This window comes from Salvelinus namaycush, chromosome 41 (assembly GCF_016432855.1).
Source record: "Salvelinus namaycush isolate Seneca chromosome 41, SaNama_1.0, whole genome shotgun sequence".
Classification (NCBI taxonomy): Eukaryota; Metazoa; Chordata; class Actinopteri; order Salmoniformes; family Salmonidae; genus Salvelinus; species Salvelinus namaycush.
The window spans coordinates 21,239,575-21,301,229 of record NC_052347.1 but is presented as its reverse complement, the minus strand read 5'-3'; the positions used below and the strand labels follow the sequence as shown (position 1 = coordinate 21,301,229).

At 45.1% G+C, this 61,655-nt stretch overlaps 1 protein-coding gene across 1 annotated transcript; it reads right to left on the bottom strand.

Moving 5' to 3' along the window:
- Positions 1-17,063: 17,063 nt before the first annotated feature.
- LOC120034289 (neurexophilin-1) lies at positions 17,064-18,321 on the bottom strand. Its single transcript, XM_038980791.1, has 2 exons — positions 18,280-18,321; positions 17,064-17,831 (listed from the first exon to the last, which is right to left on the bottom strand). Exons 1-2 carry the CDS (start codon positions 18,319-18,321, stop codon positions 17,064-17,066), a joined length of 810 nt encoding a protein of 269 aa, XP_038836719.1.
- Between the last annotated feature and the right edge of the window lie 43,334 nt (positions 18,322-61,655).

Below are 61,655 nucleotides of genomic sequence, written 5' to 3'. Positions count from 1 at the left end.
ACACACACACACACACACACACACACACACACACACACACACACATGGATGTGCACACACCAATTGTCACAGTCTCTCGCTCTCGCCTTCTCTCTCACACACACACACAGTATGGTGGCTAGAATAACGTTGGTGCCTGCCTCACCAGTCTGAGAGATAGATGGTGTTCTGCAGAGGCTGGCACAGCTCCTCCTTATGTTTCCTTTACAATCCCAGGCAATGTCTGTGTATTCTCTGCTCTCCTCCTTTCACGTCTCCCCTCTGCAATTTTCTCTTCCTCTTCTGTCCTCTCCTCTGTTCTCTCCTCTGTTCTCTTATCACTTCCGCTATTTCCCTCTCTTTTTGCTTCGTTCTTTTTCACACTGTGTTACATCTCCCTTTTCCTCTCCTCTCTTCTCCTTCCTCTCCTGCGCCAGTGTTAATGAGGATGTGGGGGAGCTGGTTGTCGGCTGAGTAAGCTCAGTATCAGATGATTAATTGCTGGAGGTGGGCATGGCGGCCCAGGGACAGTCTGGCGCGGGGACACAAGGTTGCAGCACGGTATACCCTCCTTTCTCTCTCTCCCGCTTTCTGTCTCCCTCAGCATCTTGCTCTCTATCTCTCTTTGTCTCTGTCTCGTTTACCCTCTCTCGTTCTCTCTCCACTCCCTCTCTTCTCCTTGTTGTTGACGTGTTGTGGAGCAGACTCCCCTGTCTGCTGTCTGACCTACACATGTACTGTGGCCAGTGAGAGCTGGGCTGGGGCCGGTGTTGTATGGGATTGTGTTCTTGCACATATGTGTGCGGCTGTTAATTAAGATAAAAGGCCTCAGGAAGGTGAGCAGACCCACAACAGCTGTTCATCAACGTAATGCTAATTGCACGGTGGTCTGCAGTAGATGTGTTTATCTGTGTGTGTTCTGTTCTGAGTGGTCAGAATGGGTCCGGCTTTTGGCTGTGGTGGGTCAGCAGTCAGCTGACCTTGGCTCTCAGTGGCTGGAAGGTTGAAGCCTTACCCCTGATTGGTCAGAAGTTACCAGGGCTTAGCTCCAATTGGCCAGAGAGCAGTGAGCAGGGCTCTGTTCTCCCTGTACCCAGCGATCGTGGCATCAGCAGGAGCAGGCGGTCGCTGGACTCTGCCTCTAAATTTAGATTAATGGAGGGAGAGCTGGGTACGTTTTGTAATTAATAGCAGTGACCTGGAGGGGCCAGCATATTACCAGAGCCTGAACAGAGCGGGAGCCCTGTCTGGCCCACACACACACACTGCCTGGGGGAACTGAGACCTCATCTATTTCTCAGGGTCTGTTTTTATTTACCTCTTGTTTGACTTCATTTTCCAACCAGAAGCTTTGTTTCTGCTCCGACTATGGAGTCTGTTTCACTGCTCCTAACTTACCACTACTGTTGGCTATAAAGGAGCCCTATTGGGAGTAAAGTCATGATGCTGCTCTGTGAGGAGCTCTCTGTTTGTCCATATTGTTGGTTCTTCTGCCAAATTCTTTCCTTGTTTTCATCGGTAATTGTACACTCTGTAGGCTACCTCTATCTGTCTTACGCTCTCTGTCTCGGTTGTTCCATTACTGCTGTACACTCCCTCCCTCCATCCTCCTCTCTCTCTCTCTGTCATATTGAGCTGTCTGTCAGTGTGGGGTGGCTCTCTGGCGGTGTGATGGATGGGGAACGCGTAGGAGGAGCAGCCATCTTTAATAGACACGCGGATTGAAATGCTGGGGAACTAAATGTTAAGGGCCTCATAAAACATCCACTTCCCCACCCTCACCTTGTTGCCCCCCCATACCAACCCCTTCCCCACCACCACAGGATCCATCAATAAGCACTGTTCCAGCTGCCATATTTTCTCCGTGGCAGGAAGGTAAGGTGGTAAAGTGATGGCTGCTGGGTGATGTCCACCGGGCCACAGGGTCAATAACTCAATCCCCACAGAGGAGAGGTCAAAAGCGGTCAAGGACAAAGGCCAGACAGGGAGAGTGATTTTAGTGGCAGAAGAGTCTCTGTGTCTTATGTGAAGCATTGACCCTGCTCATAATTCCAATTGGTTGGCTTGTTTAATACTGTCCCAAATCCCCTCAGTGTGAGAAGGGATTGGCTGTGTGTGCGCGTGTGTGTGCGTGCATTTGATCAGTCATACTGTCTGTGTGTTTTATTGTTTAACTTGTTCTCTTTAGTTGCTCTTTACTGTATCTCTCTCTCTCTCTTCAGACAATCTCCCAATTTAACATTGCGTTCCAGAGGGGTACATTTAAGCCAATGGTTTTTGGGTCTAAAAAGGAATCAAGTCAACTCAACCCTGCACATTCAGCCATTAATCATAATAATTCTGTTGGCGTTCAACAGTGAATTGGAATCCTGTGGTCTATGCGACCTCTACAACCCAATACAAAATGCTAGTATTCTAAAATCCTAAAGGTAATGAGCAGACGCACACACTGTAACTGGCCAACTACCACCAGGTCCCCAGTCTTTCAGTATACACAATGGAAGCACTTTATAGCCAAAGGATAGTATATAGACGGTAAAAGGGCTATATGATAGTATGTAGACGGTATTAGGGCTATAGGATAGTATATAGACAGTAATAGGGCTATATGATAGTATGTAGACAGTATTAGGGCTATAGGATAGTATATAGACGGTATTAGGGCTATATGATAGTATGTAGACAGTATTAGGGCTATATGATAGTATGTAGACAGTATTTTGGCTATATGATAGTATGTAGATGGTATTAGGGCTATATGATAGTATGTAGACAGTATTTGGGCTATATGATAGTGTGTAGACAGTATTAGGGCTATATGATAGTGTGTAGACAGTATTAGGGCTATATGATAGTATGTAGACAGTATTAGGGCTATATGATAGTATGTAGACAATATTTGGGCTATATGATAGTATGTAGACGGTATTAGGGCTATATGATAGTATGTAGACACTATTAGGGCTATAGGATAGTATATAGACAGTATTTGGGCTATATGATAGTATGTAGACGGTATTAGGGCTATATGATAGTATGTAGACACTATTAGGGCTATAGGATAGTCTGTAGATGGTAGTATGGCTATAGGATAGTATATAGATGGTAATAGGGCAATAGGATAGTATATAGACAGTATTAGGGCTATAGGATAGTATGTAGACAGTATTTGGGCTATAGGATAGTATGTAGACGGTATTAGGGCTATATGATAGTATGTAGATGGTATTAGGTCAATAGGATAGTGTAGACAGTATTAGGGATATAGGATAGTGTAGACTGTATTAAGTCAATATGATAGTATGTAGACGGTATTAGGGATATAGGATAGTGTAGACGGTATTAGGGCTATAGGATAGTGTAGACGGTATTAGGGCTTTAGGATAGTGTAGACGGTATTAGGGCTATAGGATAGTGTAGACGGTATTAGGGATATAGGATAGTGTAGACGGTATTAGGGATGTAGGATAGTGTAGACGGTATTAGGGATGTAGGATAGTGTAGACGGTATTAGGGCTATAGGATAGTGTAGATGGTATTAGGGCTATAAGATAGTGTAGACGGTATTAGGGATATAGGATAGTGTAGACGGTATTAGGGCTATAGGATAGTGTAGACGGTATTAGGGCTATAGGATAGTGTAGACGGTATTAGGGATATAGGATAGTGTAGACGGTATTAGGGATGTAGGATAGTGTAGACGGTATTAGGGATGTAGGATAGTGTAGACGGTATTAGGGCTATAGGATAGTGTAGACGGTATTAGGGCTATAGGATAGTGTAGACGGTATTAGGGCTATAGGATAGTGTAGACGGTATTAGGGCTATAGGATAGTATGTAGACGGTATTAGGGATATAGGATAGTATGTAGACGGTATTAGGGATATAGGATAGTGTAGACGGTATTAGGGATGTAGGATAGTATGTAGACGGTATTAGGGCTATAGGATAGTGTAGACGGTATTAGGGCTGTAGGATAGTATGTAGACGGTATTAGGGATATAGGATAGTATGTAGACGGTATTAGGGATATAGGATAGTATGTAGACGGTATTAGGGATATAGGATAGTATGTAGACGGTATTAGGGATATAGGATAGTATGTAGACGGTATTAGGGATATAGGATAGTATGTAGACGGTATTAGGGCTATAGGATAGTATGTAGACGGTATTAGGGCTATAGGATAGTATGTAGACGGTATTAGGGCTGTAGGATAGTGTAGACGGTATTAGGGCTTTAGGATAGTGTAGACGGTATTAGGGCTTTAGGATAGTGTAGACGGTATTAGGGATGTAGGATAGTGTAGACGGTATTAGGGCTATAGGATAGTGTAGACGGTATTAGGGCTATAGGATAGTGTAGACGGTATTAGGGCTATAGGATAGTGTAGACGGTATTAGGGCTTTAGGATAGTGTAGACGGTATTAGGGATATAGGATAGTATGTAGACGGTATTAGGGATATAGGATAGTGTAGACGGTATTAGGGATATAGGATAGTATGTAGACGGTATTAGGGATATAGGATAGTATGTAGACGGTATTAGGGATATAGGACAGTGTAGACGGTATTAGGGATATAGGATAGTGTATACTGTATTAGGGATGTAGGATAGTGTAGACGGTATTAGGGCTGTAGGATAGTGTAGACGGTATTAGGGCTATAGGATAGTGTAGATGGTATTAGGGATATAGGATAGTGTAGATGGTATTAGGGATATAGGATAGTGTAGACGGTATTAGGGCTATAGGATAGTGTAGACGGTATTAGGGCTATAGGATAGTGTAGACGGTATTAGGGCTATAGGATAGTGTAGACGGTATTAGGGATGTAGGATAGTATGTAGACGGTATTAGGTCAATAGGATAGTATGTAGACGGTATTAGGGCTATAGGATAGTATGTAGACGGTATTAGGGCTATAGGATAGTGTAGACGGTATTAGGGATATAGGATAGTGTAGACGGTATTAGGGCTATAGGATAGTGTAGACGGTATTAGGGCTATAGGATAGTGTAGACGGTATTAGGGATATAGGATAGTGTAGACGGTATTAGGGCTATAGGATAGTGTAGACGGTATTAGGGATATAGGATAGTGTAGACGGTATTAGGGATATAGGATAGTGTAGACGGTATTAGGGATGTAGGATAGTGTAGACGGTATTAGGGATGTAGGATAGTATGTAGACGGTATTAGGGCTGTAGGATAGTATGTAGACGGTATTAGGTCAATAGGATAGTGTAGACGGTATTAGGGATGTAGGATAGTATGTAGACGGTATTAGGGATATAGGATAGTGTAGACGGTATTAGGGCTATAGGATAGTGTAGACGGTATTAGGGCTATAGGATAGTATGTAGACGGTATTAGGGCTATAGGATAGTGTAGATGGTATTAGGGATATAGGATAGTGTAGACGGTATTAGGGCTATAGGATAGTGTAGACGGTATTAGGGCTATAGGATAGTGTAGACGGTATTAGGGATGTAGGATAGTGTAGACGGTATTAGGGATGTAGGATAGTGTAGACGGTATTAGGGATGTAGGATAGTGTAGACGGTATTAGGGATGTAGGATAGTATGTAGACGGTATTAGGGCTGTAGGATAGTATGTAGACGGTATTAGGGCTATAGGATAGTATGTAGACGGTATTAGGGCTATAGGATAGTATGTAGACGGTATTAGGGCTATAGGATAGTATGTAGACGATATTAGGGATATAGGATAGTATGTAGACAGTATTAGGGCTATATGATAGTATGTAGACGGTATTAGAGCTATAGGATAGTATGTAGACGGTATTAGGGATATAGGATAGTGTAGACGGTATTAGGTCAATAGGATAGTGTAGACGGTATTAGGGTTATAGGATAGTATGTAGACGGTATTAGGGCTATAGGATAGTGTAGACGGTATTAGGCCTATAGGATAGTATGTAGACGGTATTAGGGATATAGGATAGTGTAGACGGTATTAGGTCAATAGGATAGTGTAGACGGTATTAGGTCAATAGGATAGTGTAGACGATATTAGGGTTATAGGATAGTATGTAGACGGTATTAGGTCAATAGGATAGTGTAGACGGTATTAGGGCTATAGGATAGTATGTAGACGGTATTAGGCCTATAGGATAGTATGTAGACGGTTTTAGGGCTATAGGATAGTGTGTAGACGGTATTAGGGATATAGGATAGTGTAGACGGTATTAGGGATATAGGATAGTGTAGACGGTATTAGGGCTATAGGATAGTATGTAGACGGTATTAGGGATATAGGATAGTATGTAGACGGTATTAGGGATATAGGATAGTATATAGACGGTATTAGGGTTATAGGATAGTGTAGACGGTATTAGGGTTATAGGATAGTGTAGACGGTATTAGGACTATAGGATAGTGTAGACGGTATTAGGGCTATAGGATAGTATGTAGACGGTATTAGGGATATAGGATAGTATGTAGACGGTATTAGGGATATAGGATATTATATAGACGGTATTAGGGTTATAGGATAGTGTAGACGGTATTAGGGTTATAGGATAGTGTAGACGGTATTAGGACTATAGGATAGTGTAGACGGTATTAGGGATATAGGATAGTATGTAGACGATATTAGGGATATAGGATAGTTTAGACGGTATTAGGGATATAGGATAGTGTAGACGGTATTAGGGATATAGGATAGTATGTAGACGATATTAGGGATATAGGATAGTTTAGACGGTATTAGGGATATAGGATAGTGTAGACGGTATTAGGGATATAGGATAGGAGGCCGTCACGGTGTCCAAAGATTGTATGAAGACATAAGCAATTCATATGAGCTGCAGAGACCTGATGATATATGAAGGTTTGAATGAGAATGGCAATCATGACTAACACCATGGTTATTGTTAGAGATAAGGTCTGTGAGACTGGAGACAAGTCTTTAGTTATGCTCAGGGTAATGAGCAGTAAAACGTTTGCTGATCAGAGATATCTATCATGAAAATGAGCGGGGTGTCAGCACACTGTAACGCTCTGAAAATAGACACTGACAAAAGTAATCTTTCTGCCAGGACCGAGATCTAACAAGGATAGAAGCATTGGTCTTTGTTTGAGTGTCTTTTTATTGGGAAACAAAGAGCTACATGGTGCTGGCTAGAGGCTTGGTATGAGCTGCTTGAAGGTAGGCCTGAGCTTTTCTAGAACTAGCTGTGATTACAGACAGTAAGTATTATAGTACACAACAATAGGCTTAGAGCAGTGGTATTCAAAATCGGGGTCATGACCCCACTGCAGTGGGGTGGCCCCACATTTAAAAAAATAAATAATTAAGAGTATAGATTATTGTATGGGACCATATACAACCGTTTTTGAGAAAGATAAAGGTTATTGAGTAAATCTATTTATTGCTTTCTTATCATTTTGATAAGGTTATTTGTTGATGTAAACATCAACATTTACAGATTTTTAGGTTGTTTCATTAGCTTTGGGGTGGAGTTTGGTCTCAAGAAGTTATTGGGGAAAAATGGGGGCCCCAGAAATTCTGGTGATAAAAAATGGTCTCCCCTCTGAAAAAGTTTAATTATCACTGGGTCAGAGTGTGAACCCATAGACCAAGTGTTAGTGTTACGGCCTCAGTTCTACCAGATCTGACTGCAACCTCCTTGGGACCTGCAGGTTTCCTTTCACAAATCATACATATAGAGGTAATTCATGTCACAAAGTAAACTATGAAGGACTCAAAAATGAATTCCCATGTCACAGTAACAGGCTTCCCAATGATTTCCTCGCAACAATCTCCCTCTCGCTGGCTTTCTTCTTTTACTGTGCTGTAAACGATATGACCCAGGCACAAAATGCAATCCATTCACAGCAATAAAAGAGACAAGTCTGTCAGCAAGCTTTTTATTCAGGCATTTTATACAGGGAACATGGCCAAACTTCTCATCTTTACATCGAAGGGATTCCAATAATGTCCTAGCGTTGCAAAAAGAAAAACTCCTCTTTCCTAAATTGTAGCTGGTTCTGTGGATGTGGCGTTTCATTAGTGTGTAATATTCATGACTTGTAGTTTTAATAGTGCCTGTAGGGGGATATCTATGGATGGTTTCAGTATTCCTCCAGTGCTCAAGGCCTACTTTCTGTTTTACTAACAGTCAGCCCAGCAGGACACAAGACTCAAACTATTTTTGAAACCTATTTTCTGTTTTAGAAACCGTCCTGGGCGAAATTGTAGCACTTTCTATTCTGTTTACTAAGAGTGGAAAACTAAACGAACTAAAGTTTCTCATTAGAGAAATCTGTGTCCCCAACCAAAAATGAGGAAAAGAGGCAAATGAAGATTGATTGAGAAGTGGCGAAGGGTGTTGCACGTTGACTGCAGCTGACTCTGCACATCGCATGATGAATCCCATTCAGGGCTGCCGATAATGATCCGAGCCCAACACTCACACAGCGAAGGAATGGAGGGGGAGGTACAAAAGGGGGGTGATCAGCCCCAAAGATACAACCCCCAACCACCTGCCTCCCCACATGACTCTTATCAAGAACCCCACAGTAGGCAGTAGTGTTTCAGAAGAAACACCCGGAGAGGTGGGAGAGGGAGCTACAGAAAGACAATAAGGAGGAAACATTTTCTTTTTTGTTGTTAAGATGCAGTTTTTGAAGGACAGCTTCTCAATAAGAGTCTCATCCCATCAGGCCTTGGGCTGTAGTCTGGGTCTCTACTCGGTGTGAGAGGATGACAGCACCTCCTCAGTAGATCATATCAAATGTTGTTCGCTTGGTGGTAAAAGAGAAAAAAAGATGGAAGGAGAGATGGAGGTCTGAAGAGGCTGAGACAGAGACAGTGATGGAGCGGTAGAAAGCTAACCTTTACCAGTTCATGTCTCTCTCTCCCTCCTCCCTCCTCCTCTCCGTCTCTCACTTGATCTCTTTCTTTCTTACTCTCTCTTCCTCCCTCTGTCTCTTGCTTGATCTCTCTCTTTCTCTCTCCCTATCTCTCTCCCTTTCTCTCTCTCTCCCTTTCTCTTTCTCTCTCTCTCTCGCTGTCTAATGTCCTTATCTCACATGTATCAGCCTATTAAAGGCCCTTAGCAGAGCTGTCTGTCGGCATTACTGAGACACAAACACTTCTCACATCTAGACTGAAAGAACAGATGCTGTTACTTGTATTTCTCAAACACACCGCCTCAAAACTAAAGGCTCAAACTCAGACCCACCCCTCACACATTCACACACACACACCTGATGGTCTTTCAGCAGAGTGAATAATTACCTTGCCAAAGGGCACCACTGTTATCCCTGGCTGGTATTTAAAGGCCTGTCACTGAATTTTAATCACACCTTTCCTCAGCTTCGCTTAGTTAAGTGGAAATGTCCTCTTTGTTGGCTGATCCAGAGATCAGAGACCTGATGCCTTCATCATAACCTACAGATAACACTGTCTTATTGGCTAACACAGACAGATATTACCCTTAATGTCAACACTGTGATGGACACACATCTCTCTTTGTTGCGCACAGATGAACAGTTGACCCCATTGAGACACACTGGAGTGGGCTCATATTGTTGGCACAGTAACATTATGTATTTATTGATCATTGTGGTCATGGTCATAATAGGTTTGATGGCCTTTAGGTTTGCTGTGACACGTCCATGACCAGAACAGAAAGCCAACTGCATCCCAGAGGACTGAGTGATGTGAAATGTCCAATGGAAACGTTAAGCAAATAGCAGCAATCAGAGATTTCAGCACCATGGACAGCAATTCTTTGAAACTGCATCTACAAGGTCAATTGAAATGTAGCAGGATTATGAAACTAGTGACTAGCCTAGTATGTGACAACTAATTGTAGTTTCACTATATTGTTGATGGTAGTTTATGTTTCTATACTAAAGGCTTTGTTTTTCTCTTCACAAGAATAATAGGATAAAATAATGATTTACAGTGTCTGAAGCCATTGTGAAATGATTCTAATCTAATTAGTTGATTCAGTTTGACTCCACTGTATCCCCCGGGCTGTTGCTGTTCCTTTCCAACAATCTCTCACTGCGTCACATACTCACACACGCAGGCACGCACACATACAGTTTGAGTTTTTCTTTATCTTTCCATATCTGCAACTTTCCATTTGCTTTGTGGTCTCAGGGCACCATTGGAAAATGAGACCCTGGTCTCAATTGGGCTCACCTGATTAAATAAAAGTTAATAAATAAAATAAAAAAGTTAATAAATTAAATACAAAACATTAAGAGCACTTTCCTCAATTCGTCAGGGCATGGACTCTACAAAGTCTCGAAAGCAGACCACCACATACCACCCTACCCTACCCTACCCCACCCTACCCCACCCTACCCTACCCCACCCTACCCCACCCTACCCCACCCTACCCCATACACAAGTCATGTCTCAATTATCTCAAGGCTTAAAAATCCTTCTTTAACCTGTCTCCTCCCCTTCGTCTACACTAAATGAAGTGGATTTAATAAGTGACAACAATAAGGGATCATAGCGTTCACCTGGATTCACCTGGTCAGTCTGACATGGAAAGAGCAGGTGTTCCTAATGTTTTGTACACTTAGTGTATACCAACCCCCCTGCCCTTATTGTTCAGTATCCCTCTCTCCACCCCTCTTTCAACACAATGTATTTCCATCCCTCTCCCTTCCTCAGTGTCCTTCTGGCCTGGGCTCTCTCCCAGCCTCTGTCACTGCCTGTGTAAGTGGTGAATAGTGCATAAGGCCCAGTTAGTGTTCCATCAGGGGCATGGATACAGAGCTGGGGGATCATGCAGGCTCAGGCACAGAATCAGGCTGGCTATCTTGGCCTCTGTTTGTTCTTCCCTCCCACATATGAACCAGCTCTGAGGGCCTCTAATCTAACACACTGGGCTAATAACCTCCAGGCCCCACACACCCACTGCTCTGCATGATTGGAATGGCAGTCCAGAGAGACCATTAGAATGCTGGAACATGAAACCACTTAGAGCATTCGTGTGCAGGGCCGGTCCTAGCTTTTTGGGAGGCCTCAGCGAGATTTGGTTTGGGGGCCCCCCACCTAGTGCGTCAAATGTTTCGAAATTTGAAAGTAGATTTTCTGAAAGTCTGCGCATTTTGCCACGGGCGGAGAGGAAATGTTGCAGTTTTAAAACTCATTTCAAGCAATTCTACTCATTGTGCCATGGGGCAGACAGAACATTTTTCAGTTTTAAAGGTCATTTCCTGGAATTACCGTCTTCTGAACAGGGTTGGTACCCAGATAACTGTAGCCTAATCAACTTACATAAGACTGGTGGTCTTAGAAGCCAAGCCACCGTGGCTGGTGTGTGGAAATAGATCCTAGGGCCAAATAGTGTCACAGCTCACCGATACAGCCGCTGATTATAGAAAGGATAGTCTTGATATTGGTATTAGTAAAGTGAATGGGATATAAAACCTGTAGATAAAGGAACCTGTGATAGATTTAGTATTGTTGGGTAACAGATACCTCTATGGAGGGATGATGTTGCAAATTGAGATACTACATTTGGGGTATTACAATTGAGGCCATGTTCCCAGGCAGGTGAGGTACAGTATTCTGTTGTTGACTCAGACAGTAATGGGTAATCAGTGATTAGCTAGTAATATTATGCGTATAGAGGGCATGTTGGGTATAATTAGGAGGTGGGTGACTTATAGTACGCATGCCCTGCAAATAATCTCTCTCTCTCTCTCTCTCTCTCTCTCTCTCTCTCTCTCTCTCTCTCTCTCTCTCTCTCTCTCTCTCTCTCTCTCTCTCTCTCTCTCTCTCCCTTTCTCTGTTTCTCCCTCTCATTCGCTCTTCAAGTCTTGTCTTGCTCTTCGGATACACTTTTTCATAGCTCAAGGTTACTTGTGTGAATGTCTATTTATCACTTTTAGCTTTTCACGCCTCCTCCCACCTTCTCATGCCATCACTAGTTATTTTCTCAATTGACTATGGTCCTGTTCCCTATTACTCCTGCTGAAACGCCACTTCCACAACCAGATGCTCGCACTCACAAATTGTTTTCTCTCCCAGAGAGCCAAAACGCCTCAGTCTGTGCCAGTACGACAACACTGGTGTCCGTTGTTTCTCTCCCTTTAGACTGTTCCATGTAAACTCTATTCACTCTATTCTCCTTCACCACTACCAGCTTCCTCTCTCCCTGTGTGTCAGCCACTACATTGCTGTTATATAGATTTCACATTCACAAGAACCCTGGCTTCCAAATTAGATTTTTATTCTTCTATTTTGTTGACTTTTTCCCTTTTCTTTCATCATCTCCAGCAAGGTTATCCTGAGGCAGGCGGCGCTTTTATGGAAACAAGGGGGCGTTGGCAGAGGGATGAGGAGATGGAGGAGAGGGGGATTGGGTAGATGCGCCGCCAGCCATGCCGTAATCGATCTTGTTTAAAGGGATGTAGTGAGCTGAAGGTTTGAACTCATCTCCTCGTTAACAGTTGTCTGGGATTTAATTAAGAAGCCCAACGGATTTAATGTCAATTACATTCCCAAAATGAAGGAGAGAGAAAAGTCACAAAGAAAGAAAGAAAGGAGAGGCTCATTAAAGGAGTTGCATGCATCATCCTAGTTGAAACATTACCCCCTTTTCTCGAGTTTATTTCTCTTTCCTCTTTCTCTCTCTCTTTGTGTCTCTGTAAGGGCCATTAGCACACATTGTCACATCTGTTCTTTGCCGTTGGCGCACAATATGAGTATATGCAAATTAGACCAAATAAAGGTTTCATCGACATTGACACTTTCTGGCTTCCAGTGAATTTGTCAAGCGAAACAAGATATAAGACTGGAGCCTGTTTCTCTACAATTCAAGTGATAAGTTATTTTGTGTACTTTATTGATTTTTTGAATGTCGGAAACCACAATTAATGCCATCATATCATCCTTACGCTATATCATCAATATGACACTGAAACAAAAGAATGTGAAAAGATAAAACAGACAACTTCACGGCATGACCCACATTAAATACAACTTTATTTAGGTCAGAGAACTTGTAGTTTGTATATGTATATACTGTATATATATATATATATATCTCTCTGACGGTCAGTTCTGTTTCTATTGTGTGCTGAGAGGACAAGCATTGCCCTGTGGCCTATGGAAGGCCAACTGTCCACAAGTCTGTTGACACTCCATTGGACAACAATAAGACTGTCACCATAACAACACTGGCCATCCTACAGCAACATTCTCTCTTCTTCCAACCAGCAGCACCCTCTGTTTGAGCAGCCATAGAGGAGCATGGTGGAGTCTCAGTGATATATTGCTGTTAATTTGCGAGAATGGGGTGAGGATTGGAGCGAGGGACTGAGGAAGGTAGAGAGGCGGTACATGTGACCCAGCAGTCATAACAGTCCAGCAGTGTCTCTGTTAGTTTTCTAGTTGTCAGGAGGGGGTGGGGCTCCAGCTCAAGGTGTTTTACTCCATGTCTCCTCTGAAAGGCCAGATGTCTTATCCAGATGTTACAGGGCTGGTGGAGGGATGGAGGTGAGTGGGGCGTCAGTAGGTTAGGCAGGTTGGCACACCTCTAGGCCTAAGCCTGTTTTCCAGGAAGTCTTCTTGTCTTTAACCTGACAGATTGGAAGGAGGCTGAGGTAAAATACTTTGAATGGGGCGGGGTAGGAGAAGGAGCACCCATACCAGCCTGTGTTTCTACAAGGGCTGGAGGTACTGTGTACATAATCTTCTTTGTTCATGTCTCTGTAGCACTGCGATGTGTGTGTGTTTGCGCCGGCATGTGTGTGTGTTCTCACTGTGAGGGTTCAGTTGGCCTCACTGTTAAGCCGAGAGATTAGCTAGATGAGCTCTGAGCTGGACTCTGGCGGGCGGGGATAGAGGGAGAGAAAGAGAGATGGATGAGGACCTGCCCACAGTGGAGTTCAGCGCCAGGGCAGGGGAGGTAGCCCCGACACAAGAACATGGGGGCATAGAGGTTAGGGGAGCTGGTCACAGTGAGAGGAGAGACACAGAGAGGATAGGAGGGCATGTTGTGGGTAGGGGAAAAGAGAGCCCAGATGGGCAGAGCGGAGTAGGAAGAGGAGTGGGATGACTTTAGGCCAATGGCAGACTTCCACACACTAGTTGGTAAATCCCAACATTACAAACTGCGACATGAGGCTATACTTCCCTGCATGCCAACTCTGAGAGGGAGAGGGACAGGGTCTTGCCAGGCAGTACTTGCATCAGTTTACTGTGAGACAGGGAAGGTACTATGCTTACATGCACAATTCTGTTGGAGTATCTGGGTATTCAGATGAACTCTGTGGACCCCAGGAAGAGTAGCTGCTGCTTCTGCAAAAGCTACTGGGGATCATAATAAACAAACAAATCAACTGCACTTGGACTCTAATATGTTCTGAATACTGTCTACTGTTTGCATGCTTACTACTGTATAATGATATTCCATTGATGGTTGCATGAGGCACATTTTCCCAAAAGGTTGCAAGCACCAACAACTAATGCAGAGCATTACATCATTTTTTGTCTTCAATCGCTTCCTTTCATGTTTAATTTGTTCCTAAGAGGTCCAAAACTGCCTCTTAACAATTGCAAATATTCACCAGAAAGCTGTCATGCAAACAACAGTAATCTGAATGTAATGTTTACATGCCAAATACTGACTTAATAAATCCCAAACAAATTGTTTAGGAAAGGAGTATTGTACACTCGTTTCACTTGAAATGAGCTCATTCGGATTACTGGACTCTTCTTGTCCAATATGGGTGTTTACTTGTTTAATTCAGACTCATTGAATTCTGACTAATTCCAGATTATTAGTTTGCATTTAAACACAGCAGGTGTGACTATGAGGATTGACTGTGACACTAGTGATAAACCAGACAGATCTATTTTACAAACATCTCGACAAGGGAGAACCACCACAGACAAACCACTGCATATTGTCTTTTCAAGTAAAACATTTGCTCAGAGGAAAACCAAATCACCAGTAAGCATCAGGGGTCTGAAGTGTAGATTGGTGTTTATGCGTCTGAATAAACAGTAATATCTTAAAAGATAATTTAGTCTTTGTGATGTTAGTGGTTAATGTTCCCTGCTGGACCCTGCAGGGCTGTTCTAGCAGCAGTCAGAGACAGGCAGTCAGAGACAGGCAGTCAGAGAGGCAGCAACGGCAGCAGAGAGAGGCAGTCTGAGAGAGGCAGCAACGGCAGCAGAGAGAGGCAGCAACGGCAGCAGCCTAACAGAGATGTTGTGGTTATGGCCTCATAAAGACAGGAGCTAGATTAAACACCCAGACACTTTGATGTTCAGATCTCACTTACAGTACTTCCCATATATAGCCTTGTGAGTGAGCCTTTCTCTATTTTATTCTGTCTCTCTCTTCTATTCTACCTACAGTCAAATTGCTCCATCTCTACCTGACGTGATGCTCCCGTACCCCCCACAGGAGGACTTTATAGTGAGTGGTTCCTGATCCAAGTCACACACTGGCCTCCCAGGCCTCAGTGCTACAGAAACCCCACTAAGCTCCCTCCAGACCAATCAGAGCACAGCAGTGCCAAAGGCCATGGGGTTCAATCACTTCTGTTACATTGAGGTTTTTCCTTTTTACAAATACATTAGTAATACCATATATTATGCATTCAGTGTTCAAAGTATGACACCTGCCATTGGAAAATACATAGTCAGGAAATCATCACGTAGTCTATATAGGTGCTATGAGTCAATTTCCAAACAGCCCATATTGTCAGTACATAATCAGTTGTCACTAAATGAGATATATACAGTATTTTGTCTAGTGTTGTTGTTTGTGAAATGGACATGAGTTCAGCCAGCCAGTGGCTATTCATCTTGCTGTTAACTGAGGGCCAAGCTGCTGGGCCAGGGAGCCATAACACAACTATCCACTATACCCCTCGCTGTGCCCATCGCTGTACCCCTCGCTGTGCTCCTCGCTCGCATCCTAATAATCCTAACTTGATTTCCAGGAATACATTTCGCCCTCTCTCGGTGAAGCCTTAATTAGTTTTATTTTAATTTATTCCAGATAACGATCAGACTTTTGTGAACACACAGCGTTTGTCAGGAAAGAGAAATCTCCCACACACAGCCGAAGTTATCAAAGCTTGAAATCAGGAATCCTGACTGCAACAAAATGTAATCTTTTTCATACAGAGGGGACAATAGAAGGAGCTGAATACTCTACATCTCCTTCTCTCTCCTCCACTTTAATTAAAAGAGCTCTCTGAATCTCATTTCTCCCCCTCTCCCTCTCCCACTTTCGTGCTCACGCTCTCTCTCTCTCTCTCGCTCTCTTGCTCTCTCTCTCCCCCTTCCCTCTCTATCATGTGTGGTGAGGCAAGTGCCTATCTCTATGCAGAAGGAAGTTATTTCTCTCACGTTGAACTTAAGCCCTGTCCCATATTTTTGTCTGGCGATTGCTTTTGCTTTCTCTCCTTTCTTTCTTTCTTTCTTTCTTTCTTTCTTTCTTTCTTTCTTTCTTTCTTTCTTTCTTTCTTTCTTTCTTTCTTTCTTTCTTTCTTTCTTTCTTTCTTTCTTTCTTTGATAGAATGTCATACCTTTAGAATAAACATTGGGTGGGATAGCCTATCGGGATGACATAGGGGTGGAGAGGGGTGGGATATGGGAGCAGTGGGAAAGATTGGGACAAGGGTCCATACAGAAACAAATGGAAGATGCCCTTTTGAAAGTAGAGTGCTACCTCACCTGAATGACAGTGTGCAGTAGTTCACGAAAACATTCATAGATGTTTGTAGGTGTTTTCTGTATTTAGCAAAGTAGGTAGCGAAATTAGAGGTTTGAGTTGAGGTAAACGTGTGTGATGATGTTGGGCGTGCTAGTTACTACTGTTCCTGCCGATGAATGCTTCATGACAGCACTCTAAATATCAATGCCTCACTGTGTGCATACTGTATTTGTTGCATATATACGTTTTTACAGGGTACAGTAGTCTGGCTACAGCGAGGGGTTGTCTGGTGAGGCGTTGCAGCAAATTACATAAAACGTTTAATCCAGCTCATTCTGGTGGCCCCTCACCCTACAGAGTCACTCCTGCCCTCGTCCCTCCTCTCCCCCTCCTGTGTCCCCCCCTCTAACCAGAGGGCAGGTAGGGCATCTCGTTGTGGTAGTTGTAGTCCGGGCAGACCTTCTGGACCAGGCGGTAGTCTGTACTGTAGAAGGAGATGTAGATACAGATGACCTTGAAGGGCTTGGAACAGATCCAGGAGACATGGCTCTGTGTCTGCTCCTGGAAGCAGGTCTTGGACGGGTCGTAGTTGCACAGCGACGTGCGCTTGCTGCGGTCCACCTTCTCATAGTCCACGCGGCAGTTGAAGATCTTAGAGTCTTTGGGGTAGACCACGCTCTGGCGCTCCAGGTCAAACTCCACCGCCTTGACCGGCGGCACCAGGCTGACTGAGATGTTGCCCTGGCCCGTGGAGTTGTGGCGGAAGTAGACGCTGAACGTTCCGTTGCCATGGTCTACGATCTTGCCGGTAATCAGCAGGTTGAGACGCACCGTCTTGATGTTAGAGTAAAAGTCTCCCCAGCCAAACATCTTCTTGAACTTGCCCGTCTTGACGATGGGCCGGCGTTTGACGCGGGAGGAAGAGGAGGTGTCTGGCTTCATCAGGTCACTACCCAGCATCTCCCAGAACTCCTGCTTGGAGAAGGGAATGGGTGAGCGGTAGGGCAGCTCCAGGGAGGTGGCATTGGCTGCCCGACTTTTACTCTGGAGCATCCAGCGACTCAGGGGGGAAAGGGGAGTCTGACTCCCCAGGAGACCCACCGTCTTAGAGGACGACCCGTCTGCTGAGGAGCTCTTGTGGCTTGGAGAGTCATCTTCTTGACCGAGGGCCAGCTGGAGATAAAGAGGGATAGGGAGAGAGAGAATGAGAAAAAGAGAGGGGGAGAGTGTGTGTTTGAGAGAGCAAGAGAGTGAGAGAGAGAGAGGGGGAGAGGGTGTGTGAAAGAGAAAAAGGGAGAGAGAGAGAGAGAGAAAAGAGAGATGGAAAGAGGAGAAAAAAGGGGAGTTATTATGAAGGGAGTAAGAAACAAGGACAGAAAAGGAATGAAAGATGTAATCGATACTTAATTTAGCTCCTGGTGCTATAGAGATCAACTGTGACATTATATCAATGTTGTACTGTTATAAATGAATGTTTGAGTATGCAGGTATATATGTTGTGCTGTTACATTCTGGTGTCTATTCAGAGAACAGATATACCTTAACGTCTGGTTTTCAGAGAAGCTATATTGCTCCCCAAGCAGCAGATGAAATAGAAATCGCCTCCTATACCTTCAGCTACTTGAGAGGCCTGGGGGGATGAAGGTAGAGATTTAAGCCCCATAGTGCAGGCCTGAGTGGAGAAACAATTATTGCTTCGGTGCCTTCGGTGTGGGGTTGGAGGAGGGGCAGGCGAATAAACCTTGATGTGCAATTAAGGTTTTTTATGTTTTAATTAAAAAATCTGTATTGGCACACACACAAAACTGTCAGATGTTAACAGTGAGTGAGGAGAAAGGAGAGAGAGATATATAGTCGTGCTCGGCTCAGCCGTGGCTTTGTGGAGTGTGTGTGAGAGCAGGCTGTAATGGGTAATTATTAGATGGTAATGATCTATTAACAGGTAGGCGCTGTGGGAGCCCGGAGTGCTCTTCTGTCCTTTTGATCTAACCGTGGAGAGGATAGGAGTCTGTTTGTGTCGCCGTTCCTCTGTTTGTGTTAGTGTCATTATGCAATGGATGGTTGCCGGAATGTGTGTGGACAGTACCCTATTAGCGAGGCATAAGTGTGTGTGTGTATTTGTATGTGTGTGTTTGTGTGCATGCTCTCTCTCTCTCTCTCTCTCTGCCAGATAGAGCAGGGTTTCTCCCAGTGATCCCACTGTTATACAGTGATTCATAATGCATGCTGCTCTGTCTGTGCTCTGATCCATCCACTGTTTTGAGTGTCAGGGCTTCCTTATACCGGCTTAGTCAGGATTATTAAGTTTTACTCATTCTTACTCCATTTTATACAGATTTCTACAGGCTCACTCTGATTTGTTCTCTTGCATTTCAGACAGTCTTGTAATATTGATTTTCTGTCGCTCTAAAACATGTATTTCCTTTCATAACAACTTGCATTGCAGCAGTCTGTAGAGGATTCCCTACTGATGTTGTTGTGTTATGGTCTAGCTATGGACTCAGACTCTGGGGGAGATGAGGAGTCCCCAGACCTCAGCCTTTCTCTCTGGTCCCTCTAGGGCTGTTTGAGTTACCTGGGCTGGGCCACAGTCAACACTACACACCCCTGGTCTGGTTACCTGGGCTGGGCCACAGTCAAGACTACACACCCCTGGTCTGGGTACCTGGGCTGGGCCACAGTCAACACTACACACCCCTGGTCTGGTTACCTGGGCTGGGCCACAGTCAACACTGCACACCCCTGGTCTGTTTACCTGGGCTGGGCCACAGTCAACACTACACACCCCTGGTCTGTTTACCTGGGCTGGGCCACAGTCAACACTACACACCCCTGGTCTGGGTACCTGGGCTGGGCCACAGTCAACACTGCACACCCCTGGTCTGGGTACCTGGGCTGGGCCACAGTCAACACTACACACCCCTGGTCTGGTTACCTGGGCTGGGCCACAGTCAACACTGCACACTCCTGGTCTGTTTACCTGGGCTGGGCCACAGTCAACACTACACACCCCTGGTCTGTTTACCTGGGCTGGGCCACAGTCAACACTACACACCCCTGGTCTGGGTACCTGGGCTGGGCCACAGTCAACACTGCACACCCCTGGTCTGGGTACCTGGGCTGGGCCACAGTCAAGACTACACACCCCTGGTCTGGGTACCTGGGCTGGGCCACAGTCAACACTACACACCCCTGGTCTGGGTACCTGGGCTGGGCCACAGTCAACACTACACACCCCTGGTCTGGGTACCTGGGCTGGGCCACAGTCAAGACTACACACCCCTGGTCTGGGTACCTGGGCTGGGCCACAGTCAAGACTACACACCCCTGGTCTGGGTACCTGGGCTGGGCCACAGTCAAGACTACACACCCCTGGTCTGTTTACCTGGGCTGGGCCACAGTCAACACTACACACCTGTTACGGATACAAGTGTTCTGTGTGTATCCTGTGTATTTCTTTTCTCTCCTTCTCCCCTACTCACAGGTGACAATAATCATTCCCCAATCAGTCATCAATCAGTCGCTAATCGGAAGACACCTGCTCCTTTTCCCTTACCCAATCACAGTCCCTTTCCCTTGGTTTAAAACCCCTGTCAGTTGTTGTCTCCCCAGCTCAATCTCTTTGTAACATGCCTTCTGTCTGTAGATCGCTTGTGTGTTTTGCAGCTACATGTCGCTTTGTCCCCACCTGTGAGTATTGTTTTGGTTATGGTGTTTGAGTGTTTGTTTGATGGTGGGAAAAGGGGGTAACCAGACAAGTCGCCCTTGGGCTACACTACCCGTAGTTAAACATTGTTAAAAACACTAGTTAGAACTGGGCGGACCACCCCCTGTATTTTTGGTTAGTTAGTTAGCTGTTTGTGAAGTAGGCTAGTCTAGCTTAGGGGTGTTTTTGAATTATTATTCTTTCATTCCTTGGGTCCCGCTCAGCCCCTTTTCCTGCTTCCCCCCCCCACTTACCGTGTGTTTATAAATAAACATTTAGTGTTTGACGGTAATTAAGTTGTCTGTGTTATTTGTTCTCACTGTTACGTTTTCACTACTATAATTTGCACGAGTTGTGTTACGGGTCCCATTACCATCCCCCCTAGACTGTCGGGCCAAAGGGATTCGTAACAACACCCCTGGTCTGTTTACCTGGGCTGGGCCACAGTCAACACTACACACCCCTGGTCTGGGTACCTGGGCTGGGCCACAGTCAACACTGCACACCCCTGGTCTGTTTACCTGGGCTGGGCCACAGTCAACAATACACACCCCTGGTCTGTTTACCTGGGCTGGGCCACAGTCAACACTACACACCCCTGGTCTGTTTACCTGGGCTGGGCCACAGTCAACACTACACACCCCTGGTCTGTTTACCTGGGCTGGGCCACAGTCAACACTACACACCCCTGGTCTGTTTACCTGGGCTGGGCCACAGTGATCACTGTTCTTCACAGTGATCACAGTGATCTTCCATGTTTCCCACAGAGAGCTGACCCTCATTCAGACACAAACACATCAACCTGACAAGGAACCCTGTTGGCTAAAATGTGATATTATTTGACATTTCTGATAGCGTCCCTGAGAATCCCTCCTTGGCTTCATTAATAATGAATAAAATACATGGAGCAGAAGACATATTGATTTGAATCTATTCAGAAGCCTTCTCTTGCCTGCGAGTGCGTGCCAGGCGCTGTGACTGTGATTGCAAAAACACTATTCCCCCTTGTCCCTGAATGATGTGCCACTTTGGGTTTGACTCCTCTCCCTTTATGGGACGGTGTCTGGTGGGCAAAGAGCAGCACGCTGCCGGTCTGCCAGTCTCCCTAGGTGGCACTGCAGAGTCTCAGTGGTGGCCATCACAGTGCCCTCCAGGGTTGTGTGGAATGTGCCACTGTATGAATCTTTATGACACTCTCTTGTGTTTACATTGAGCTCATTTCCCAGACAGGCAGTGATTCAGTGACTCAGACAGGCAGTGCCGGCAAGGAGAAGAGCTGAACAACAAACACATATCCCCTCTATAATACAATCTCACTGAGCCATAGATGTGGTCGTTTAAGGAGCTGAATATGTAAACAGAGCATTCGGGGTGAGACAGGACGTGTGTGTTAGAGGTTAGGGAAGAGAGAGTGCTGCTGTAGAACACACGATTGAAGTGCACAGTGTCAGTGTGGGAGACATGTTAGAACGGGCTTCATGGATGATTACTGGGGTAATAAAACAATGAGGATGAGATCCCCCTCGCTTTAGAGCAGATGGTTAATGGCTTGAAGGAACGCTTGTGTAGAGTGAGTCACCGTGCTGAAGGTTATACACTGGCCTGCTTATGTTGAGGGATGTCTGAAGTGAAAGATGGAAACACATGCTATGGGGCTGAATAGTGCTGTATAAGACTGACATAGCATGGCACAGCAGTTTGAAGAAGATGAATAGACCTGTTTAACAGCAGCTGTATTAGGTTGAGTTGTAATCCGAGGGACAATATTGGTGTTAGGTTTCAAAGTACTTATGAAGCTTCATAAAGAGTGCTTATCAGCCGATCTGAGCTACACAAAGCTGAAATGAGGGCGAAGGTGCAATCAGGTCAGAGTCTGGGGTTGTTGGCGGGGGGTGATTTTGTCGTCTGTCTGTCATGTGTGAGTCAGTGAAATGGTTGGAGGGAATGTGGGGGGTCTGCAGGCTCCATCACTGTGGTAATTGTGACGCATTAAGCGTTAGTGAGTACAGGCCTGGGGCCTCTCTCGCGGCAGGGGGTAGAGGAACGGGAGAGGATGAGAGGGAGGAAATGATCAACAAGAGCCCACCAGCTCCACAGGAAATATTAAGACTATTAAAGTGACAGTTACACCATTTTACCCTCCTGTTCCCCTGGCGTCACGGCACAGTTGCTAAAAGCCAGAACAGAGATTATGGAGAAAGTTTGCTCAAATCTCTGAACTAACTGTTCTGTTCTGTCACAGTGCTCAGGTGGTGATGAGAGGCCATGGTGTCAACTAGAGAAATACTGCTACTGAAAATAGAGAGTTTAACTATTCAGATGTGTCTTCTCATCAATATCCACATGTATAGAGATGGTGTATATGGTATTTGATCATATAGAGGCACACAGCAGGTGTTTTTGCAGCACATCCTTCTCCTGGGCAGCAGATGGCTTCAATAAGCTCTCAATTTTCCTCTGGCTGTTGAGTTGAAATCTTCATCTCTAATATGACATCCATTTTTAATTAACGGCTGAAGCGCCTGCTCAGATTTCCAGAGTGTTCTCCGACGCTTTGTGGGGGTTTTTCCCTCCCACCAAACTCCAGACCTAATGCGTTCACTGTAGGAATATTCTCCTTCTGTTACATGATTAAAATCGGAGAGCGGCTGTGCCCTTATAACTAATTATTCCACTGGCTAGCGTGGACGGGAGGGCCGGGGGAGGGAAAGGTAATTTCACAAGAAACAAGGCGTTTGACTCTTAATTAATAATTTACGTCAGCTTCAAGGGGATCACCGAAGCTTAGCTCTGCGCTGGGTGGATGAACTCACTAAATTCAGCTCTGCGCTGGGTGGATGAACTAACTACATTCAGCTCTATGCTGGGTGGATGAACTAACTACATTCAGCTCTATGCTGGGTGGATGAACTCACTACATTCAGCTCTGCGCTGGGTGGATGAACTCACTAAATTCAGCTCTGCGCTGGGTGGATGAACTAACTACATTCAGCTCTATGCTGGGTGGATGAACTCACTACATTCAGCTCTGCGCTGGGTGGATGAACTCACTACATTCAGCTCTATGCTGGGTGGATGAACTCACTACATTCAGCTCTATGCTGGGTGGATGAACTCACTACATTCAGCTCTATGCTGGGTGGATGAACTCACTACATTCAGCTCTATGCTGGGTGGATGAACTCACTACATTCAGCTCTATGCTGGGTGGATGAACTCACTACATTCAGCTCTATGCTGGGTGGATGAACTCACTACATTCAGCTCTATGCTGGGTGGATAAACTCACTACATTCAGCTCTATGCTGGGTGGATGAACTCACTACATTCAGCTCTATGCTGGGTGGATGAACTCACTACATTCAGCTCTATGCTGGGTGGATGAACTCACTACATTCAGCTCTATGCTGGGTGGATGAACTCACTACATTCAGCTCTATGCTGGGTGGATGAACTCACTACATTCAGCTCTATGCTGGGTGGATGAACTCACTACATTCAGCTCTATGCTGGGTGGATGAACTCACTACATTCAGCTCTATGCTGGGTGGATGAACTCACTACATTCAGCTCTATGCTGGGTGGATGAACTAACTACATTCAGCTCTATGCTGGGTGGATGAACTCACTACATTCAGCCACTTTCTCTCTGTTTTGAGCTCCTTACTCATTTTGGACAAGTTCAGTTCTACCATCCCACTGGACCTGCAGCTTCATTTAGTATGCTGAGGGAGAGACCTTGCTCTGAATTGGCTATCAAATTTGTACATTATAAGATATCGACAAGGCGGCTGAGTGGAGTGCGGTGCTGGAGCAGGATAGCAGGAGGAGAGCGAGAGCAGTGGTTGATGGGATTGAACGGATTAAAGCTAAGTTCTGCTACTGTATATGCCCACCTGTCTGAGAGGACCTGAGAGGGGACTGGACTCTCTCTCTCTCTCCCTCTACCTCCCTCCCTCTCTTTCTCTCTCCCTCCCTCTAACTCTCTCTAACACACTCTCTCTCTGTGGTGATGCACTGTGGAATACTGGGCTTAGCTTTCATTTGAGGTCATATCAGTGGACATAGTTAGTATTAACTGTCTTTTCTGTCTGGTAATAGTACAAACATCAACAGTGTGTGGACAACTCCATCGACATTGTCATGACTCCAACCTACATCGTTCATCTCCTTTAAGCTAATTATTATTTTATTATTAAATAAAATTAGATTTTGATTTGAGCTACAGTACAAACTCAGTCTGTTCTAGAACAGTAAACAGAAAACCATTCCAGATTAGAGCACCACTCTTGGAGACATATAGTACTGTAGTCCTTCAGATCACTTCAACATCTCGGGACTATACCCTGTAGGCCTCTAAGTCAGCTGGTTGTTGGAGTGGATAGTTACTTGTGTGTCTTTTCTCCCTCCCTACTGTAACCAAACAGCCCGTCACAGCCTGGTGAGGTCAGCATGGGACCCATAGCCCACTGCATCATCAGGAGGACATCACTAGTGGTCTCTTTGTAGTAGCAGATGGTGACAGATGTCCCCTCTTCAAATAAACCTGCTTCTATTTCCAGTAAAAAGGAGTTCCTCCACCGCCCGCTCTCTAAAGCTGTTTGTTCTTGAGATAACTTTTTATTTACATAAATAAAAGTATATTCAGCACAAATAGGAAGCTCTCGAGTGGCTAGCATTCTCAGAGGAATAAAATTGTGTGACGCTTCCTTCCTAATAATCAAAGGTGAAATTACTTCTAATTCTATGGAATTAGAGCCAATTTATGACTTAAAGCCAATTTATGCTTGATCTGAAAATGTGGTCGGAGGCTTCGTATGGAGGGTGTGACGCAATTGCAGAGTCTCCAGAGGCATGCAGAGACCAAATCAAGCTCTGTACGGCATTGCTGCGTGCTCTCAAATGTTTTAACAATGCAGAGGGCTCTGTATAGCTCCACATTGACATGATTGGTTGACAGCAGAGCTGTTGTGAAGGAAGTTGTCAAGGAAGTGAGTTTGTGTTAATACAGGACCTCCCGCCCCAACCTACTGTCAACCAATCATGTCAATGTGGAGCTATACAAAGCCATCCGTATTGTTAAAATATTTGAGAGCACGAATGCTTGCTCTGACTTCTGCGGAGGCCGCATCGCAGTAAATGCTGTAAGGTCACAGCAGACGTCGGATTGACCAGGCAGAGCCTTTTACAACCTCTGTATATCACTGTTGTGTGGTTCAAACAATTCCTGACAGACACATACTGTAACATATTCTCCAGCACAATTCATCCAGGCCCTTTTTTTCTATGTGCCCCAGTGTTTCAGAGGACAATGCCACAACTGGTTGGGCAGGAGAAAGGCGCATCTCTAGGGTCATCCATGCCACACAATGACGCCGGAGGGGATGGCTGCTGTTTTACGGGCTCCTAACCAATTGTGCTATTTTGTGTGTTTTTCACATTGCTTGTAACTTCTTTTTGTACATAATGTTTCTGCTACCGTCTCTTATGACCGAAAATAGCTTCTGGATATCAGAACAGCGATTACTCACCTCGAACTGGATGAAGATTTTTTTCTTTAATGAGTCTGACACGAAGGATATACTGCTGCTCCCGGACCAGGCCCAAATCCCCGTCATTCGCATGAAGAGGAGACGGAGATACAGGGGCCGCAGATCCGGGTGCCTTGTGAGAATTCGTTGGCGAGTGAGTAACCCGGCTCTACCATCCGTCCTATTGGCCAACGTGCAATCACTGGAAAATAAACTGGATGAGCTCTGTTCGAGACTATCATACCAACGGGACATTAAAAACTGTAATATCTTATGTTTCACCGAGTTGGCTGAACGACGACATGGATAATATAGAGTTGGCTGGGTTTTCCGTGCATCGGCCAGACCGTTACCTCCGGTAAGACGAGGGGTGGTGGTCTGTGTCAATTTGTCAATAACAGCTGGTGCGTGGTCTCTAATACTGAGGAAGTCTCTAGGTTTTGCTCACCTGAGGTAGAGTACATCATGATAAGCTGTAGACCACACTATCTACTAAGAGAGTTTTCATCTACATTTTTCTTAGTTGTCTATTGACCACCAAAAACCGATGCTTGCACTAAGACCGCACTCAACGAGATGTATAAGGCCATAAGCAAACAAGAAAATGCTCATCCAGAAGCGGTGCTCCTAGTGACCCGGGGACTTTAATGCAGGAAATCTTAAATCCGTTTTACCTAATTTCTACCAGCATGTCACGTGCAACCAGTGGAAAAACAACTCTAGACCACCTTTACTCCACGCACAGAGACCCGTACAAAGCTCTCCCTCGCCATCCATTTGGCAAATCTGACCATAATTCTATTCTACTGATTCCTGCGTACTAGCAAAAACTAAAGCAGGAAGTACCAATGACTGGCTCAATACGGAAGTGGTCAGATGATGCGGATGCTAAGCTACAGGACTGTTTTGCTAGCACACACTGGAATATGTTGGCTCCCGAGTGGCGCAGCGCTCTAAGGCACTGCATCTCAGTGCTAGAGGCATCACTACAGATCTTGGTTTGATTCCAGACTGTATCACAACCGGCCGGGATTGGAAGTCCCATAGGGCGGCGCACAATTGGCCCAGTTTTGTTTGGGTAGGCCGTCATTGTAAATATGAATTTGTTTTTAACTGACTTGCTTAGTTTAAAAAAAAAAAATACAAATTCTGGGATTCATCCGATGGTATTGAGGAGTATACCACCTCACTCACCGGCTTCATCAATAAGTGCATTGATCATGTCGTCCCCACAATGACCGTACGTACATATCCCAACCAGAAGCCATTGATTACAGGCAACATTCGCACCGAGCTAAAGGCTAGAGCTGCCACTTTCAAGGAGCAGGACACTTATAAGAAAACCCGCTACGCCCTCCGACGAACCATAAAACAGGCAAAGCGTCAATACAGGACTAAGATTGAATCCTACTACACCGGCTCTGTGAATGTTGGATGTGGCAGGGCTTGCAAACTATTACTGACTACAATGGGAAACCCAGCCACGAGCTGCCCAGTGACACGAGCCTACCAGACAGGCTATATGCAATTTATGCTCGCTTTAAGGCAAATAACACTGAAGCATGCATGAGAGCACCAGCTGTTTCAGACTGTGTGATTACACTCTCCATAGCCGATGTGAGTAAGACCTTTAAACAAATCAACATTCACAAGGCCGCGGGCCAGACTGATTACCAGAACGTGTACTCAGAGCATGCGCGGACCAACTGGCAAGTGTCTTCAGACATTTTCAACCTTTTTCTGACCGAGTCTGTAATACCTACGCGTTTCAAACCGACCACTATAGTCCCTGTGCCCAAGAACACTAAGGTAACCTGCCTAAATGACTACCGCCCCATAGCACTCACGCCTGTAGCCATGAAGTGCTTGAACACCATCATCCCGGATACCCTAGACCCACTCCAATTCGCATACCGCCCCAACAGATCCACAGATGACGCAATCTCAATTGCACTACACACTGCCCTTCCCACCTGGACAAAAGGAACACCTATGCGAGAACACTGTTAATTGACTGCAGCTCAGCATTCAACACCATAGCACCCACAAAGCTCATCACTAAGTTAAGGACGCTGGGACTAAACACCTCCCTCCACAACTAGATCCTGGACTTTCTGACGGGCCACCCCCAGGTGGTAAGGATAGAAACAACACATGTGCTATGCTGATCCTCAACACGGGGGCCCCTTAGGGGTGCATTCTTAGTCCCCTCCTGTACTCCCTGTTCACCCACGACTGCGTGGCCAAGCACGACACCATTAAGTTAGCTGACAACACAGCGATGGTAGGCCTGATCACCGACAATGATGAGATAGCCTATAGGGAGGAGGGCAGAGACCTGGCAGTGTTGTGCCAGGACAATAACCTCTCCCTTAACATGAGCAAGACAAAGAAGCTGATCGTGGACTACAGGAAAAGGAGGGCCGAACACTCCCCCATTTACATCAATGTGGATGTAGTAGAGCGGCTCGAGAGCTTCAAGTTCATCACCAACAAACTATTATTTTCCAAACACAGTGAAGAGGGCACGACAACGCCTATTCCCCCTCAGGAGACTGAAAAGATTTGGCATGGGTCCCAGATCCTCAAAAAGTTCTACAGCTGCACAATCGAGAGCATCCTGACCGGCCTGGTATGGTAACTGCTCGGCATCCGACCGTAAGGCGCTACAGAGGGTAGTGCGTATGGCCCAGTACATCACAGGGGCCCAGCTTCCTGACATCCACGACCTATATACTAGGCAGTGTCAGAGGAAGGCCCAAAAAATTGTCAAAGACTCCAGCCACCCTAGTCATAGACTGTTCTCTCTGCTATCGCACGGCAAGCGGTACCAGAACGCCAAGTCTAGGTCCAAAAGGCTCCTTAACCGCTTCTACCCCCAAACCATAAGTCTGCTGAACAATGAATCAAATGGCTACCCGGACTATTTGCATTGACCCTCACCCTCCTCCATTTCTTTATATTGCTGTTACTCGCTGCTTATTATCTATGCATAGTTACGTTAGCCCTACCTGCATGTACATATTACTTCAAGTACCTCGACTAACCTGTACCCCCGCACGTTGACTTGGTACCGGTACCCCCTGTATATAGCCTTTGTTATTTTATTGTGTTCCTTTTTTAACTTTTGTTTATTAGGTAAATATTTTCTTAACTCCTATTTTCTTCAAAATGCATTGTTGGTTAAGGGCTTGTAAGTAAGAATTTCACGGTAAGATCTACATCTGTAAAATTAGATTTGACAATTGCGCTTGTGCAGAAAAGTGTTTTCTGTCTGGACAGGCAGCGTTGTGCCTGTCTGGTGATGTGTCACAGAGCACAATCTTCCTCTAGCCATCATGCCTCTCTCTACTGCTGTATGTCAGTCAGTCAGGCAGCAGGGGATGCTGAGGGCCTGGGGGGCTGAGGGCGGCCTAAGGCCCAGCGCTGGGGTACTCGCTGGGTGGGCAGGAGAATGGCGCACCTCTCGGGTCATCCATGCCATGCCTGCGCATAACTCAAGCTGTTTTATAACCCGAGCAGGAAGTGACAGCCTGTCCATAATAACACCACTGGCTCTTTTCTCTGCCTCTTCTCTAAAGGTCCTCTCATTCACTGTAGTGTGTCTGTCTAGCTCTTGTCTGTTGGAGGAATTATTGAAGTACAATAAGAATCCATTGTCCACAGGGAGGTGTTTTAATGTCTGTAACCTCTTGTTACACCGTGACCCTGCCTGCTCTTGTCTTGGACCTGGTCCATCTTGTGAAAGAGTTTTGATCTCAATGAAACCTGGATAAAGGTTAAACAAAACAATCAATACAGAAAATGAGAGACAGAGATATGGCTATAGCTTATCTGTGTTTGTGAGGCCATAGTATAACTGTACTGTTTGTGACTGATTGATACTGTTCGAGGCTGTGATTGAACCTGGAGACAGCAAGACAAAGAGGCACTAGGACTATAATGCACAGCTTTGCATTGGCAGTCATCTAATGTGTTTGTGCTAATACAGCATTGGTGTATTGTACCATATTTGTGTGGCCATGTACAGTCTGTGTCTCTCCGTCTCAGTTTGGAATGCTTTGGATGTATTGTTGTTGTACAGGGGGAGCATGGCTGGTGTTGTCCTGCTTAGTGAGGGATGAATCTGGGTGGACAAGGTCACTGACCGTGAAGGGAGGGCTGGGTATCTAAGAAATATGACTCAAAGACTTTCTGACAAGACAGAAGAGGGGAAAATAGCTGCATGTGGTTAAAATGACCTTCAGCCAGTCTCTTAACCTTAAATAACACAACACGCTGTGGAAAGACGCTCTGTTTAATATCTTACTTCAATATGAAGAGTTGAAAATACGAACACCTAAAATTGCACTGGCAACTAGATGTCAGATATGTAATGATCCTATAGACTTCATAGTGGACAAGCGTAGAAAGGATGGAGTAAAAACAGATCAGTGAGAACAGACCCTGATGCTTAACATATACATAAAGCTCATACAACACATAGCTGTATAAACATAGATCAGTCATGTAGCTGCAGATGCACGGCCTATAACCAGAAAACATAGAGCTGTATAGATCAGAGTGCTGTCTGCAGCGTACCTTCATTGGGAGAAGCCCCAGGTAATACTTAAGACGTCACACTGATGTTTCAGCACCATGGACAGGAATCGCAACTAACACAGGAACATAGAAGACGTTTTCAGCACCATGGAAAGGGAGCGCCACTAATGCTAAAACCCACGAAAGTCGAGAGCCACTTCAGATCCTTGGACAGCACCTCAGATCTCTTACTAGGTGAATATTCCACACACCTCTGTTGGCCTATGGCTACTCTCTGTTGTTCCCATTCCATTTCCCCTTAAACTTAGAATTGTAAAACTATAGTTAATACATTGGAAATCATGCTCTCTGACAACTACTGTATGTATAGTGGGTGACAATCTGTGGAGTGTGGAGGACATGTGCAACCTCTCAAGGTCTCTGAGAACCTGAGGCTTCTAGCCTATAGAAGTCCTTGTTCAATACGTGCCTGCCTCTCCAAAACTGGGTAGAGTGAGTTCACTGAATGTGTGTGTGAGAGCAGAGCTCCTTCATCCCTGGTGATCCCTGCTGTTTGAAGGTTACAATGCAAATTTCAGACCAGTGCTCCATGGCAAATAACCGCTCACGCGTCCCTGTGGTGTGTGTGTGTGTGTGTGTGCGTGCGTGAGTGAGAAAGCGAGATTGTGAATGTGTAATATACAGTATTGTCTTCGTTTTACCAGTACAATACACTTATTATCACTTCCATAATCATTGAACCGAAACCCTGATCCATGCCTTCATCACCTCCCGACTGGACTACTGCAACACTCTCCTCCCTGGTATCCCCACCAAACTCACCAACAGATTCCAGCTGGTCCAGAACTATGCTGCCAGAATCCTCACCCGCACCAGATCGACTGAACACATCACACCAATCTACACTGTCTCCCTGTGCAATCCTGTATTGACTTTAAGACACTCCTCTTCACCTACAAGGCCCTCCACAACCTGGCATCCACCTACCTCTCTGACCTTTTCCCAGTCTATGCCCCCTCTCGCTCCACCCGCTCCTCCTCTGCTGGTCTCCTTGTCACCCCCTCATTCTGCCTCTCCACCATGGGTGCCCGGGCCTTCAGCTGCTCGGCACCCAGGCTCTGGAATGCACTATGCCCACACATACAACATGAAGCCACAGTCATCTCATTCAAAAACCTCCTCAAAACACACCTCTTCATAGGAAGCCTATAACCTGTAGCCTGCAGTCTATGATTGACTCTGTCCTACACCCCTTCTCAGTATCCATGTGTCCCCCCAAACCCTTACCCTAAACCTGTCCCTTTGCCTATTCCCAACCCTACCCCTAAACCCAAACCCTTACCCTAAACCCGTCCCTTTGCCTATTCCCAACCCTACCCCTAAAACCCAAACCCTTACCCTAAACCCGTCCCTTTGCCTATTCCCAACCCTACCCCTAAAACCCAAACCCTTACCCTAAACCCGTCCCTTTGCCTATTCCCAACCCTACCCCTAAAACCCAAACCCAAACCCTTACCCTAAACCCGTCCCTTTGCCTATTCCCAACCCTACCCCTAAAACCCAAACCCTTACCCTAAACCCGTCCCTTTGCCTATTCCCAACCCTACCCCTAAAACCCAAACCCTTACCCTAAACCCGTCCCTTTGCCTATTCCCAACCCTACCCCCTAAACCCAAACCCTTAAACTGTGTTTATATCCTCTACCCAAGCCCTCCCTCCCTCATTTTATTTGTCCTGTTTTGTCTGGTCCTTTGATTTTAAATTGCACATTGATTGTTACACTTGATTTGATGTAGACCTATTGTTAATGGAAAATGTCCTTGAGTGTCCTGAAAGGCGTACGCCAAATTCCATGTATTATTATTATTATTATTACTACTGTTACTACTCCATCTATTCTACGCTCTATCCATTTCAATCCCTCTCCTTCCCTCCGTCTTTCTCTCCCCCAACTCTTTCATTTAATTATGTCTCTCTCCATACTCTCTGTTCTCGTTGTATGCTGTTCTACACATTTCTCTCCTTGTCTTTTCTATCCTATTCACACTAGGCTGTCCCTCACCCTGTATTTGACTGCTAACTCTCCCTTTCTGCACTCTCTTCCTTATTCAGCCCTTTTGTAACCCCAGTCATTATGAGCATGGGCACATGGCACACAGTGGATATGTTAGGCGCCAGACTCCCCTTACCTGTCTCTCGCTCTGTCTTTCTCTTTCTCTCTCGATCTGTGTGTGTGTGTGTGTGTGTGGTGTGTGTGTGCGTGTGAACCTGGAGAAAGCACAATAACCCTTGATATTGCCTGTCTTACTGTAAGGATCTAATGGTATTGCTATGAGACTCGTGCTGGGTTAATAGCCCTAATATAAACATTTAACAAACAAATTAGTTGTAATAGGCTCTTGACTGTATAACACTGAATGCTCGAGCCATTTAGTCCATTAAAAACAAATGAATCCAATCTCTGAGCTGCATGTCATAGAATGAAAAATTGCTAAACCCTCGCCAAAAACGTACTATAATTTCTTAGCATAGCAGTCAATTTCAAAGCACTCTGACTAAGATTGTTTATATTATTCATATCAACCAATGCATGGCATAGTAATTAACATTTGAGACGCTAAATCCATCACATCATTGTTGCTTTCTTCGTGTTGATAGAGTATTAATAACCTTATTTCCATCCAGACAGAGTGGGTTTATACACCCTAGAGACAAAGGCTACACACTGATATTGAGTGGGGCGGTACAATAGGGAAATCAGCTGAATTTGAATATAAATGCATGGTCTATCATTATTAATCCGAGCTCTATTGTGTAATAAGTTGGATAATTTATTAATTGCTCTATAATTTATCAATGTCATGCGGCTAATGAATTACCCAAGATCCCCTGCTGAGAGATGTGGTGCGCCACAGTTTTTAGATAGGCAACATGGTAGAATATTGATAGAAACTGCACTCCAATTAATTACATCATTAGTGCAATCCTGCTGCGTTTGAGAGTATGTGGCAAGCATGTGTGAACATACACCTTGAAGCGTGAACATGCTCTCCAACTCCTAAAACCCCTCTCTTAGATGGGAGGAAATGGAAGGGGAACATTTATTCAATTTGTCAAGTAATAGGGCCAATGTCATCTATTAATAATGTCTTACGACCCAAATCCTTTGTGAGACGTGCAAATGTTCAATCAATGAAGGAAAATAATTTTGAGATGGTGGTACATTTGGCCTAATGATGACTTTTATTTTGAATTATCCATAATCTCATTTTAATTTCACGTAGGCTAAACAGTGGCCTATGTCTTTATTTAAAATAGGTTACCTACTTTAAGATGCACTCTCAAACTTTTGTATTATTTCAGCCAGTAGTTCTGAAAATGGTGCTCGAGCCAAAAATTGTCCCCGTTTCTTGTGTACTACCTCATCAAATTGTGTACCAAGTCATCTATTTCGTGTAACATATTACATCAAAGACAGTACAGTATGTAGGCAGAAACTGCTTCTCCAATAGAAATCCCTAATCACACTTCTAGGTGATATCATGGTGATGTTGGCTAGTGGGCTGAAACAAGTCACTGGGTCTAAAGGGAACTGCAATGTGCTGGCCGTCAAATCAAAGGCACTGCTTCGATATAATGTTGGTTTTGAGGAAAATGAAAAGGTGTCAGTTTGTCACTTTCACGAGGTTGGAGTAATAATATGTTCAACTACTTAAGACGTTGGCTCGAATCTAGGTTGTGCCTTTAGATTTCAAGAAAATTAACAACTAAGGAAAAGAATGTCACTTCTTTCACTGACTTCTCAAACCCCAGCCTGCTCTGCTTGGTTTGTTTCGCAGGTGTTCCCAGGAAGTCTTGCGATGTTGCACCTCTGTGTTTAGAAACTCTGTGGTTACATCCTGCAATATTAAAAAAAATGTTTTTTTTGCAATTCGAATGATATGTTAAGAATCCAATTCTTACTGTATTTTACGAATTTGTTGTGCTTAAAATCCTGGATTAGGCAACTACCCAGTGGGCAAAAACGGGTTTAATCAACTTGTTTCCACGCCATTTCAATCAAATGAATCAATGTGGAAAACTGATTGGATTTGAAAACAATTATCAACATAAGGGGATTTCGTATTTTTTCACCCAACTTTTAACCTAAATCCAATGACATGGTGACATGTTTTGTTGATTTCACCTTGACTTTACATTAGTTGCCAACTCAACGATAACTAGACGTTGAACTAACATCTGTGCCCAGTGGGTAATAACTCTTTGAATACTTTATTATAGCCTACAATTCACCTGTATACTACAGTCTGTGTTCAGTCAGGAGCGCCCAAGGTTATTCAGTGTGTGTGCCTTTACAAAGCCACAAGGTCGGCCGCTCTGACACAAAGGTGTCACAACAGAACTGAACACAACGCATCAAAGAAGCAACCTTGCGACAACACTTGAATTTAGCCTACGTCATTCAGTTTTTGTTCTTGATGCTACAATTTGCCTCTAAATTTGCCAAATTAGATTGTTGCTCGATATATAGATATAAATGTAAAGCATGATGACGTACATTTGTTTAGAAAATTAAAGTCTCGGCTAAAATTTTGCATACAACATGGTCAATAAACATGCCTAATAAGGCACTTAGTTTCATCTTGATGTTAGTTATGTTTATCACATTAAAAGCGTTACATTTACCAGGACTCTAAATCCTGTGGTAATTGCAGATCATTAATCGCAACATAATGTTGATTGAGTATACACCAGGTTGCACAGTATGATACCTGAACTGGCATAGGCTACAGTGCACTAACGTCGAATTGTGTTGCCTGCAATAATCAGCTCGTGGTCAATATACAATTTGAGAAATTCCTTCATTTTATTTTACTCAACCTTGCACAATGAAACATTAAAATATTGACCAGTCATTACCTGTATGGGGTACACGTTGCACTGTGTCTCATGCCAGGTAGCCTATTCGTCTCGCCTTTGTACCGTTATTAAGTTATCTTTCATTTTTTTTTAATAACAAATCGTAATGATCGGTCAAAGAGAGTCAGTCCCCTTTCGTTGTCCATCAACAAATAACTTCAGCAACGGATAGAATACGCTTCAACCGAGGAACTCCAATATGGAGATTTGAGGCACAATTAATGTACGGGACCGTTGTCCGTGGCGCAGCATGCTATCCATGGCAACCGCTCACAGCGTACTCATTCACGCGGGTCTCTGCCCTGGGAGAGGGAACCTTGTCGGGTCCAGTAGCTCGTGCGACACCGTATGCACGGTTAATTCCCTTCACTTTTCGCCAAACAAATGAGTGGCACATGTCTGAAGGAAGGGGTAGCCTAGTAACGACGGGGGTGAATGGACATGGAACTATGGACACAGACACACATATGACTGGTGTAACTTTTTTACACTGCTGGGCACCGCCGCCCCTTCTTGCTTACCAAGCACGCTGTTCCGTTAAGGAGAAGCAAGATAAAGCCGTGGTTGGAACGCATTTTTCTGGCGCGCGCAGTGCCTCAGATTCCCGCTTCAGCCCGAAGTCAGCTTTCCTTCACGAAGACGCTATTCCTTCCGCACTGTAATCCCCAAAGCTAAAATACGGTCCCATGTCCAACGCAGGCTCAGCTGCTACACCTGGGCACCTTCAACACGCGCCTTCCTTTTACTTTTCCCGGGGTTGAGTCCAATCACTATAACATTGGAAATCCATGAGAATGTACCGCATTACCATCCACGAAAAATAGTGTATGCAATTCCTGCTCAACCTGCAACAGTGTGAGTGAGAATGAAGTAGATGATATGTAGTCGGCTGTATCAGTGTATATCCACCGGGGTGAAGCCTAGTTGATGAATGGAATCCTTGGCGTTGCTCATATCAGCGTGTGTGGACTGACAAGGAATCGTATACTGGCATTGACGTTTAAACAGTCTCTCTCTCTCTCCCTGCCCCTCATGCGTGTGCCCCCAACTATCTCTCTCTCATGCCCTCACACTATTTCTCATCAGCAGTCAAGCAGAATATAGTCAAACCCACTGTGGTTCTACTAAACTAATTGACTGGTTTGCACTTTTGCACACATTATGTCAGTGGAACCAAGCATGTCATTATGTATGATGATGATGGCTGCTGTTTGGAAACACATTTAATCCATTTAGGGAATTAAGCTATTGATGCAAATGATTGGAATAAACTTTTCTATGATCTTCTGTAGACTAACAGACTGTCCCTGACTATTGTGGTTCACCTGCTGTGTGTAACAGGTGGTGATCGTGACCATGTCACAGTCACATTTCAGTGTTAACCAATGCCAACACACATGGGGCATACATAACATTTTCCTCATTGACATCCTCAGGACAGGAACTTTCCTTTTTGGTTAGGGCCGGTTCTGACTTTGTTATGTCAGTCCCAAAGCTGAATTGATCCGTTTTCATTCTGATGGACACATGAACGCTGTGAGCAGCTTGTTTGGCCCTGATGTAGTTTCCTGCAGGGTGTCTAGTCAATCTACAGCCTTGTTGAAGCTTATTGATGTACACAGTGAGCCTGGAGAGCACACGTGCGTCACCGGGTGCTGTGTGATTAATAAAAACATTTCCTATAACACAGTTCATTAGTAGCAGGTTAATGGGCCGGACTACTGGATATCTGGCCACTTCAGCATATTACTGCTGCTGCTCACTGCTCGGCTCTACTTCCACTTCATTAGATAGAAACATAAAGCTCTGTCTGTCTGGTTCAGTCGGTCCGGTTCAGTCCGTCTGTCTGTCTGGATCAGTCAGTCCGGTTCAGTCTGTCTGTCTATCCGTCTACCTTTTTTCTATCTGATAGATGATATATTTTCCTCAGCTTCCTGCTTTCCTCTGGATCTCAAATGTTACTTTACCCTTTGACCTTTGAACTTTGGAGTTATCTGTATCTGCTAATCCAGCTTGTTTGGCTATCTATTAAGGCGATGTTACAGGGTTAATTGATCTCAGTTCAGGGGTTAATTAGCTATAAGTCTGTGATGGCCAGAGACTCTACCCTCATACAAGACTGAGGTCAGAGGTGAGAGGTCACTGGAGGATAAGGTCTCTGTGGAGTGTGTCAATCAGCCATATGACTGAGACATCAAAGAGAAGGAGGTCTCTGACGTGCTCTCCTCTATCCATCTGACTGACACACACACACACACACACACACACACACACACACACACACACACACACACACACACACACACACACACACACACACACACACACACACACACACACACACACACACACACACACACACACTCAATAGCCCCCCTTTCTATTCTCATTACGCACCACTAAATGCTGATGAAGGTTAAGAATGAGTACCCAGGCTCAGGAGGGCTCTAGATATCTGTTAGATTATTTTAGACTCTATAAACTTCCCTCTTTTTAATTGTATTCTGCCTCAGAGGCGGCCCTGTGTACCAGAGAGGGTCATGGAAGAAGCAACAACCGGTCTATAAAGGGATATCAGCTCCCCAACCCACTATCTAGTGGAACACCAGCCATAATAAAGTGTCTTTAAATCAGCACTGTTTCATTCATACACACGCATTCACCACCACACATTGTTATAGGTCCATAACTCAGTTTCTTTACTCACTCAAGATAAGCAGAGGCTCAATGCTAAAATAAGTCATTATGCTGCACCAGGGAATAGCATGTGTAACAATATATTCTCCCAGTCTAGTTTTATTCAAGACTTGAATCAGAATGCCAGACAGAAATGTGTGTTTGTGTAATATGTACTGAGTCTACTTTTCTTCCAGACTCCAACAATAGTGCTCTATCATGTAATCCTATTTCACTGTATAATTCAATTTGAATGAGGCGCTGCAGGCGACAGCCAGGCAGAGGTAGCATGACGAGAGCTGGTCTGGGGAATACTGGTGTGATCAGTGAGGTGTAGGCGCCCTCTAGTGTCCAGGTTTGGACACACCCTGCTGACATAGTGGCTTAATTAAGGGTCAAACTCAAGCTGTCAGATCCAATGTTTTGGTTAATACTATATACTGAAACATTTATCATTTTAACTGAATGTTGTCCTTACTCAGTACATTTGTGTCTTAGTTTAGTCCAGTCTACAGTCTTTAGAAAACAGTAGCCATTTGATCAGTTGACACTAGGGGGAGCTATTGTAGCATGTGAATCTGTCAGGCATTTACCAGCAGTGAGGCTGATGTAGCTACAGGTAACTGCCAAAATAAAGGAAACACTAGAGTAAACGAAGGACACAAAGTATATTGAAAGAAGGTGCTTCCACACAGGTGTGGTTCCTTAGTTACTTAAGCAATTAAAATTCCATTATGCTTAGGGTCATGTTTAAAAATGTTGAGCAAGCCATTATTTGGGCTACCATGTCTATGCCCCCATAGGATGACAATGCCCCCATCCACAGTACACGAGTACTCAAATCAAATTGTACTTGTCACATGCGCCGAATACAGCAGGTGTAGACCTTACAGTGAAATAATTACTTACAAGCCCTTAACCAACATTGCATTTTTAAGAAAATCCCCCCCAAAAGTAAGAGAAGAATAACAAATAATTAAAGAGCAACAGTAAATAACAATAGCCGGGCTATATACAATCACTGAATGATTTGATGAGCATGAAAATGATGTAAACCACATGCCATGGCTGTCTCTGTCACCAGATCTCAACCAAATTGAACACTTATGGAAGATTCTGGAACGGTGCCTGAGACAGTGTTTTCCACCACCATCAACAAAACAACAAATTATGGAATTGCTTGTGGAAGAATAATGTTGCATCCCTCCAATAGAGTTCCAGACACTTGTAGAATCTATGCTAAGGCACGTTGAAGCAGTTCTGGCTCGTGGTGGCCCAACACCCTATTAAGACACTTTATGTTTCCTTTATTTTGGCAGTTACTAGTATGTATGTGTGGTGTGTAGGTGCATCTGACATGGGACAATTTAATATGTTACATGAACAAGGTAACATTATTGTATCTTTATTTAACTAGGCAAGTCAGTTAATAACAAATTCTTATTTTCAATGATGGCCTAGGAACAGGGGGTTAACTGCCTTGTTCAGGGGCAGAACGACAGATTTTTACCTTGTTGGCTTGGGGATTAGTAACCTTTACCCTTTGGGTTACTAGTCCAACGCTCTAACCACTAGGCTACCTGCCGCCCCAACATGTCTGTGTATATTCTGTCTAACAGTATCTGCTGCTGTTAGAAACACATCAACTGAAATAATAGGATGGTTTTTATTTTTGGCTGGGCCTTGGATGATTGGTTGGGATGAATCAAACTTCAACAGTCTCTGCCAAGTCTTCCAGCTAAGTGCTACCCTCATCAGAGAGTCTGTTTCACTTGCAATCTACAAGTCCATTTTTTTGTGGAAAGAAAATGCTGAGGAGAAACAAAATATAACGGCAGTAGAGGGGAAGGTGGTCTGGTTGTCATCAGCAGCAGTAGCAGAGTTACACCTGGGTCTCTCTCTCTCTCTCTCTCTCTCTCACTCTCTCACTCTCTCACTCTCTCTCTCTCTCTCTCTCTCTCTCTCTCACTTCAAGTCTCTGACAATCTCCTGGGATTTCACAACTATAGGATCCACTTTAAGCACATCACTGACAATGCGTTCTTCTGAGTTGTTCTGTTATAACACAATAGTTCATCCTGCCCTGTGGTATTCCACGTGTGGTTGACTTTAAAGTAGAGGACAAGGGCGGCAGGTAGCCTAGTGGTTAAGAGCGTTGGGCCAGTTACCCGAAAGGTTGCTGGTTCGATTCCTTGAGCCGACTAGATGAAAAATCGGTCAATGTGCCCTTGAGCAAGGCATTTCACCCTAATTGCTCCTCCTGTAAGTTGCTCTGGATAAGAGTGTCTGCGAAATAACTCAAATATAAATGTAAAAGGCAGTGGTGTAAAGTACTGAAGTAAAAATACTTTAAGGGGTATCTGTACTTTACTATTTATTTTTGACAACTTTTACTTTTACTTCACTACATTCCTAAAGAAAATAATGTACTTTTTACTCTGTACATTTTCCCTGACACCCAAAAGTACTTTACAGGAAAATGGTCCAACTCACTCACTTATCAAGAGAACATCCCTGGTCATCCCTACTGCCTCTGATCTGGCGGACTCACTAAACACGAATGCTTTGTTTGTAAAATCATGTCAGAGGGTTGTAGTGTGCCCCTGGCTATCGAAATTGTGCTGTCTGGTTTGCATAATATAAGGAATTAGAAATTATAATCACTTTAACTTTTGATACTCAAGTACATTTTAGCAATTCCATTTACTTTTGATACTTAAGTATATTTAAAACCAAGTACTTTTAGACTTTTACTCAAGTAGTTTTTTACTGGGTGACTTTCACTTTTACTTGAGTCATTTTCTATTAAGATATCTTTACTTTGAGTCAAGTATGACTTTTGAGTTTGTTTTCCACTACTGGTAAAAGGGGGGAAAGAAGAGTGGAGAAGTGGAATTGTAAGGATAAAGGAAAGAGGATGGAAGGAGGTCTAAATCTCCAGCTCTGTTGAGGCTTAGGCTCATTTCCTTCTCTCTTCCTCTGAGAGAGCAAGGGAAAGAAAACCCACCAGCCGTGGTTCCGCCTCTACTCTTTCTTTCACTTTCCCATAACCACCCCTGGTCCCTGCTCACACAGCCTTCCGTCTTTCTATGTGGTTTGTGAAAGATTGTGTCTGTGCATTGAGTGCCTATGTGTGTTTTCTTTGTGTTTCCCCAGAGGTCTATTGTTTCCCGAAGCTGTCCCATGTTGAGTATCAGCCCCCTGTCTCCCCCTGGCTCTGCCTGCAAATCTATTAGAAAGTTCATGTTGGGTAAGTGGACCACGGTGGGATAATTGAGTCTAATAGAAAGTTAATGTTGGGTAAGTGGACCACGGTGGGTTAATTGAGTCTAATAGAAAGTTAATGTTGGGTAAGTGGACCACGGTGGGTTAATTGAGTCTAATAGAAAGTTCATGTTGGGTAAGTGGACCACGGTGGGATAATTGAGTCTAATAGAAAGTTAATGTTGGGTAAGTGGACCACGGTGGGTTAATTGAGTCTAATAGAAAGTTCATGTTGGGTAAGTGGACCACGGTGGGATAATTGAGTCTAATAGAAAGTTAATGTTGGGTAAGTGGACCACGGTGGGTTAATTGAATCTAATAGAAAGTTAATGTTGGGTAAGTGGACTACGGTGGGTTAATTGAATCTAATAGAAAGTTAATGTTGGGTAAGTGGACTACGGTGGGTTAATTGAATCTAATAGAAAGTTAATGTTGGGTAAGTGGACCACGGTGGGTTAATTGAATCTAATAGAAAGTTAATGTTGGGTAAGTGGACTACGGTGGGTTAATTGAATCTAATAGAAAGTTAATGTTGGGTAAGTGGACTACGGTGGGTTAATTGAATCTAATAGAAAGTTAATGTTGGGTAAGTGGACCACGGTGGGATAATTGAGTCTAATAGAAAGTTAATGTTGGGTAAGTGGACCACGGTGGGATAATTGAGTCTAATAGAAAGTTAATGTTGGGTAAGTGGACCACGGTGGGATAATTGAGTCTAATAGAAAGTTAATGTTGGGTAAGTGGACCACGGTGGGTTAATTGAGTCTAATGGAAAGTTAATGTTGGGTAAGTGGACCACGGTGGGATAATTGAGTCTAATAGAAAGTTAATGTTGGGTAAGTGGACCACGGTGGGTCAATTGAGTCTAATAGAAAGTTAATGTTGAGTAAGTGGACCACGGTGGGTTAATTGAGTCACAACAGGAGGACAGAAGATTTTGAAAGCTTGTCATTTTTTCTCTTCTGTTTTTGTCTTAGGAGTGGATTACTTCCAGACATACTGATAGTCCGACCCAGTGCTCTGTGAAATGACTCCTTTAATTTCATACATTTTTAGTTTTCTCTTGTTCTGTGAAATCTATAGTCCAGATAGAGCGGTTACTATGTGTAGCAGAGCCAGAGGCAGATACAGAGAAAGATGGAGAGACAGAAGAAGTGAAAGGGAGGCATGTACAGAGAAAGATGGAGAGACAGAAGATGAAGTGAAAGGGAGGCATATAGAGAGAAAGATGGAGAGACGGAAGTGAAAGGGAGGCAGATACAGAGAAAGATGGAGAGACAGAAGAAGTGAAAGGGAGGCATATAGAGAGAAAGATGGAGAGACAGAAGAAGTGAAAGGGAGGCATGTACAGAGAAAGATGGAGAGACAGAAGAAGTGAAAGGGAGGCATATACAGAGAAAGATGGAGAGACAGAAGAAGTGAAAGGGAGGCATATACAGAGAAAGATGGAGAGACAGGGAATAAGTTAATACACTCACCCCCATGTGCTTCTGATCAACATCTTGTCCTTGTTCATAATATCTCAGTCTATGTCTGGTGTTTAGTGTCTAGTTTAAGTGTCTGGTGTTAGTATCTCATAGCGTCTCGGCGTCACATTGATGTTTGTTTGGGTTTACACACTATGGGAGAGAGAAGTGCTCAGTCTTAACACTAGAGGGTTATTCTTATTCCACCTCTGCTCAGCTTAAACCGTTTAACCTCCCTCTAATACCAAAACAAACGTCTACTGGAGGGGAGCTAGCTTCCATCCCCCCTTGAGGGTTGGCTGCTGAGGTTCATTCAAACTCCGTTATGTCTCTATTGAGTGACATGGCTTAAACCAATCTGCCATTTTCACGACCTTTAACCCTGAACATGGGAACTACTCAGCTCACAAGCATTTCCTGGTTGGTTACTAAGACCATGCATCACCGTGGTGTCACCCAGGGCGTATACTCAATCCATTTGGATTTTTGTCACAGGATCTTCTATGGGAAATCCATTTAACCAGGTACCATGTTAATCAAGGTGACTGATTTTCCTCATAGACAATTGAGGATGATTCAGTCCCATGCCCTTCTCTCAGATAATAACTATGTGTGACAAGGTTACAATGCTAGTTTCCTAGTCCCTGTGGTGATTTGGAGTGGTAATAACCTCTGTTGATTTGAAAGAGATGGAATTACAGTCTGTTCATAATAGAGATCTGTCAGCATCACCTCTCTCCCTGTGGAGGATCATCATCACTCAGCCCCTTCCCTCACCACATCCTCCTGACATGCACAATCACAAACCACAGAACAGGTGAGCCCTTGTTCTAATGGCCTAGTCGTTGTTCTTCGGGCTCTGGTCAACACCCGATATCCATTAAAAAGCAGTCGTCTCCAAAATGTCTTATGTTCATTCCATGATCCATATGCTGATCTTATCTAAGTTGGTGCTCAGTTTTATGGTGTCAATGACGTTTCCATAGTTCCCATCAGATCAAAGTATGGCCCTGCTCAGCTGGGATGCTCTGTGGCTCACAGACAGAGAAGGTCACCGGGTGGGGCTTATGGACCATGGTGTGAAGGTGTCAGACTTCAAGGTCTGTCTGAGCACCCTGTGTCACCTGGCATTGTGGTCCAGACTGGGGGGATGGAGGGCAATGCAGCAGGGTGCCTTCAGGGGGTGGACTGGCACCCTTTGAAGCGGGTTGGTTTGAGATGCTGTAGCTGTATGGCCTCCATAGAAACGCTACCCTGCTTCCAAGCCCCATTTGATCCCAGAGTAACATGAGAGGTTGTGTAGCAGCCAGTCAACAACGGACAGACCCGCCTGATTGGTCGGAACAGGAAGCAACGGTGAACCAGGGGTCAGAAACAGAACACTTTTCTCAGAGCGGTGACTATTGGATTAGTGTTTTATGTAAACCAGAAAGCCAGAGGAGCATAGATAAACAAACACACAGTCACCACACGCACCCGCACGCACGCACGCACGCACGCACGCACGCACGCACGCACGCACGCACGCACGCACGCACGCACGCACGCACGCACGCACACACACACACACACACACACACACACACACACACACACACACACACACTACATTTTCTCCCCCTGCTGTGCCTGTGAAGTTGACTCTGTTTTCTCTCATACAGTCACAGGTTAATGCAACTTAATGCAACACATCAAATATGGGAGTGACGTTTTGATTTTGATTTCATGGTCGGGGCAGATGTGTATAAATGAAAATGGATATGTGAAGTACACTAATAGCTGTTCAGTAGTTGAGTCAGTACTTTACCTCTCTCCCCCTCACTCTGTCTCTTTACCTCTCTCTCCCTCACTCTGTCTCTCTACCTCTCGCTCCCTCACTCTCTCTTAACCTCTCTCCCCCTCACTCTGTCTCTTTACCTCTCTCCCCCTCACTCTGTCTCTTTACCTCTCTCCCCCCACTCCGTCTCTTTACCTCTCTCCCCCTCACTCTGTCTCTTTACCTCTCTCCCCCTCACTCTGTCTCTTTACCTCTCTCCCCCTCACTCTGTCTCTCTACCTCTCTCTCCCTCACTCTATCTCTTTACCTCTCTCCCCCTCACTCTGTCTCTTTACCTCTCTCCCCCCACTCTGTCTCTTTACCTCTCTCTCCCTCACTCGGTCTCTTTACCTCTCTCCCTCTCACTCGGTCTCTTTACCTCTCATCCCCCTCACTCTGTCTCTTTACCTCTCTCCCCCTCACTCTGTCTCTTTACCTCTCTCCCCCTCACTCTGTCTCTCTACCTCTCTCTCCCTCACTCTATCTCTTTACCTCTCTCCCCCTCACTCTGTCTCTTTACCTCTCTCCCCCCACTCTGTCTCTTTACCTCTCTCCCCTTCACTCTGTCTCTTTACCTCTCTCTCCCTCACTCTGTCTCTCTACCTCTCTCTCCCTCACTCTGTCTATTTACCTCTCTCTCCCCTCACTCTGTCTCTTTACCTCTCTCCCCCTCACTCTGTCTCTTTACCTCTCTCTCCCTCCCTCACTCTCTCTTAACCTCTCTCCCCCTCACTCTGTCTCTTTACCTCTCTCCCCCTCACTCTGTCTCTTTACCTCTCTCCCCCTCACTCTGTCTCTTTACCTCTCTCCCCCCACTCCGTCTCTTTACCCCCCCTTCCTGCCTCACTCTATTTTTCTACTGATGAGCGTCCAGCTCACATCCCTTCTCTGTTCATAAGTGAGATGAGAGACACATGGAGCTGGTCAATGTCACTGCAGGTTTTTTTGTCATCAAGTCAATGCAGGACAGTTTGTGTGCAGGACAGAGCGGAGCAGAGAACCAGCCCAACTCTAATGGGCGCCATAATTAAAAAAAGCTTTTAGAGCAGGGTGTGCCTCTGGGAGAGGAGGCAGGGTGTGGGGGGGAGGGGGGGGGGGGGGGGGGCTGAGAGATCAGAGCAGGACAATTTCAGATTAAAAACACAGACTCATCTATGGACAGGAAGGGAGGGGTTGAGGAGAGCTAGAGGATGGCTTCAGACTTGGTCTAAGTGGCTCGATCTGTTTTTACCCAGATATAGGTGTGGGGTCAAAGTGATGTCTCTAATAATGTCCACCACTAGAGGGAGTTTAAGACTCTGCACCATGAGAACACTGCAGCTGCTTCATTCCATAACATACAGTATCAATCTCATGACGTAATTACCAGTATGTTGATTATAGGCCCAGGCCCATAGCCACAGGGCCCCCAATCAAACTCTTCGTGTTTGCATGTCCAGAAAACATTTATTTTGCTTGCAAACCACTGTAAATATTGTGTGATGAGCATAGACATGGTTCCTCAGCCTTTGAAGCTACTTCCAGCCAATGATAACAGCACCACAGTCTAATGCAAACATGGTCAACATAAATATTCATCAGGACCAGAAGAGAGAAGACGCTATGTTAGATAGTGTGGAAATAGATTTCTGAATGAGGTACAGTATGCATGTATGAGGTTGGTAGGTACTAGCTATGACTACTGGACTGCAAGACTGTAGTGCATATACACACAGGTAAATGGATGAATGATCATATTGGCCCTGGACGGGAATTTCATTTGATCTCTTTTGCCTTGTGAACTGGATCAGAATGGTTTTAGAATGATGTGATCTGTTCCATTGTAGTTTGAGACAGTGAGTGTCTCTGCGTTAGTGTGTGAAATGAGTGTGTCAGGTTAGACTTGGCCTTGTGGTTGTGATTAGTGGGTTATGAACTCTAACTCTCACAGGCTGGGAAAACATTTGAAAACAATTTTAATTTCCTCAGGTTGAAAGGAAAGCATCTTCTTTCTCTCTCACACACACACACTCTCTCTCTATATATATATATCTATATATATATATATATCCCTCCCTTCCTCTGACCCCCCTCTCTCTCTCTAGAACTGTTCAACAGTTTCCTTAAGACACCTCAGTGACTGGCCCCTAGGGTCACACATGAGGTCATATGGCTAAACATGATTGAGTTGGTGTATACAGTATCCAATCGTCTCTCCAGTGGACCTCCACTATCCAATATCACCATAGCCAAACATTTCCCTCTGTTCAGCATGGGAACCCGAAGGTAAAGACTGACTGGGCGGCTGGTGTGAGTTTTAGGTCTGGGTTTGGTGTGAGCTTAGGGTCAGAGACTATAGGTTTCTCTATACCTCCTCTGCTCCGTAGTATCAGCCCCAGGTCGATGAAACTGACTCAACTCTATTTGACATATTGAGGTTTTGATGCATACTCCACGGGATGGATGAGGCAGTAGACCCCCTGCCTGGATCCAGAAACAGGAGAGGATTGGGCTACAGGGAGAGATGTTCAATCAAGGCTCTCCTTTCCTCCGGCACGGGGTGTGGTGACCCCACTCTGCTGCAAGACTCCATGGCTGGTCCTCATGCAGGATCTGAGCTGGTCCTCGTGCAGGATCTGAGCTGGTCCTCGTGCAGGATCTGAGCAATTAGACTATTTGGGTTCCAGGGGAGCTATTTATTTGTGTGGTTTGACATGTTTCTGTCGTCTGGGGGGTCAGATCAGCACGGAAAAACGATATCACTGAAGTGTGTTTATTTGCACTGGAGGCAAGGCAACCAAACAGAACAAGCTTAGGGAGAGGAGGTGGAAGTGAGAGAGAGGGTGAGAGAAAGAGAGGGGAGAGAGAGAGACAGACACAGAGAGAAACAGAATCAGATAGAGAGAAGCAGATAGGAAGGTAGAGCGAGAGAAGCAGATAGGAAGGTAGAGCGAGAGAAGCAGATAGGAAGTGAGAGAGAGAGAGAAACAGATGGAAAGGTAGAGAGAGAGAAGCAGATGGAAAGGTAGAGAGAGAGAAGCAGATGCGAAGGTAGAGAGAGAGAAGCAGATGGGAAGAGAGAGAGAGAGAGAATCAGATGGGAAGGTAGGGAGAGGGAGAATCAGATGGGAAGGTAGAGAGCGGGAGAGAGAGAAGCAGATGGGAAGGTAGAGAGAGGGAGAGGGAGAATCAGATGGGAAGGTAGAGAGAGAGAGAGAGAGAGGGAGAATCAGATGGGAAGGTAGAGCGAGAGAGAGAGAGAATCAGATGGGAAGGTAGAGAGAGGGAGAGGGAGAATCAGATGGGAAGATAGAGAGAGGGAGAGAGAGAATCAGATGGGAAGGTGGAGAGAGAGAAGCAGATGGGAAGGTAGAGAGAGGGAGAGGGAGAATCAGATGGGAAGGTAGAGAGAGGGAGAGAGAGAAGCAGATGGGAAGGTAGGGAGAGGGAGAATCAGATGGAAGGTAGAGAGAGGGAGAGGGAGAATCAGATGGGAAGGTAGAGAGAGGGAGAGAGAGAATCAGATGGGAAGGTAGAGAGAGGGAGAGAGAGAAGCAGATGGGAAGGTAGAGAGAGGGAGAGGGAGAATCAGATGGGAAGGTAGAGAGAGGGAGAATCAGATGGGAAGGTAGAGAGAGGGAGAGGGAGGGTAGAGAGAGAGAGAGAATCAGATGGGAAGGTAGAGAGAGGGAGAGGGAGGGTAGAGAGAGAGAATCAGATGGGAAGGTAGAGAGAGGGAGAGGGAGGGTAGAGAGAGAGAAGCAGATGGGAAGGTAGAGAGAGGGAGAGGGAGAATCAGATGGGAAGGTAGAGAGAGGGAGAGGGAGAATCAGATGGGAAGGTAGAGAGAGGGAGAATCAGATGGGAAGGTAGAGAGAGGGAGAGGGAGAATCAGATGGGAAGGTAGAGAGAGGGAGAGGGAGAATCAGATGGGAAGGTAGAGAGGGGGAGAGGGAGAATCAGATGGGAAGGTAGAGAGAGAGAAGCAGATGGGAAGGTAGGGAGAGGGAGAATCAGATGGGAAGGTAGGGAGAGGGAGAATCAGATGGGAAGGTAGAGAGAGGGAGAGGGAGGGTATGAGAGATAGTGATAGTGTCTGAAGGGTATATTGTATCCTTAATGTTGCTCCTGTAAATAGATGTGATCCTCCTCCTCTAACTGATCTTGTCCCAGCATGCAGTGCTCCTGTGGTGGTGCTGATGGGAGTGATGACCGATCTCTCCATCTGTCTGTCTGTCAGCTAGGACCCTCAGAGACAGCCTGGGTTTTAGACCTGGCCCCAGACCAAAGGACAGGAAGGGCACCACTGACTCATGGGCCAGCACAAATGTAGGACAGTATCACTGTTAATCATCTGTCCAACTCTCATTTTCTACACCTCCCATCCCCGTTCCTACTCCCTCTCTCTGTATCCCCCCTCTCTGCCTCTCTGATTGTGCTAATGTTGTCCATGTGTATCCATCCACCAGTTATTTTAAACCTCAAACCTTTGCTCTTGAACAGTACTCAGACCAGACCTTTATAAACACAGCTAATCCAATACAGCAATGAATACACATACCGAGGAGGAGAGGGGGGCCGTGACTAGTGCTGGCACTGAACCCTTTCAACATTGCCTGCACTACAGATGTAGGATCTTCATTTGAGCAAGTTTGCTACAGCAGGAAAATAATCCTGCAGCAACAGGAAATGTGAATTATTATGTGGATTATAATTAATGGACATTTTTGTAGGGGTTGATACATTTTCCATTAGGGAAAATCAAGTCAGAAATGTCAAAGTGGAAATTACAAACTTCAGAAACCTTTTTAAACCTAAAATACCCTACAAATTTTACATTTCCTGCATTGCAGGAAAGTTCTCCTGCAACAGGGTGATCAAATGAAGATTCTACATCTGAAGTATTTGAAAATAATGCATTAACAGACTGACAAAAAGCCCAGAGCACTTTTCCTTATGAGAACGAGTTCTTTCTCATTGGAGCAGTGGTCTGGTTTTAGTGTGCATACCACAGTGTGAGAGGCATTAAACTGGTTTGAAGGATAAACCAGACCATGATGTTCGACCACATGAAGGTCCCGGTTATCCTGTCAGAGATGGCCTGAAGATGCCCCCAGAGCTGGATTACCTGTAGATTACCTGCAGATTATAGGTGGATTACTGCACGCACCACCAAAAAAACAGGATATGAAATAATATACTCACACACACCATACATACACTCAGTCATTCCAGGAATAGTTTCCATTTATATACAGTCACTTTCTCTGTGTTTATGAAATGTCTGTTTATTGGGAGAAAAGTGACTGTGAGGATGAACAGAGCAGACTGATGTAGTCCCTCTCTCTGGTCCTTATGGTCTCTCTGAGCTGCTGTGTGTTCATACAGGCCTGTGGTGCTGCTGATTATACCAGGACAGCATGGTGACTGACTGGTACCAGGTAGGGAGGGAGAGAGGAGGACGGTTAGATTGATGGGAGTTAGAGTAGGTTGTGGTAGCGCTCTGTCTAATCTGGCTATGTGGAATGATGATGGTGGAGATTATTCCATTTTTTTTGTCCTACAACAGAAACAAAATACATGACAAACAAGAGGGCGAGATGGAGGGTGTTAAGAAATAGGACCCGGCAGCCTATTTAGTTGGTTGTGGAACAACAACTGTTGAGACAGTCAGAGGTTCATGTGCAAAAATCAATGGTTTTTATTTACAGTGCAGGCAGTGATGAAGAAGACTGAATCCAGAATTGAGAGTTGTATTTACAAAAATGTACAGATGGTGAAAATTATGAAAATAGTTGACACAAATAATTAACTTGAAAAAACAATAAACTTACTTGGCCAAGGTAAAAACACCCTAGAATTGACCGTTTCAATAGCAAACTCCCACAGCTGAGTAACAGCAAAGCTTCTAGCAACATGTTACTTCAAGAGCAGCTCATCCCTAAACGGAGAGACGAACTTGGCATTAACCATTCACCTTTAAACAGGTAAACTACGTTTTGAACAGTGATAATACACTTTAACGGCAATACTATTGGACACTTAACATTACAATGGTCAATAACTAACTCCTTCATGAAAAAAGGCATACTTTTCATAAACATTACGTGTAGTATGATCTAAAATAAGGACGCGCGACAACGAGGTTCTAGCTCCAGCCTGTTTATTAACCTAACCCTCGCATGTCCTACAAAGGTACGGATACCCCCAAGGGACATCATACTACATCTTCCCCTCTCCCATGAACAAGAACTCAACATGCATAACCACTGAAGCATAACTGAAATGCAATTTGGAAACCAGTATTATTCTCTAACATGCTACTTCCCACCCTGAAACAGTATGAAAGCATTAAATCACACAGTACGAACATTAACTTAGGTACAGTCTCTTTTTGCTGGGTATGGTCCCAACAGTATGTTTTCTCTTCACGTAACATAGTCTTTCAGCCACTCTGGTGGCTTCACACCCCCTTTTGGGCGCGCTTGTGGCTCTGTGAGCATTCTCTCTCCTTCACCCTCTTTTTGTGCATTTTCTGTGGCCTCAGAGTGTGTGGCTGGTAGATCTGGAAGAGCTCTGAGGTGTGTTTTGTTCCTTTGTACCTCTTCTGAGCCTGTGTCCACCACATAGGAGCGTGGGGCATCCGCTTTCCTCAGCACTATTGCTGGTGTTTTTGAGTTTGTAATCCACACACGTTGACCTTCGGTCAGCTCTGGCCTCTCCTTAGCACGGTGTCTCTGATTAAAGTCTCCAGTTTGCGTTTGTTTCAGCCGTTTGTCCCTCACAGCGAAGGCCTTCCTGTTAGGCCATCGGGGTTTAAGCTGAGCCGGCGAGACAGGCAATGGGGAACGCAGCCTCCTGCCCATCAGGAGCTCGGCAGGTGATGGCCCATGATGCAGTGGTGTAACTCTGTAAGCTAACAGAGCCCTGTATGGATCCTTGTTCTTTTTCAGCACTCCCTTGACTGTTTTCACAGCTCTCTCTGCCTCACCATTACTCTGTGCATGGTAGGGGCTACTGGTCACATGTATGAAGTCATATTCTGCGGCAAAAGCAGAAAAGGAGCTCGCAGAGAACTGGGGAGCGTTATCTGTAACCAGGACCTCAGCGACCCCTTGCCTGGAAAAAATTGACTTTAATCCATTGATAACACCAGCTGATGTGGTTATAGGTGTCTTTGCTATTTCAATGTATCTTGAGTAGTAATCTACCACTAGCAGATAAGTGTTATTTTTCCAATAGAACATATCTGCGCCTACCTTTTGCCATGGCCGTTTTGGCAGCTCCGTTGCCATCATTGGCTCCGGATGACAAGGCTGACATTTTGTACAGACCTCACAATGGGCCACTAGCTTGGCAATCTGAGTACTCAGACCAAGCCACCACACCGACTGTTGAGCCCTCAGTCTGCATTTGGTTATCCCCATGTGTCCATCATGCACTCTGTCTAGCATTTCTGGTTGTAGAGTCTCTGGGATAACTATCCATTGTCCTTTCATGAGAAGGTCTCCATTACAGTTGAAGTCACTTTGGTGCACCCAATAGGGCTTCAGCAGTTGAGGCAGTTCCTCCTGCCTGGGCCATCCCACTTCTGACACCATGTAGTATGATCTAAAATAAGGACGCGCGACAACGAGGTTCTAGCTCCAGCCTGTTTATTAACCTAACCCTCGCATGTCCTACAAGTCCCCCAAGGGACATCCTACTACATTACGTTCCGCCTCAATTTTCACCTAAAATGACATACCCAAATCTAACTGTCTGTAGCTCAGGACCTGAAGCAAGGATATGCATATTCTTGATACCATTTGAAGGGAAACACTTTGAAGTTTGTGGAAATGTTAAATTAATGTAGGAGAATATAGCACATTAGATCTGGTAAAAGATAATACAAAGAAAAAAACATGCGTTTGTACCATCATCTTTGAAATGCAAGAGAAAGGCCATAATGTATCATTCCAGACCAGGCGCAATTTAGATTTTGGCCATTAGATTTCTGTTCAGAGTTTTGTATCAAGACTGCCCAAATGTGCCTAATTGGATAATTAATAACTTTTTAAGTTCAAAACTGTGCACTCTCCTCAAACAACAGCATTGTATTCTTTCACTGTAATAGATACTGTAAATTGGACAGTGCAGTTAGATTAACAAGAATTTAAGCTTTCTGACAATATCAGATATGTATATGTCCTCGGAAATGTTCTTGTTACTTACAACCTCATGCTAATCGCATTAGCCTACGTTAGCTCATCGTCCCGCAAGGGGAGAGACGTGGCTAACAGTACCTCTTAACTGAACATGATATGGGGCGATGAAACATCGGAAGCCGTTCGTTTTCAAGGGATGGAAGCAAAGTGGCAGGGGAATGTTGGGTGATGCGAGCATGGGCGAGAAAGTGTGACACAAGTTGGGGAAGCTGAATATTATGCAAATAATCTGCGTCATTGCGGCGCTATTGACCAATCGAAGCTCACTACAGCTTCCAGCCCCTACTGGATTGTCTGTTGATACCTAGCACTACCTAGTATGCTTGCTACTGTAGGATCCACATGAGGGCGAAGCTATCTTGGTGTAATTCTGGGAACTAGATCAGCTCACGCTCATCTAGAAAGCCTGGACCTAGTACAGGCTAGTGATACCAAACAACAATGCTTAACATTTTGTGAATAATGGTAACCAAATGCTGGCGTTTTCTGTTCACTCTATATTTAAAGCAAAATGTTTAATGTGACTAGCGATGGCATAGTTAATTTAGCAAGCGATGTTTGTACCAAACAATCAGGAGGCCTACGTTTGTGTGGGGAGAAAGGGAGGGAAATGTCCCACTTCATGTGACACATCGGCAGGGTTGTACATGTAATCAGTTACGTTACCAGCAAAAATATTGTAATCAGATTACATATACTATTAAAAACTAGATGATTACTTTTAAAATCAGAAAGGATGTTTGCGAGGAGGAAGAAAAGTTTGTTCCATCTGAGCGAGTCTAAACACAAATCAGAGACTACTATAACAACAGACCAAATGTTTTTTAAGGATCCTTTTTGTCTTCTTCTAATGCCTCTTAAGGGGAAAGTTAACCAACCCAGCCATAACAGTGTTAACCTTATTTCCAACTGAACACAGACCAGTACAAATAACAGAAAGTAATCAGATTATGTTACTGAGTTTGGGTAATCCAAAAATTACTTTACAGATGACAATTTTGTACAGGTAACTAATAACTGCAATGGATTACATTTAGAAAATAACCTACCCAACCCTGCACATCGACACAAAGAGTGATGTATAAAAACTGTTGAATAGTGTAGTTGAGGCATTGGAAGGTCAAAGGGCCTTAGTTCAGACCTCAGCCCATTTGTTAAATGATCATTCAGCTCTGATTGTATATGGATCAGATGTCCCTGATTACACCAGCCTTCTGTCAACACCTTCCAGAGATGACTCCCTCACACCCGCTCTGTGCCCCCCCCCCCCCCCCCCCCCCCCCCCCCCACCCAGACTCACTCATTCGGACTCATCTCTTATGGGTTGACAGCCTAGGGGTATGAAGGAACCCTGGCTCTGAGGCCCACACTGACAGACAGGTCAGACTCATGCTGCCGCTGCTTACAATAACCAACAAGAGGAGCTGGTGACACCATTAACCCAGTCAGCTAGTTGGCCAAGCAGCCACTGACTGATGAGCTGAGTGACTGACCGAGTAGGTGAGAGAACGTTAGGGTGGAGGTTTATTTCCAGAGTGGAGCGAGCAGCTCCTTTTGTTTAACCCTGTTATAGTTGAGCAGATTCATCACTGTGATTAATACTCCTTCAGAGAGGGAGAGGAGGGGGTCGGAGTCTCTCCACCTGGTCTTTGAACTCACCCCTGGACCTGTGGTCATGGAGGGCTAGAGCCTCAGCTCTACCAGCCTCTGTCCTGTCCAATGATGGATAGTGGTGGTGCTCTGCTTTGTAATGCAGTACCACGCAGTCTGATCCTGTCTCTACCTGGGAAGAGAGAAAGCTCCTGATCCTCTGGCGCCAGCCGTTCTTTCCATTGTGGTGCTATAATACCGTACATTAGTCCTGCTCTTTGATATCCATAGGCAAGGTGTAATGTGAACTGGTATTACTCACAAGACTTTCACTATTTCATGTTTAAACCTAGAATGAGGAATGGCTGTGAGCGTTGAGAGTTTCATGACGAAGCATGAAAGTCTGTCAGAACAGCAAGCAAACACATCGAATCAGTGTTCTGACACGGCAAGTAATGTCTCCAGCCGTTTATTTTCACACCCCCAAACATTGTCGGACATTTTGAAACCTGTTTGTTTTTCCATCACTTCAAACGGCCTTGACTGCACCATGTTGGCCTAATCACTGGCCATGTAGCTGACAGAATGAAAGGGAGAGAGAGAGAGATTGATCTGTGTATGGTGGAACCCAGGTGGCCTGAAAGGTGGGTGAGGAGAAAGATTAAGAACATGAGGACTTTGTGTTTACAAAGGGGGGAGAGAGTTAATGTTGCCATAGTGAAGCACAGAGGCTAATTTGTCTGGTTAATGCTCTAATCTCACTCCTGGTGCTCGTCTGGGATGTGTCTCCTCCTGCCTCCTGTAATGCCTTCCAGGCAGCTGTCAGAATGAGGGGGAATTATTTTTATAAATGTGTTTTTAAAGGCAGAGGAGGCTCTGCTAGAAAAGAGAGCAATCTGAGTGAATGACGATCAGTGGAGACAATGGGGTTCGGAACATCATCCTTCACACACTCTCTCTCTCTCTCTCTCTCGCTCTTTCTTTCTTTCTTTCTTCCTTCCCCCTCCGGTACCTATCTCATGGATGCAGATGTAGCAAAAATGTGGCAAATTCCAGATGTCAACACTCGATCAGAAATTGTAATTTGAGACGTACATGAAAAAATTCTCCCTCGTGGAAAAAGACATTGGATTAGTTGCATGTCATCCTATTGTTTAGGAAAAACATGCAGCTTGTGTTATGATCGCCTGTTTCTATTTAAGTATAGTTCTGAACGCGCTCCAAGACCCAGCAGATCAAATGGCATACAAGCTGGCAGCTCCACTTGTATTTATTCAACTTTGTGAAAAGGTACCTCTGTGTATTTTTCCTTCCTGGTAATCCCTCATGTTATAAACCTATATTAGACAATGTTATAAGTTCACACCTGCTGTTAAGCTATTCTGAGAGTTCCTGTCTTTGAACCTCATCTCAGGGTTGAGCTTGTTAAAGTACTGGTCTGTGTTCAGTTGGAGATAAGGTTAACACTGTTATGGCTGGGTTGGTTTATTGACAGGACAGAAAAAGAGACTGTGCTGGGCTGGAGTAACTGTCAGGATTGTTGCTATATGCTTGGTGTTTTATGGTGTCTGACTGTGAGGACGATCACACTTGTCTGACTGTGATGATGATGACACGTCTACTGAGTCTGTCAGTCTATTGGACTGGTGTAATAGTGAAGGAACTGTGTTTCAGTCTGTGGTAAACCTACGTTTTCTCCTATGTGTACACTGAAATGATTAGAATATGTATCTCATTTGCTCTGCGACCTCCCTCCTCCCCCTCCTTCCTTCACTCTGCTTTAACTCTTGCTCACAGGATGTGGTTTACTGCCAAACATATTCCAACAGCCCTCCCTGAATACAGACTAATCTATCCCAACAGGCTATACTTGTATCTCTCTCCCCCCGTCTTGTTTTGTTGTATTGAAATGCCATGATCTCCACATCCCTCTTTTTCCGTCTCTCTCTGTTGATGTCTGTCACTGTCTTCATCCTTTCCTCCATCTCATTATTTGAGTCTCTCCTTTTTTTCAGGTTTCTCCCTTCTTTTTCTCCCTGTTCCCTCTCTTTCTATCCCCCTCTCTCTCCCTTCTCCTCCTCTACTCTCTCTCTTCGTTCTCTATCTCTGACATTTAGAAACATCCTGCTCATGGTACTCAGATGACAAAGACACAGCTGGTCTGGATTGGGGCCTGCTTTAGTTTGTTTATGCCCTTTTCTCCTCTCTCTCTCTCTCTCTCTCTTCTCCCTCTCTCTCTCCTGTCTCTCTCCTCCCTCTCTCTCTCTTCTCCCGTCTCTCTCTCCTCCCTCTCTCTCTCTTGTCTCCCTCTCTCTCTCCTGTCTCTCTCTCCTGTCTCTCTCTCCTCTCTCTCTCTTCTCCCTCTCCTGTCTCTCTCCTCCCTCTCTCTCTCTCTTCTCCCTCTCTCTCTCTCTCTCTTCTCCCTCTCTCTCTCTCCTGTCTCTCTCCTCTCTCTCTCTCCTGTCTCTCTCTCTCTCTCTCTCGCTCTCTTTCTTTCTTTCTTTCTCTCACACTCACTCTCTCTCTCCCTCTCCTGCCTCTATCCCCCCTCTCTCTCTTTCTGTCTCTCTCTGTTCATAGGCAGCAGAGAAGAGCAGCGTGAAGAGTGGTCAGTGATCCTACCATTGGAGCAGATGGTTGCGATCTTCAATTGGACACTGCTGTTCTGTTCCGTCCTCATAATTGATACTTGGTACCAATTGCCTCATTAATTATGCATAGAGGACTATGTAAAGTATTGTGAGCAGCCGCCGAGAAGTAAACCCTCCAATCAAATAAAAGAGTTGAACAAAGGAAATACACTGTAGTTCTGTGACATTAACCGAGAGGGAATGGGGCTCCATCACTTCCACACACAGCCAAGATATCGCCTGCTGACCATTAACCGAGAGGGAATGGGGCTCCATCCCTTCCACACACAGCCAAGATATCGCCTGCTGACCATTAACCGAGAGGGAATGGGGCTCCATCACTTCCACACACAGCCAAGATATCGCCTGCTGACCATTAACCGAGAGGGAATGGGGCTCCATCACTTCCACACACAGCCAAGATATCGCCTGCCGACCATTAACCGAGAGGGAATGGGGCTCCATCACTTCCACACACAGCCAAGATATAGCCTGCTGACCATTAACCGAGAGGGAATGGGGCTCCATCACTTCCACACACAGCCAAGATATCGCCTGCCGACCATTAACCGAGAGGGAATGGGGCTCCATCACTTCCACACACAGCCAAGATATAGCCTGCTGACCATTAACCGAGAGGGAATGGGGCTCCATCCCTTCCACACACAGCCAAGATATAGCCTGCTGACCATTAACCGAGAGGGAATGGGGCTCCATCCCTTCCACACACAGCCAAGATATAGCCTGCTGACCATTAACCGAGAGGGAATGGGGCTCCATCCCTTCCACACACAGCCAAGATATCGCCTGCTGACCATTAACCGAGAGGGAATGGGGCTCCATCACTTCCACACACAGCCAAGATATCGCCTGCTGACCATTAACCGAGAGGGAATGGGGCTCCATCACTTCCACACACAGCCAAGATATAGCCTGCTGACCATTAACCGAGAGGGAATGGGGCTCCATCACTTCCACACACAGCCAAGATATCGCCTGCCGAACATTAACCGAGAGGGAATGGGGCTCCATCACTTCCACACACAGCCAAGATATAGCCTGCTGACCATTAACCGAGAGGGAATGGGGCTCCATCACTTCCACACACAGCCAAGATATAGCCTGCTGACCATTAACCGAGAGGGAATGGGGCGCCATCACTTCCACACACAGCCAAGATATCGCCTGCTGACCATTAACCGAGAGGGAATGGGGCTCCATCACTTCCACACACAGCCAAGATATAGCCTGCTGACCATTAACCGAGAGGGAATGGGGCTCCATCACTTCCACACACAGCCAAGATATCGCCTGCCGAACATTAACCGAGAGGGAATGGGGCTCCATCACTTCCACACACAGCCAAGATATAGCCTGCTGACCATTAACCGAGAGGGAATGGGGCTCCATCACTTCCACACACAGCCAAGATATCGCCTGCTGACCATTAACCGAGAGGGAATGGGGCTCCATCACTTCCACACACAGCCAAGATATAGCCTGCTGACCATTAACCGAGAGGGAATGGGGCTCCATCACTTCCACACACAGCCAAGATATAGCCTGCTGACCATTAACCGAGAGGGAATGGGGCTCCATCACTTCCACACACAGCCAAGATATAGCCTGCTGACCATTAACCGAGAGGGAATGGGGCTCCATCACTTCCACACACAGCCAAGATATAGCCTGCTGACCATTAACCGAGAGGGAATGGGGCTCCATCACTTCCACACACAGCCAAGATATAGCCTGCTGACCATTAACCGAGAGGGAATGGGGCTCCATCACTTCCACACACAGCCAAGATATCGCCTGCTGACCATTAACCGAGAGGGAATGGGGCTCCATCACTTCCACACACAGCCAAGATATAGCCTGCTGACCATTAACCGAGAGGGAATGGGGCTCCATCACTTCCACACACAGCCAAGATATCGCCTGCTGACCATTAACCGAGAGGGAATGGGGCTCCATCACTTCCACACACAGCCAAGATATAGCCTGCTGACCATTAACATATGGCAGATATGCACTGTAGACTTTAGCCATACGTTACGTACACCATACCATATGCATCTTACACGGGGCATACGTACAAAGCCATTTTCCATCTACATCTGTGGACTGTCACAACAGCCAATCCTCCAGCCTGAATACAGTGGGGCAAAAAAGTATTTAGTCAGCCACCAATTGTGCAAGTTCTCCCACTTAAAGATGAGAGAGGCCTGTAATTTTCATCATAGGTACACTTCAACTATGACAGACAAAATGAGGGGAAAAAATCCAGAAAATCACATTGTAGGATTTTTTATGAATTTATTTGCAAATTATGGTGGAAAATAAGTATTTGGTCAATAACAAAAGTTTATCTCAATACTTTGTTATATACCCTTTGTTGGCAATGACAGAGGTCAATCGTTTTCTGTAAGTCTTCACAAGGTTTTCACACACTATTGCTGGTATTTTGGCCCATTCCTCCATGCAGATCTCCTCTAGAGCAGTGATGTTTTGGGGCTGTTGCTGGGCAACACGGACTTTCAACTCCCTCCAAAGATTTTCTATGGGGTTGAGATCTGGAGACTGGCTAGGCCACTCCAGGACCTTGAAATGCTTCTTATGAAGCCACTCCTTCGTTGCCCGGGCGGTGTGTTTGGGATCATTGTCATGCTGAAAGACCCAGCCACGTTTCATCTTCAATGCCCTTGCTGTTGGAAGGAGGTTTTCACTCAAAATCTCACGATACATGGCCCCATTCATTCTTTCCTTTACACGGATCAGTCGTCCTGGTCCCTTTGCAGAAAAACAGCCCCAAAGCATGATGTTTCCACCCCCATGCTTCACAGTAGGTATGGTGTTCTTTGGATGCAACTCAGCATTCTTTGTCCTCCAAACACGACGAGTTGAGTTTTTACCAAAAAGTTCTATTTTGGTTTCATCTGACCATATGACATTCTCCCAATCTTCTTCTGGATCATCCAAATGCTCTCTAGCAAACTTCAGACGGGCCTGGACATGTACTGAATTAAGCAGGGGGACACGTCTGGCACTGCAGGATTTGAGTCCCTGGCGGCGTAGTGTGTTACTGATGGTAGGCTTTGTTACTTTGGTCCCAGCTCTCTGCAGGTCATTCACTAGGTCCCCCCATGTGGTTCTGGGATTTTTGCGATCATTTGTGATCATTTTGACCCCACGGGGTGAGATCTTGCGTGGAGCCCCAGATCGAGGGAGATTATCAGTGGTCTTGTATGTCTTCCATTTCCTAATAATTGCTCCCACAGTTGATTTCTTCAAACCGGTGCAAACAGGTGCCATTAATACAGGTAACGAGTGGAGGACAGAGGAGCCTCTTAAAGAAGAAGTTACAGGTCTGTGAGAGCCAGAAATCTTGCTTGTTTGTAGGTGACCAAATACTTATTTTCCGCCATAATTTGCAAATAAATTCATTAAAAATCCTACAATGTGATTTTCTGGATTCTTTTTTCTCATTTTGTCTTTCATAGTTGAAGTGTACCTATGATGAAAATTACAGGCCTCTCTCATCTTTTTAAGTGGGAGAACTTGCACAATTGGTGGCTGACTAAATACTTTTTTGCCCCACTGTATGTGTGGATCATACAGGAAGGTGGAGGGTGGTTGTGTGGGCGGGTATGTAAACAGTTGTCACACCCGGTTTTAACTGATCTCCCACAACCCTCATGGCTGCTGCTGTGAAAGCTGGCACACGGGAATGCCAAACCACAGAGCATGGATACACTTGACTTCAGCTCACTACACTACAGTACACATGGCCTGGTTTGTACTGTATTGGTGGTCTAGCTGGGTGCTTTGGTAATTTGGCCACGCTTGTGGTTGATAAGCAGGACCTGTCTGGGGTGTACTACTGTACACACAACATGCATGAAGCACACACTGTGTGTTGGTGGTCTGTCTGACTATATAATGACAAGCAGCACACACTGTGTGATGGTGGTCTGTCTGACTATATAATGACAAGCAGCACACACTGTGTGATGGTGGTCTGTCTGACTATATAATGACAAGCAGCACACACTGTGTGATGGTGGTCTGTCTGACTATATAATGACAAGCAGCACACACTGTGTGATGGTGGTCTGTCTGACTATATAATGACAAGTAGCACACACTGTGTGATGGTGGTCTGTCTGACTATATAATGACAAGCAGCACACACTGTGATGGTGGTCTGACTATATAATGACAAGCAGCACACACTGTGTGATGGTGGTCTGTCTGACTATATAATGACAAGCAGCACACCAACATCCAGCATCCAAGGCATTTCTACTGTGATTGGTGAAGGGGAACAGAGAAGACTGGACACATACAAGGGTCCACTGCTGATCTGCTCAATGAACGTGGTTTGAGTTGATGGCCGTTTGATTGACTGCCATGTAGTACAGTTGAGTGATGGTGTATTGTAGGTTTCAGGGCACCGAGCTGTTTCCATAGGGCTTGGTGAGGTGGTAATGGAGGTAATGGAGGTAATGGTCTTGCTCCACTGCCACTCAGTGTGTGGTGCTGCCGGAGCGGGACCTTTGTGTGTACGTGTGTGTGTGTACATGTGTGTATGTGCCAACCCTCACCTGTGGGTTTATTGCCCAGTATGGGGTCCAGTGTAGAGGAATGCAGAGCAGGAGTTAATGTGA

Bases quoted from the DNA above. Each gene is read 5' to 3' on its own strand.
- LOC120034289 (XM_038980791.1), bottom strand. From the start codon at position 18,321: ATGGGGCTTAAATCTCTACCTTCATCCCCCCAGGCCTCTCAA. The intron at 17,832-18,279 runs GTAGCTGAAGGT...CTTTATCTCCAG, and splicing joins CATCCCCCCAGGCCTCTCAA to CTGGCCCTCGGTCAAGAAGA.